This window comes from Rana temporaria, chromosome 5 (assembly GCF_905171775.1).
Source record: "Rana temporaria chromosome 5, aRanTem1.1, whole genome shotgun sequence".
Taxonomy (NCBI): Eukaryota; Metazoa; Chordata; class Amphibia; order Anura; family Ranidae; genus Rana; species Rana temporaria.
In genome coordinates this window covers 95,808,238-95,880,326 of record NC_053493.1, presented here as the reverse complement: position 1 = coordinate 95,880,326, position 72,089 = coordinate 95,808,238, and positions in this window count along the sequence as shown.

Below are 72,089 nucleotides of genomic sequence, written 5' to 3'. Positions count from 1 at the left end.
GGGAGGAATATTCCTGGAATCGCCCAATGAGCCACACATGAGCCAGAGCTTACTGCTGGAACAAGACAGACTTTAATGGTACAACACACAGTTTATATGTAATTTACAAAACTGTTACAATGACAATCTCCGCCCCCTTACACAGTGGGGGCTCCCATACAGATGATAGGCAGACACTTCGGAGTCGACCCTGAAGACATTTCTTTAGATAATGACATCAGTGACGTTAATTACTAGTTGTACAGAATACGTTATCTAGACAGCCTGGCCCCGCATATAGAAGAGATAATTACCACAATGAAGCAATCAGAATAATTAACATGAGCCACTTCTAATCACAGTAAACAGTAAACACAGGTCTCCTTCACACACACAATAGATCAATTACCCTTTGAAATAGGACTGGCTGAGGAAGGGTCATTAACATTTCAACAGCCTGTTAGCAGAGGAGTGAGTCACACCTGAAATCACCTTCCCTCTAACACACACACAGCATTAAACAAGCAGGGAGAATTACACTGAAGCATATCCTTCACAGCATGCATCCCTGATCATGGCCTACTGGCGTGGGGGAAAAAAACAAGCTGCCCTGACCCTGTCCTGCTGCCATATTGGCACAGATACTCATTGATGGCCCTCTGCTGCGTGTGCAGCCGCTGCAGCATGGTCAACGTAGAGTTCCACCTGGTGGGCCTGTCACAGATTAGGCGGTTCTTGGGCAGGTTGTATTCCCTTTGGAGGTCTGCCAGCCGAGCACTGGCATTATATGACCGTCGGAAATGCACACAGAGTTTCCTGGCCTGCTTCAGGACATCCTGTAAGCCCGGGTACCTGCCCAAGAACCGCTGCACCACCAAGTTAAGGACATGAGCAAAACAGGGCACATGGGTCAGTTGTCCCTGTCACAGGGCGGAGAGGAGGTTGGTGCCATTGTCGCAAACCACTATTCCTGGCTTAAGCTGGCATGGCGTCAACCACTTCTGAGCCTGCCCCTGCAGAGCTGACAGAACCTCGGCCCCAGTGTGGCTCCTGTCTCCCAAGCACACCAGCTCAAGCACCGCATGGCATCTCTTTGCCTGCGTACCTGCTTTTCCCCTTGAACGCCTACGGAGTACCGCTGGTTCCGAGGACACATCAGCACAGGAAGAGGCCACAGAGGAAGAAGAGCAGGGAGTGGAGGAGAGAGGTGTGTCACAACCAGTAGTAGCATTTTGGAGGCGTGGTGGCGGAAACAACCTCCAACACTACTGTACCTTGTCCTGCATCCTTCCCAGCTGCCAGCAGAGTCACCCAATGCGCCATGAAATATAGGTAACGTCCCTGTCCATGCCTGCTGGACCATGAGTCAGTGGTAATATGCACCTTACCACTGACCGCCCTGTCCAGTGAGACATGGATATTGCCTTCCACATGCCGGTAGAGAGCCGTAATCGCCTTCCATGAGAAAAAGTGGCGTTTGGGAACTTGCCACTGAGGTACCGCACATTCCAAAAACTCAAGGAAGGGGGCAGAATCTACCAACTGAAAAGGCAGCAGTTGAAGTGCTAGCAATTTAGCTAAGCTAGCATTCAACCGCTGGGCATGTGAATGGCTGGGAGAGAACTTATTTTGGCGCTGCAGCAGCTGGGGCAGGGAAATTTGCCTGGTACAATCTGACGTCGGTGTACCAATAGTAGATTGCCCGCAAGTACTTGGCGGTGACACACCTAATTCTACACCTTCAATCCTATCAGTGCAGGCTTCAGAGAGGACTGAGGGTATAGTGGGGTTGGAGATCCTAGCTGATGAGTAACAAGGGGAGGTCCGATTTGTTCTTTGGTGTGGGTTTTTGAGGTACGCTTGCCAACGAACTGCATGGCAGGTCAACATATGTCTGGTCAAGCATGTGGTGCCCAAGCGGGTGATGTTTTGGCCACGCGAGATACGCTTGAGACATATGTTGCAAATAGCAGCGGTGCGATCTGATGCACACGTCTCAAAAAAGGCCCACATCAAAGAACTTTTGAAATAACGCTGAGAGACAGCAGCGCCCTGCACATGCGTAGCTCTGCGTTTTGTGATGCCGTTGATGTGCTGCCCTTAAGCTGGCCCCTGGAGGGCATCCTGCCTCGTTGGAGATGTGCCTCATCCTCCTCCTCTCTCCTATCAGGCACCCACGTGGAGTCAGTGACATCATCCTCTCCCTCCTCATCACTGTAGAAAACCTGTCAGTATGCTGCAGCTGGGGGAACATCACTGCCAGATTGCTGTCCTTCTTGGGCACCCCCTCTCTCTGGGCTCACATTACTGCCTTCCTCTAGCTGTGTACCATCATCGGAGCCTTCAAAATGCTGCGCATCCTGCTGCAGCATGTACCCAACACTGTGGTCGAACAGTTCGGGGGACTCCTCAGGAGGACATGGTGGGGCTAGAGAAGGAGTGACTGATGCCATTGAGCAGAGGGAAGAAGTCACGTTGGCAGCTGCTTTGCCAGACAAAGTACCCTTAGCCTGGGTGAGAGAGGATGAGGACAGCTTGGTCATTCACTCTACCAAGTCTTCGGCATGTTGCGGCTCAACACGGCCAGCTGCCGGAAAAAAAGACGAGCGTGTCCCACGGCCACGTGCTGATGAGCATGCACCATGTCCACGACCAGCACTGTTGCCTCTAGACGCAGAGCCTGCTTGCCCTCTTTTATTGGCTCGTGACTCTCTGCCTCTCCTTGTTGTCCTTCCAGACATACTAATGGCCTTGCAGAATGATCCCCTGCCTGTGGTATTAATATGAGCAGATCCCTGCCTCTAATATGAGAAACACCAGCTTTACATAGCTTTAGGTGCACACTGTACAGAGGACACAGACAGTAAACCATGTGACAGTACTTGCAGAATGATCCCCTGCCTGTGGTATTAATATGAACAGATTCCTGCCTCTAACATGAGAAACACCAGCTTTAAGTAGCTTTAGGTGGACACTGTACAGAGGACACAGACAGTACACCACGTGAAAGTACTTGCAGAATGATCCCCTGCCTGTGGTATTAATATGAGCAGATCCCTGCCTCTAATATGAGAAACACCAGCTTTACGTAGCTTTAGGTGCACACTGTGCAGAGGACACAGACAGCAGACCATGTGAAAGTACTTGCAGAATGATCCCCTGCCTGTGGTATTTATACGAGCAGATCCCTGCCTCTAATATGAGAAACACCAGCTTTACGTAGCTTTAGGTGTACACTGTACAGAGGACACAGACAGTACACCACGTGAAAGTACTTGCAGAATGATCCCCTGCCTGTGGTATTAATATGAGCAGATCCCTGCCTCTAATATGAGAAACACCAGCTTTACGTAGCTTTAGGTGCACACTGTACAGAGGACACAGACAGTACACCACTTGAAAATACTGCAGCTAGCACAATCACCTGCTTGCCTGTCAGTATATTAGGAACAGCTCATCTAGCTAAACTCAATACAGTGTATAAATATATATACAACACCTGGGATGCATATATATCCTCTACACGCTGTAACTCTAACTGACTAGCCTGCCTGCCTGCCTGCTCTATCTAACTTAAAAAAATGACACTCTCTCTCTCTCTGTCTCTCTCGTCTCTTTAAACCACCGCAACACACTACACAAGGCTGTCAGGGAGGCGGCCTTAAATAGTGTGGGGCGTGTACTAAACCCCCTGAACCATAATTGGCCAAAGCCACCCTGGCGTTCGTTTTTTCGACGAACGGTCGAACATACAATGTTCGAGTCGAACATGGGTTCAACACGAACACGAAGCTCATCCCTACTCTCCAATATCTTTTGATTTTTGGACACATCCACCATGAAACCTCCTTTTGACATTTATGTGCCTTATCAAGTATTATATACCAGCGTGCTAGACATTTGTAATTCATTTCTGTGGTGTTACTATCTATTGCCGTGGTATGTGTCAGTATTTTCCCATGTCTTGATCTTTTTCTCCCTTCCCCAGTGCTTCTTCCCACTTTACTATGATTGGTGGTATTTCAGGCCCCTTCAGTCCCACAAGCACTTTATAGATCCTAGAGATCCCCCTATTTGTGCCTACTGCTGTACATAGTCGCTCTAACGGCCGTAGGTTCTCCTCGGATCTTACTAGTCGAGGCAGTGATGTGACAAAATGCTTCAGTTGGGAGTACCGCCATTTATCAATTACCATTAAATCTTTTTTGTGATTTAAATCCTGTAATGTGTGTATTTTACCTTTTGCCATGATGTCTTTTAATTGTGCATTTTCTTTTTTTTTATCCATTCCCCAAACAGTCTCCCGTTCCCCAGTGGACAAAAAAAATGTTTTTCTTAATGGTATCAAAGGTGAATTGAATTCCCACTTTTCCTTTATGTGCATCAGATCCCATATTGCCAAAACTTTCTATGTTATATCGTGTGTATTTTCATTCAATTCTCTATACTCCGTTGGTATCCATATTATTTTCCCCAGTGCTGCGTTACTAATCGTGTTTTCCAATTTTATGCCCCATACACATGTTCGGAAATTCTGCAGCAAGTCCGATGTGAGCTTTTGAACGGAGATTACGACCGTGTGTATGCTCCATCGGACTTTTGCTGTCGGAATTTCTGCCAGCAAAAGATTGAGAGCTGGTTCTCAAATTTTCCAGCGGAAAAAATTCCTATTGGAAAATCCGATCGTCTGTAGCAATTCCGACGTGCAAAATTCCGACGCATGCTCGGAAACTATTCGATGCATTCTCTGAAGCATTGAACTTAATTTTCTCGGCTCGTCGTAGTGTTGTGCATCACCGCGTTATTGACGAATGAAAGTTCAGAGAACTTTTGTGTGACCGTGTGTATGCAAGCCAAGCTTGAGTGGAAAATCCGATCGTGTGTACGGTGGCATTACCCATCGCTTTTCCTTATTTATTTTTTTACCCATTCTTGTGCCACGTACACACGATCATTTTTCGGGTTCTAAAAAACGAAGTTTTTCAGGCTCTAGAAAAAACAAAATTTTTTTCAACTTAATCATTAAAATGGCCTTGCCTGCACACGATCGTGGAAAAAAATGCTCTAGCAAAGCGCAGTGACGTACAACACGTACGACGGCACTATAAAGGGGAAGTTCCATTGGGATGACGCCACCCTGGGCTGCTTTAGCTGATTTTGTGTTAGTAAAAGACGATTCACGCTTTTCTGTCTGTTACAGCGTGATGAATGTGCTTACTCCATTACAAATGGTAGTTTTACCAGAATGAGCGCTCCCATCTCATAACTTGCTTCTGAGCATGCGCGGATTTTTCACATCGTTAAAGCCCACACACGACCATTTTTTACAACCCGAAAAACGACATTAAAAACGTTGTGAAAAAATAGAGCATGTTCGGAAAAAAATTTGCCCGCTTTTCAGAACGCAAAAAATGCTCTGAAGCCCACACACGATCGTTTTTAATGACATAAAAAAAACTTAATTTTTTAGAACCCGAAAAACGGTTGTGTGTACGCAGCATAACACCCGTGAGAGTAATATTGCATTATAGTCGTTTTTGCGATCCGGCACTCCCCTCCCCCCTTGCTTTTTATCTTTATTCAGTACCAGGAGGCTTATTCTAGGCTTATTTTCTGCAATATAAACCTTAGTAATAGGGGGCCAGATTCACAAAAGAGATACGAAGGCGTATCTCCTGATACGCCGTCGTATCTCTGAGAGTATCTATGCGGCTGATTCATAGAATCAGTTACGCATAGATAGCCCTAAGATCCGACAGGTGTAATTGACTTACACCGTCAGATCTTAGGATGCAATACTTCGGCCACCGCTGGGTGGAGTTCGCGTCGTTTTCCAGCGTCGGGTATGCAAATTAGCTTTTACGGCGATCCACGAAGGTACGGGCGTTCGTTACGTCGTCGCTAGTCGCTTTTGCCCGTCGCAAAGTTAGGCCTGCTTTTTCATGGCTTAACTTTAGACAAGCCATTTTAAAGTATGGCCGTCGTTCCCGCGTCGAATTTAAATTTTTTTTTTTTTTGCGTAAGACGTCCAGGAATACGAAAGTACGTTACGCACATCGCCATTCAAAACATTACGTCGGGCGACATCATTTCGCGCAAAGCACGGCAGGAAATTTCAAAACGGAGCATGCGCAGTACGTTCGGCGCCTAATTTAAATGGTCCCCGCCCCATTTGAATTAGGCAGGCTTGCGCCGGACGTCTTTACGTTACTCCGCCGCAAGTTTACACTCAAGTGCTTTGTGAATCAAGCACTTACGAGGAAAACTTGTGGCGGTGCAACGTAAAGACGATACGTTACGCCGCCGCGGATGTACATGAATCTGGCCCAGGGTTTTTAACCACTTCAAACCCAGAGGATTTGGCTGCCCAGTGACCGGGCCATTTTTTGCGATTCGGCACTGCATCAATTTAACTGACATTTGCGCGGCCGTGCGAAATTTGCATCCAAACAAAATTGATGTCCGTTTTTTTCCCACAAATAGAGCTTTCTTTTGGTGGTATTTGATCACCTCTGAAAAAAAGCAATATTTTTTACTTTTTGCTTTAATAAATATCCCCCAAAAATATATAAAAAAATATTTTTTTCCTCAGTTTAGACCGATATGTATTCTTCTACATATTTTCGGTAAAAAAAATCACAATAAGTGTATATTGACTGGTTTGCGCAAAAGTCATAGGCCCAGATTCTCATACATTTACGTTGCTCCTGGGCAGCGTAACGTATGTGATTTACGTTACACCGCCGCAGGTTTACAGGTTTGCAGCCTGATTCTCAGAACACTTACCTGTAAACTTGCGGCGGTGTATCGTTAAATCGCTCGGCGCAAGCCCGCCCAATTCAAATGGGGCGGGCACCATTTAAATAAGGCGCGCTCCAACGCGCCGAGCGTACTGCGCATGCTCCGTCGGGTAAATTACCCGACGTGCGTTGCGCTAAATGACGTCGCCCCGTAATTTTTTTAAAATTCGACGCGGGAACGACGGCCATACTTAACATTGGTTGCCCCTCCTAATAGCAGGGGCAACCTTACGCGTCGCGTACGCTACGGAAACGACGTAAATTCTCAGCGTCGTCCGCGCGTATGTTCTGGAATCTCGCGTAATTACCTCATTTGCATAGACGACGGGGAAAACGACGATGCGACACCTAGCGGCGGGAAAAAAAATTGCTTTTAAGATCTGACAGCGTAACAGCCTTACGCCTGTCAGATCTAATGGGTATCTATGCGTAACTGATTCTAAGAATCAGTCGCATAGATACCCGGGGCCAGATGAGGAGTTACGGCGGCGCAAATGGTGTTGCGCCGTCGTAACGCCTTTGAGAATCTGGGCTATAGCGTCTACAAAATAGTGGGTAGTTTTATGGCATTTTTATTATTATTATTTATTTTACTAGTTATGGCAGTGATCTGCGATTTTTATTGTGGCTGCGACATTATGGCGGACACATCGGACACTTTTAACGCTATTTTGGGACCATTGCCATTTATACAGCGATCAGTACTATAAAAATGCAATGATTACTGTGTAAATGACACTGGCAGGGAAGGGGTTAAACACTAGGGGGCGAGGAGGGGGTTAAGTGTGTCCTAGGGAGTGATTCTAACTGTGTGGGGGGTGGGCTACTAGTGACACGACACTGATCACTGCTCCCGATGACAGGGAGCAGAAGATCAGTGTTATGTCACAAGGCAGAACAGGGAGATGCCTTGTTTATACAGACATCCCCCCGTTCTGCCTCTCCGTGACAGGATCGCGGGCTGCTGGTGAACATCGAGTTCGCGGGGCCCGCGGCCATGGTCACGGAGAGTGCGCCACACGGTCTCTTAAAGGGAACGTACAGGTACGTTCATTTGCCTACCGCTGCCATTCTGCCGACGTATATCGGTGTGCAGCCGTCAGCAAGTGGTTAACGTCTTAAAGTATACTTGTGGGAGGGTAATTGGCAGCATTTGCAGTGCATAAGTCTGATGGGGTCATTGGGTCCTTTTATGCATGTTTTATATATTAACATACATGCATTAATTGTGTACATCTTAAAACAGATATGATGTTTTTTCTTTAACCAACACGTCGCAGAGATGTGAACTGACACCGCTTAAAACAATGGCTAAACTGTGTACAATGATTAACTTGTATGAAAACATAGAGGAGTGTTACTATCCAATTGTACAGTCTGCAGAGTTTACAGTATTACTTTTTGCTCATAAGGGAAGGTGTGTGTCTATCCAAATGAGCTGAAAAACACATTGGTGTGGGAATTTCTAAACTTGTCACACCTGTTGTAAAGAGATTACAGCCATGTCTTCAGTTCAGGAAAGTCTGGTGTGCAAAATGGCCATGACCTCCACCAGTAGGTTTAAGCTGAATGAAATGCAATTTTGTGCTTTCAATAAAGTTAAAATTAATACAAAAATAAACTGTGATGCACTGGCACATTTCTCTGTCATCAATACCCTTACACAGCAAACATCAGTGCCCCTGTGTGTAGCACCCTCTAGTGTGTGCTAGAAGTAGAGCACGCAAATCATACCCTGACCCATGCTTTAAATTTGTCTGGAATTGGGTCAGGGTTGTTAGAGTTTAGGGCTGAATGACTCATCTCAGCATCACTCTGGTGCCTCCCCCTGTTTCCAGAGTGTTGGAGAATGTTCTGGAAGATAGTGGGGGGAGACTAGAAGAGGCTGCTCAGCATATTGGGAGCTCCATGGCCAATTACCTAGAGTTGGCCTGGCAGGGATCCAGGGAGCCTTTAAATATTAATGACTTATGCCAGAAGGGGTTTTTGGGTGGAAGATGGAGATGCAGTGTTTAGGAAACTGTCCATGGCCCTAAGGGGTACCCCCTAGTCTGGGGGGATGTGTCCTGCCTTGGGCAGGGGCTTGGGTGCTGGAAGGATCCTACCAAAGAAACAAAGGGAGGAGGCTTTCCTGGAGGCATGGAAGCAAATAGAGGACAGAGTGAGCAATTCAACACTGTAGGGACTAACAAAGGAGGGAGACTGCCACATGTAACCAGTCTCCCTTGAAGACAGTGGTGGGCTTAAGTCTTCTGCCTTTCCCTAAGATATCGCCAGTGAGTCAGCCAGGTGGGCTGGTGAAGAGTCAGCCGTGTGGGCCGGTGTAGAGAGTCAGCCGGGTGGGCTGATGAAGAGTCAGCCAGGTGGGCTGGTGAAGAGTCAGCCGTGTGGGCCGGTGTAGAGGGTCAGCTGGGTGGACTGATGAAGAGTCAGCCAGGTGAGCTGGTGTAGAGAGTCAGCCGGTTGGGGGGGTAAAGAAACAGCCAGGAGAGCTGATGAAAGAAGCAGCTTCAGTCAGATGGGCTAGCATTTCCTGAAGCACTTAAAGTTGTACATAGGGAGATGTCCCTAAAGATATTGCTGCCGTTAGGTGGGCATCCCATAACCTCCTATCCCCCACCCAAGTTGTTAACGCCCTTATAAACAACAAAAAGAAAAACAAGCTACGTACTGTTTTCTGACTTTGTGCGCCTGTGAATATTTGGTGTGTCTGGCTGTGCAAGAGTGGGGATCCCTGTTCACCTACTTGGGGTATGCTACATGTGTTTTTCCATATAGGCTAGTGTGGAACCCTAAGTGGTGTGTACATGCAGGGTTTCTTGGGATAATTATCACCTTTGGTGATCACTGGCCGGCTGCCATGACTAGCTGTGACCTGACCCCCCTGGGACGCAAGACTACTGAGTCCTGGCCCAGGAATACACAGGTTCACCAAGCCAAAAGCCTGGCAGACCCCACCCCTTTTGATCAACCAACACTAACCACTGAGTAGTAGGTGAGAGGGTCTCCCCAAATTGACCCTCCATTCTCCCCAAGGGGAGAAAGAAGCTTGAGGGCCACACATCCTTCCTCTAGATTTCAGGGTAGGCCCATAGATCCACATCCTACCATCTGTGCCTGGGAATAATACACACAAATCAATTGCAGTGACACACACATGGAGAGCTAATCTTATGAACAGTTGGCAGCAGGATACTTGTCTCCAAGTACTTCGTACAGTAGGCACATATCAGGAATATGAAATGCTGGGGTAACAAATGCTTTAGGGCCAGTTCACATCAGACGTAGTTGTGTATAGTTTTGTGTGCATTTTTTCTGCACTAAAAATACATGCACAGTGTTTTCCAGAAACTGACTGCATGGTGTGAACTAGAGCCATTGGAATACATGGAAAACACTGTGCATGCATTTTGTGCAGAAAAAAAGCACACGGAACTGAACGGAACTGTGTCTGGTGTTAACTGGCCCTTACAGAAAAAAAATGATATCTGTCTGTACTTGGTTTGAAATTGTGTGAATAATATGATGTCTTTTTCTTTTTCTTATTGGGTTTGTTAATATTGGATGTGATGAGGTAGTGGGAGTATGCTTCCTCCACCAGTTCGTCATTACAGCCTTTGTCAAGGAATTTATGCCGCATACACACGGTCGTTTTTCGACATGTCCAAAAAACGACATTTTTCCAACTTCATCATTAAAAACGATGTTGCCCACACACCATCGTTTTTGAAAAATGATGAACAAAGCGCGGTGACGTACAACACGTACGCGGGCACTCTGAAGGGGAAGTTCTATTTGCCTTTGGGCTGCTTTTAGCTGATTCCTTGTTAGTAAAAGACAATTTGTGCTTTTTTGTCTGTTACAGCGTCATGAATGTGCTTACTCCATTATGAATGGTAGTTTTACCAGAACGAGCGCTCCCGCCTCATAATTCGCTTCTGGGCATGCGCGGGCTTAAAACGTTGTTTTAGCCCACACACGATCATTTTTTACAACCCGAAAAACGAATTTTAAAAAACGACGTTAAAAAATGCAGCATGTTTGAATTTTTTCAGAAGCCTAAAAACGATGTGAAGCCCACACACAACATTTTAAATTACGTTTTTAAAAACGTTGTTTTTTTTATGCCGAAAAACGACCGTGTGTACGCGGCATAAGACTTCAGGACTTGAATGTAATCATCCTTGCATGTGCAATACTGGTGGGGGCGACATAATTGACTCTTGTGGATATTGTTTATCCATTTTGGGTATTGCAACTGAATGTTACCTGGATAGTTTTGGATGATTGTTTGAAATAAGTGAAAAAAAAAAAAATCCAAAATATGGAAACGCACTGAAAATGCAACCAAATGTGGGCGCAGAAATGCACAGTGAACACAGATTTTGATTTAAATGAGCCCTAAAGGGGTTTTCCACCCATTTTGTAAGTTTATTAAAAGTCAGCAGCTACAAAAAGTGTAGCTGCTGGCTTTTAATAAACCGAGACTTACCTGCTCCACGGCTCCAGCGACGCGCCGGACAGGGCTCCACTCCTCGCCCCCCCTCGCTGGCCGGCGTCTTCATGCTCAGTGTGGGCACCCGGCTGTGACAGCTTTCGGCTTCACGGCCGGGCACCCACTGCGCATGCGCGAGCGGCACTGCGCATGCGCGAGCGGCACTGCGCATGCGCGAGCGGCGCGGCCCGACGAGGCGCCGTCTGATTGGACAGGCGATCGCCGAGGACCTGTCACGTGTCCTGGGCGATCGCCTACAGCAGCCCCTTCCTGTAGGTGATTAAGCTTAATCGCCTAGGCGATTAGGCTTAATCGTCCACCCGGAAGGAGGAAGTGGGACAGGAAGTCCCACTCCTCCTGAAGCCCCCACTCCCCCCCAAAAAAATTACATGCCAAATGTGCCATGTAAGGGGGAGAGGAGTGGGTTAAGAGGAAGTTCCAAATTTGGGTGGAACTCCTCTTTAAGGATAGGTTCACACTTGGCAAAATCACGTGCATTCCCAACCTATTCATTCTCAATGGCACACCTATACAATGATAAAACCCCATGCATGCAAAACTGTACCACGTGGTTCCATCATGCGGTGGGATTTTATAAATGGTTCTTCTTTACTTGTGTTTCTATAGGTAGGGCAGCCTAAGGGCAAGGGGAGAAGCAATTTTTTCGTTTTTTAGCAAAAACTATACTCAGGCCCCGTACACACGATAGAATCCATCCGCAGATAAATCCCAGCAAATGGGTTTCTGCGGATAGATCCTATGGTGTGTACACGCCAGCGGATCTGTTTCCGCGGAGAAATCTCCTCTGGGATGGATTCCAGCAGATCGGATATTTGCTGTGCTGCACAACAAATCCATCTGCTGGAATCCATTCCAACGGATGGATCCGCTCGTCTGTACAGACTTACCGGATCCATTCGTCCAAAGGGATTCCCCGCACGCGTCGTAATGAATTGACGCATGCGTGGAATTCCTTATATGACAGCGTCGCGCCCGTCGCCGCGTCATAATCGCGGCGACGGCGCGACACGTCATCGGCAGAGGATTTCCGCGCGGATTTCAATGCGATGGTGTGTACACTCCATCCCATCGAAATCAGCGGAAATCTTTGAGAGGATTTATCCGTGGAAACGGTCCGCTGGACCGTATCTGCGGATAAATCCTCTCGTGTGTACGGGGCCTTACACTTATGCCGCATACACACGATCGGTTCGTCTGATGAAAACGGACCGTCATCTTCAGACGAACCAATCGTGTGTGGGCCCCATCGTTTTTTTTTTCCATCGGTGAAAAAACTAGGAACTTGTTTTAAAATTATCTGATGGTTAAAAAACCGATAGAGAAAAACTATTGTCTGTGGGCACGTCCATCGGTTAAAAATCAACGCATGCTCAGAATCAAGTTGACGTATGCTTGGAAGCATTGAACTTCATTTTTCTCAGCACGTCGTTGTGTTTTACGTCACCGCGTTCTGACACAATCGTTTTTTTTAACTGATGGTGTGTAGGCACGACTGATGAAAGTCAGCTTCATCGGATATCTGATGAAAAAATCCATCAGACCGTTTTCATCGGATGAACCGATCGTGTGTACAGGGCATTATACATAAAATAATACATTCTCCTAGACCTAGACTATATTTGACAGTGTTTTCCGTTTTTCCATGCATTCATGTATGTTTTGCAGATGTTCTGTATTATAAAGGGACAATGATTGAAGAAATATGGCTTCTTTTGTAACAAACATAAGATTTAACTCGGTCACTGCTAGGCATTTTTGTGCAGCTCAGGTGGCAGAACCAATTTTGTCAGGTTTACATACACATTACAGACTTGAATATTTACAGAAAATGTCCCCAAGCCATTTTGGTAAGTACGCTACAGTGCTATTCGTGTTTAATAGCGCCCAAACACAGCTCCACAACCCATGAGTGTTGCAACGCGCACTGCGCCGCATTGTGTCCTGTGGAGTGTGCAACAAGAAAATGCAGCCTGCAATTTATTTTTATAAAAATTATAGTGCAGGTGGTAACAATCAAAAGTGAAAAAACAGCTACTTGTGATGTCACAACAGAACCAATTGTGCTAAAACATATAAAATAAAAAATGGCTGCACTAAATAAGTAGCGTATTTATCAGGGTATTGCGCGCTCCGGCATATAGCGCGCACCCCTAAAGTGGACCCGCATTCCTGTGAAAAAAAGATTTTAGTACTTACAGTTTTGGTGTCTTGCGTGGCGTCCATCGGCGGCCTCGTCGGGTCCGGCGTCTGTCTGCGGCTTCGGTGGTATCCTCGTCGGGTCTGGCGTCCTTCTGCGGTGTCCTCCCAGCTCGATCTCCGCTTCCCGCGATCAGTTTGAACTACTGCGCCGGCATATACCGAGCGCAGTACACTCGTGTATAGTCGGGCAGGCTCGTCTCCTCTCGCGGTCACGTCCTGTGCGTCCTGTACGTCCAGGACGTGACTGCGAGAGGAGCCGAGCCTGCCCGACTATACACGAGTGTACTGCGCTCGGTATATGCCGGCGCAGTAGTTCAAATTCGTCGCGGAAAGCGGGTATCGGCGTATATCGCGCACCGACGATTTTGGCCCGAATTTCAGGGCAAAAAGTGCGCGGTATACACCGATAAATACGGTAATAATCCAAAAATATATTTGTCTTAAACCAATAGTCCATATAGTGTATTCAAACAATTAAATGAATAATAATGTTATGTAAAGTGGTGTCCAAAGAAAGTGAGTATTTAGATGAATATCCACCAAATGCATCTCCACCGTGATAAGTAGGACCTATCCTTACAAGATCTATGGACTCCACATTATAAGAGTCTCGGCAGGCATTATACTAAGATACAGCTGTTACTCCAGAATCCGATCGGCCAAAGGCTGCCAGTGCTGACTGGCGTGTTCTGGCGGGGGCAGTCCCCCTGTCAGAACATAATAGTTCAGCGGGGAGATCGCTGTACTAACATTGCATAGTTAGTACAGAAAAGCTCCTCTTGAGCTCTTTTTTTTCGTTGAGCCCTCACAACTACTACGGTCACCCTCTTCTTCTATCCTATGCTCCCTCACTCTTCAATCTCTCCCTTTCTAGTGGCACCTTCCCCTCCCCTCTAAAACATGCACAGATCACTCCCATACTTAACCACTTCCCGCCCGGTCAATAGTCAATTGACGTCCGGGAAGTGGTTGTGAAATCCTGACTGGACGTCTCATGCCGGCGAGCGCCTGTGGGGGCGCGCAGCGCGGCGATCGGTGATGCGGGGTGTCTGTCTCCGGCGGAGGCTCTTTACCACGTGATAAGCCGTGTCCAACCACGGCTGATCACGATGTAAACAGGAAGAGCCCAGCAATGCCATCAGTGCCACCCAGTGTCCATCAGTGCCACCTCTTAGTGCCCATCTATGCCCAGTGCCCATCTGTGCCACCCATAAGTACCCATAAGTGCCACCCATCAGTGCCGCCAAAGAGTGCCCAGTGCCGCCTATGAGTGCCCATCAGTACTGCCTATGAGTGCCCATCAGTGCCGCCTATGAGTGCCCATCAGTGCCGCCTAAGAATGCTCATCAGTGCAGCATACCAGCGCCGCCTATCAGTGCCCATCAGTCCTGCCTATCGGTGCCCATCAGTGCTACCTCATCGGTGTCCATGAGTGCCACCTCATCGGTGCCAATCAGTGCCCATAATTGAAGAAGAAAACGTACTTATTTACAAAAAAAATTAACAGAAAAAAATAAAAACTATATTTTTTTCAAAAATTTCGGTCTTTTTTTTAGTTGTTGTGCAAAAAATAAAAATCGCAGAGGTGATCAAATACCACCAAAAGAAAGCTCTATTTGTGGGAACAAAATGATAAAAATTTCATTTGGGTACAGTGTAGCACGACCGCGCAATTGTCATTCAAATTGCGACAGTGCTGAAAGCTGAAAATTGGCTTGAGCAGGAAGGTGCGTAAGTGCCTGGTATGGAAGTGGTTAAAAAGTCCTCAATGGACCCCACCAACCTGAACAACTTAAGACCCATCTGATTGCTCCCATTCACCTCTAAACTTCTAGAACGCTTAAGCCCTGTACACACGATCAGATATCTGATGGAATCTAATCCGATGGATTTTTTCATCGGATATCCGATGAAGCTCACTTTCATCAGTCTTGCCTACACACCATCGGTTAAAAATCTGATCGTGTCCAACGCGGTGACGTAAAACACAACGACGTGCTGAGGAAAATTAAGTTCAATGCTTCCGAGCATGCGTCGACTTGATTCTGAGCATGCATGGATTTTTGACTGATGGATTTAACCCCTGTTTTTTTTATATCGGTTTTTTAACCATAAGAAAAATTTAAAACAGGTTCTATTTTTTTTCACCGATGGATAAAAAAACGATGGGGCCCACACACGATCGGTTCGTCCAATGAAAACGGTCCATCGGTCCGTTTTCATCAGACGAACCGATCGTGTGTACAGGGCTTTAGTCTACAACTGTCTTAGCTCATACATTAGTGTAAATAACCTTCTTAACCCCACAGTCTGGCTTTCGCTCGCAGCACTCCATGGAAACTGCCTTACTAAAACTCACTAACGATTTACTAACTGCTGAAACCAACAGCCAGTACTCCATACTCCTTCTACTTGACCTCTCTGCGGCCTACTGTTCACCACCGGTTCCTTCTCAATTAACTGAATTCCCTTGGCCTCCAAGATTCTGCTCTATCCTGGTTCTCTTCCTATCTATCCTTCAGTGTTACCTACAACTCTGTCTCCTCCTCTCCACTGTCCCTTACTGTGGGGGTCCCCCAAGGCTCTGTTCTTGGACCCCTTCTCTTCTCTAGCTACACCCAGAGGTGGCTCTCTAATTAGGAAAATTAGGCGGTAGCTTAAGGCCTCGCAATCAGAGGGGCCCCGCGATCGCCTAATTTGTCTAATTGCAGAGCCACCTCTGCTAACAATGCTGCTGCGGTTGCGCTGCGCTCCGGCCACTTGGCCAGCAGAGCTGCTTGTGAGCTCCGTGGAGAGAGAAGACGGAGCAGTGGCTGTGTCTTGGGGAGAAGGCAGGGCCAGCACTTTGTTGTCCGGGGGAGGAGAGTGCTGATCCTCAGCCATGGTGGGCCGGGCGCTCTGCATCCTGCGCTGGCACTGCCTGCTGATTGACTTCTCCACTGCTACCTCCCTCACTGACACCAGCACTGAGATAGAGAAATTATGTACAAGAATAGCGCATATGGTGAACTGTGTAATTATAAAAGTCCTACATACAAGTCCTGTAAGCTTGATGAGCTTTAGCGTGAGTTACAGTCTATGGATCCGGGCAGCCTTGCAATGGGAGCTGAAGCAACGCTCCAAGTACATAGAATGAGAAAGACAACAAGAAGCAGGCGCCACTTAGTAAACTGTAAAACTTTTAATAAAACAAATAATAAAAGCACTCACATATACTGTAGGTGTGAAGATTCAGGCATATAGATGTTGTCCTGTGAGTCGTCTTGCTCTGCCAATAGGTGTGTGGGTCCCTTCAAACACTTGCACAGCGCTTGTGCTGTGTAACGAATGCAGCGCTGCTGGTCGATACAAAGTTTGTATTTAGATGGAAGTGCACGAATGTGCAAGCAGGGCTGCTGGAGCGCACGCTGAAACCCACGCTTGGGACGCTATGGCTGAGATGGAGGAAGTGACGTCATCGCCGGGGACAACAATTGTGCGACGCGTTTCCGTGCATGTGCTGTGATTCGATGGAAAACAAATTCACAGCTCGCACCTTTTTCAGAGCTTGAAACCAATGCAACCATCAGCCCCTCCCCTCACGCCAGGGTACTCTGTGTAATCCTAGACTCTGACTTGTCATTTCAGCCTCAAGTCCAATCGTTATAATAATAATAATAATAATCAGGGTTCCCAGAGAGCCCCTCCTTACATCATGGTCCCCAGAGAGCCCCCCCTTACTTAAGGGTCCCCAGAGGGCCCCCCTTACATCAGGGTATCCAGACAATCACCCCCCCTTTCAGAGGTTCCCTGGTACCTGACTGGTCTCCGCTATGCACCTTGGACCCACAGCACATCTCTGTACCCCCCACCTGGGGGAGGTGTGAGGCAGCGATTGGCAGCTCTATGGTGTACACAGGTGACAAACACAAGGCCCGCTGGCCGAATCCGGCCCTCCAGGCCATTTCATGTGGCCCTCGAACTTCTACTGCAGCTCCAGCCCTTCTCTGGTCCTCCTCCAGACCCTTACTTTCTGCTTTCAAGCAATGCATCCAGCTTACTCCCAGCAGCATAATGAAAGAGGGGTACACTGATGTAAGGGAGAGTGGGGGCTCAACTTCTGATGGTGGGGTGGCTCTTGACATCTAATGTAAAGGGGAGGGGATGCGCTGGACATCTAATCTCACAGATACAACCGGCCCCTTTGAGGACAATCAAAATGCTGATGCGGCCCATGATGAAAGTGAGTTTGACACCCCTGTTTTATGTAGTATTTTAATAGGATGATATGGCTAATTACAGTACAGTATTAATTTAGTTCTATTTGGTATTCATTGCTGTTACTGGTAATTTTATTGTCGCTGTGTCTTGTTATTGTGATTTTTGTGTTGTCTGAATGTAACTGTATTTTAGCAATTTCCCTTTGGGAGTAAGCCTGGGTTCACACTATTGCGAACATAGACATTGCATGTGATTCGCATCGCATTGCTGTTCAGATCACATGCGATGTCTGTGCAATGGGAATCCAACCATACAGTTTATATGGCTTAAAGCGGGGGTTCACCCTAAAAACTATTTTCTAACATTACATTGACATGACCCTCGACAATGATAGTATGCCGTTTTTTTTTTTTGCTGTACATACCTTTGTACAGCTATTTTCTTCCCTGGCTTCCGGGTAGGGTCTCCCGCGGGAACGGGCGTTCCTATCCAGCAGGTGATTGACGTGATGACAAACACTAGCTCCCCCCGTCGCAAAAGGAGCGTCACGAGTTGCCGAAAGAAGCCGAACGGCGAGTCGGCGCTATACGGCGCCTGCGTAAAAAAAGGTGGATACCCTGCGCTGCCAATAATAAGTGAATGGAAGCTGCTAACACGGCTCATTTGAATAAAAAGCAAAAAGTGAAAAGGAAAATAAATGTGTAGCGCTCAAACTGACTGTCAATAATGAAAATCAATTGCCAAAAAATGTGAAACACATAACAATTATAAACAGAATGTGCATCAACAACATACAAGTCCCATATTGCCGTTCGGCTTCTTTCGGCAACTCGTGACGCTCCTTATGCGACGGGGGGAGCTAGTGTTTGTCATCACGTCAATCACCTGCTAGATAGGAACGCCCACTGCCGTGGGAGGCCCTACCCGGAAGCCGGGGAAGAAAATAGCTGTACAACGGTATGTACAGCAAAAAAAAAAAAAAAAAAAACGGCATACTGTCATTGTCGAGGGTCATGTCAATGTAATGTTAAAAAATAGTTTTTAGGGTGAACCCCCGCTTTAAGTCACATTGCATTTGCACGAAAATGCTGCAGGAACCTTTTGTTTTTACCACACTGGAATCAAAATTCATGGGCCCATCAGTGCAGTCTCATCAGTGCAGCCTAATCAGTGGCCAACAGTGCAGCCCCATCAGTGTGAATCAGTGCCCATCAGTGCAGCATATCACTGCTGCCTTATCTGTGCAGCTTATCAGTGCAGCCTCATCAGTGCCCAACAGTGGAGCCTTATCAGTGCTCATCAATGCAGCCTATCAGTGCCCATCAATGGAGCCTTATCAGTGCCCATCAGTGCAGCCTCATCAGTGCCCAACAATGCAGCCTATCACTGCATGGGGATCACATGGAGGAATCAGGAGTAGAGCTGTCCGGATCACACAGAGAGATAATCTCCCTATGTGACACAGCTTGGATATGAAACACCAGCCGCTGTCAAACAAAGTCCGGCCCCCTGGACCATCTTCTCTGATAGACAGAACACTGATTCAATTTTCCATCATTAGACCAGTGGGCTGTCTATTGTAGGAGCCGGTCCAGGAGGCGGGACTTTGTTTGACAGCGGCTGGCATTTCAGATTCAAGCTGTGTCACAGTGGGAGATCTTCTCTCTGTGTGATCCAGCCGGCTCTCCTCCCGACAGTTTCCTGGCTGATTGCTTCTGGCAGAAGTGGTGCGGTCTTTTTTACAGGGCATCAGAGCAACCCAGGGGGCAATTGCTCCACACTTGCCCTCAGCTTATTTCCACTTGCCTAATGCAAGCGGGCGTGTGGAAATTTTAAGGGCTGCTTAAAGTGTTTTTAAAGGCTCAGTTTTTTTAAAATAGTACACAGGTTTATACTTACCTACTCTGTGCAATTGTATTGCACAGAGAAGCCCCGAACCTCATCTTCTGGGGTCCCCTGCCGATGCTCCAGGCTCCTCCTCTTCTCAGGGTGCCCAAATAGGAAGCCACTTCCTATGGAGTTGCACCTGCAGGCTCTCTCCTGAGCTGTGCTGTGTGCGTCTATAGACATGCATAGTGTGGCTTCACCATCCGCTCCATGTTCACAGGATTCAATTAACAGCAGCAGGAGCCAATGGCACTTGCTGCTGCCTCTGTGTCCTGTGAGGAGAGAGAGACCAGTGCCGCTGCAGACGGGCACAGCGTCAGGTAAGTATAAAGGGCATTGAGAGGGCTATACTTTCACTGAAACATTTTTTCCTTAATGCAGAGAAAAAATAAGAATTGTTATAATGGTTTAGGGATGTTTTCACATGGCGGGGCAACCATTGGTGAGAACCAGTAGATTGTTGCTGGTGGTTCCAAACTATGCATGCATGAGCTGTGTGCAAATAGCAGCAGCATCAGCTGTCAAATTTGTACTCTGCCTCTGACCGATCCTGAACACCGACAGTGTGTGTCCAGGGTTGGTGTCTCTGTGGAGTTCTAATCGCATAAAAACTAGCCGCAGCTAATCAGCCAGCTTATACTGTGGCCATAGCACAAAGTATTGTGGCATCCACAGGCGGTGTTTAGCAAACTATATGCTCCTGGTTGCCTGCGTAAACGTAGCTTAATGAAAAACTACTTACTGTATGAGGCTGATTTTTAGCCGGGCAATTCTGCTGCAAGAGATAAACCGCCAGCGGCAATATTGCTAAAGGGGTTGCCTGTTTGTCCCAGTGAAATCACTCCCTATAGCCAGATGCAGCGAGATATCCCTCTGACACTGACCTGAACGCTGCTCAATATCGATCGCTAGTGATGACAGTGACATTTTGCTGCCTCAGCTACAGAGGGCGCAATTTCATTGGGACAAACAGGCAGCCTCTTAGTGATTTTGAAAAATTTCCAGCGGGACTGTGGCAGGATCACTACTGGCAGAGTCACCTATCTGACATCAGCCTAAGAGATTTAAAGCGATAGTAAAGTCCACTTTGTGATTTTTTACCTACAGGTAAGTCTAGAATAAAGCTTACTTCTAGACAAAATGGATATTGAAAGTTCACCATTTAGGAGAGATTCACTCTTCTGGCAACCAGTGACGTCACCGGTGCATGTGCTTTGAAGGAATGGTATACCCATGCTGTTTCTCCGGAAGAACTGTAGCCTGGACTCCCGTGCGCATGCAGAGTGACCTCAACGTGGCTCGGCCATTCAAGCTGCTGGAGCCCGCGAATCCTGAAGGAGACCAGGTGAAGATGATAGCTCTGATAGCGCCCCCCTACATTTCAGACCCCCCCTACAATACAGGACCCCCCTACATTACAGACCCCCCTACAATACAGAACCCCCCTACATTTCAGACCCCCGCTACAATACAGAACCCCCCCTACATTTCAGACCCCCCCCTACAATACAGAACCCCAACTACATTTCAGACCCCCCCTACAATACAGAACCCCAACTACATTTCAGACCCCCCCTACAATACAGAACACCCTTACATTACAGACCCCCCTACAATACAGAACCCCCCTACATTTCAGACCCCCCTACAATACAGAACCCCCCTACATTACAGACCCCCCTACAATACAGAACCCCCCTACATTACAGACCCCCCTACAATACAGAACCCCCCTACATTTCAGACCACCCCAAAAATACAGAAACCCCCCTACAATACAGACCCCCCTTCAGACCCATAATGTACCTCAGATCAGCACGGGACTGCATGTCGGTCCCCTCCCCCTTTGTAGACATAAAGGAGGAGGGGGAGGCGGCTTCACTCTGCTCGGCTGTGTGAGACAGCCGAGCCGAGACTGATCAGATCATCAGAGCCGCGGCCACTGTGCCAGAGAGAAGGGGATCGTTGCCCGCTGATGTGTCGACGGGTGTCACTTGATTGCAGCTCTGACTCGCAGCTGAGAGTGCACTTGGGCATATGCCGGTATGCCCTATGGCCAGTCCGGGCCTGTCCCAGATTTCCCCCAGCACTGTGACCCCCCTCTACACCCCAGATATTTTTGCCTTCAGAAAAAAACTCAAAACCCATCTTTTCTGAAGGCAAAAGTACAGTAGGGAATGGATACTAAGCGCCCAGATATCCTCCAGCACTGTGACCCCTCTACACCCCAGATATCCTGCCAACACTGTGACCCCCCTCCAAACCCCAGATGACCCCCAGCACTGTGACTCCCCTCCAAACCCCAGATATCCCCCAGTACTGTGACCCCTCTACACCCCAGATATCCCCAAGCACTGTGACCCCCCTCCAAACCCCAGATATCCCACAGCACTGTGACCCCTCTACACCCCAGCTATCCCCCCAGCACTGTGACCCCTCTACACCCCAGATATCCCCCCAGCACTCTGATCCCCTCCACACCCTAGATATCCCCTTAGCACTCTGACCCCTCTACACCCCAGTTATCCCCCCAAGCACTCTGACCCACAGGTGATACACAGAGATGAAACAAATCCTCCGACATAAGTTGTACTTGTCTGTCTGCAGCCCTCTCTTCTTTACATGCGTTCAAAGTGCTGAATTTATAAGCTTGTATGTGAGTTCAGAAAAAAGGGTGTGGAAAGCTGATGTTACACTCTGCAGAGCTCAGTGAGTAGAGCTCCGGGAGCTGATTGGAGGGAAAGGACACACCCCCCTTCAAACAGCACACAGGAACAGAGCCAAGCCTGTCACTCTGCTCAAGGTCCCTCTCCGTCACCTTTTTTGTCTTGGTGTCAGGAAAAATTCCCAGAAGTGATTCATGCAGATAGCAGAGGAACAAAGCAGCAGACAGAAATGAAACGTAGTGCTTTTAATTAAGACAAGTACACACCATAAAGGGATATGCATTGTTCATATTTCACGTCTGATGAAAATTAACCATCAGACGTGGTTCCTATACTGTATACCTTAACAGGAAGAAGTGGGAGGGGTTATGGGTTTTGTGACAAACAATTCATATAATTGTAGCGCTACCCCCTCAGGAGCCGCTGATTAGATTCGGGATCGGCGTATTTAAGTTACCTCTGTGATGTGTCTAGGGGTGACGATGGTAATGAGAGCAGTAACGGAATGTCCAGGCTGTTGGTTGACGTTTTTCAATGCTTTATTTCTGGTCCAACACAACCAACAGTCAACTTGAGGTAGACAGCATAGGTTGGTGAAAGAAAGATAACTATGCAGACCCAGGTTATGGATAGGGAAGCAGTCCTGCCTCCAGTAATTGTAATTGTCACATCGCCACTCCAGCCGGAGTGGTTAAAGTGCCCCTGGACAGACCCCTCTCACAGGCCTGGCAGCCAGAGCGCCACTTAAACTTCTGGGAAAGGAACAAGTCTCTGCCACAGACTTGGCTCTAATAGGATTCAAGGTTTTAAAGATGAGACCTCTGCCACAGGCCTAGTACTTTAGAAGTTTGGATAGTAGAGCGAATCCTCCTAGTGTAAAATTTGGGCCCACCGACTGACAGCCTGCCACATGCAATCTGCCAGTGTCCGGTACCCAGATCCCCGATGGTTTGTTCAAGCCCTTTTGGATCACCTGCCTCTGGGTTTTCCTCAAGCCGATCCCCCACTGACCAGCACAACTCGCTTGGGATCTCAACAATAGAGATAGGGTACCCCTGTAAGTCACTGGGGCCCCTTTGTAGCATCAGATGCTCCGGGCCACAAGAGCCCAGAGTCAGGAACTCTGTGTAGCACGTGCGCCCCGGCCTGGTAGGCCATATCGCCGGGGCCTGCGATGTGCGCACACCCTAAATGTGGGTACCGCACCTGGAACCAGGAACCCGCGAAGAACCCCCACAGAAATACCTCTCCCCAGCATGCTCCGCGAGGGTAAACTCCTCTAATTGGCTGCTAGGAAGAAGCGGCTCCGCCCGAACCCCTCTGTTGCCACCTACCGTCCAGAGATGAGACAGCATCTCTGGAGAACAGAGTGACCCACAGGACAGCTCGGGGCTGGCGACAGCCAAATTTAACTAAATCAAACACGGATGAGAGCAAGTAAGTCTCTCACTAGATTTAAAATAGCACCTGTACTGATAAGTACACAGGCGCTACACAATCTTATTAGAAATACAGATATCAAATAATCCTTCTAGGCCCATATTAGTGTTGAATGATTATATTGTCATACAAGCTCTTCTTCTACACACTGGGTTGCATTTACTATGTGCACAGTATAAAAAGCTCTCATGCTGCTCAAACTGACGGATGACCCAGTCCCAGACATATAAAATCCAAATATTATGTGTAATCCCGGCTTTATAGGTTTTATAGTGATTGACACATTTTCCACGTTAATTTTTTCTGTTACATCATGACACGGGATGTGGTGCCTGGTCTCTGTTCTTTGAAGATTATCCACAGTGTACACATAAATATGACCCCGGTGTCATACGTCAGATCTGGGTGACAGGCCTTTCCTCCGATCACTCAGCAGACTGTGTTGGAGGTTTACCTCTCAGGAATACATCCCTGGGATTTTATGACACTCTATGGCCTCTTTAACTAGGGTAGCTGAAGTTGGGAGGTAACAACAGGCGATTGAGCCACAGTTTTATCTTTGCCCGACCGCCCACCTAAAGCCTAAAATAGAGCTGGCGATATAGTGACATCACGCTAGCTGTCAACATTTTTTTAAAAAGCAGCGGTTTATCAACAACATTGCTCAGCCCCTGAAGCAAAAAAAAGATAAAAATAAACATTTTTTTTTTGTATCTGTTTCTTCATCAACAGATTAAGTGAACCCTGAATGACTTCCCTCTGCAGATGAAGTCAGTTAAACCACTTGCCGACCAGCCGTGGTCGTTATGCAGTGGCAGGTTGGCACGTTCCCACAAATCGACGTATGTGTACATTGGCACCTTTAAGAGCGATAGCAGGCGGGGGACCCAATGCATGTGGCCGGCAAACGGGATGTCCACTGGCCACTCACGATTGTGGGAACGAGAGCCAGAATGGGGATCTGTCAATATAAACAGACAGATCCATGTTCTAACAGGGGAGGAGAGATAGATCTACTGTTCCTAGTGATCAGGAACAGCGATCTGTCTCCTCCTCTAGTCAGTTAAGGGAACACACTTAACCCCTTGATCGCCCCTAGTGTTAACCCCTTCCCTGCCAGCGACATTTACACAGTAATCAGTGCATTTTTATAGCACAGATCGCTTTATAAGTGTCAATGGTCCCAAAAAAGTGTCAAAGGTGTACGATCTGTCCACCGCAATGTTGCAGTCCCGCTAAAAATCGCAGTTTGTTGCCATTACTTGTACAAAAAAAAAAAAAAAATGCCATAAATCTATCTCCTATTTTGTAGACACTATGGCCCAGATTCACGTAGGGAGCGCATATTTGTGAGCGGGCGTAACGTATCCTATTTACGCTACGCCTCCGCAACTTTGACAGACAAGTGCAGTATTCACAAAGCAAAGTTGCGGCGGCGTAGCGTAAATAGGCCAGCGTAAGCCCGCCTAATTCAAATGTGGAACATGTGGACGTGTTTTATGTTAATTTATTGTGACCCCACGTAAATGACGCTTTTTATGAACGGCGCATGCGCCGTCGGTGAAAGCATTCCAGTGCGCATGCTCCAAATTAACCTGCAAAAAGCCAATGCTTTAGACGTGAACGTAAATGACGCACAGCCCTATTCGCGAACGACTTACGCAAACGACGTAATCGACGGAAAATTCGACGCTGGCCCAACGTCCATACTTAACATTGGCTGCGCCTCATATAGCAGGGGTAACTTTACGCCGGAAAAAGTCTAGCGTAAACGGCGTATCTGTACTGCGACGGCCGGGCGTACGTTCGTGAATAGGCGTATCTAGCTGATTTACATATTCTAGGCGTAAATCTGCAGTTAAGATACAACGGCGTAGGAGACTTACGCTGGTCGTATCTTAGACAAATTCTGGCGTATCTGATTCTTTGAATCAGGCGCCAAGATACTAGGCCTCACACTCCGAGATACACCATTGCATCTCCTACCTGAATCTGGGCCTATAACTTTTGCACAAATCAATTACTATTCGATTATTGCAATTTTTTTTTACCAAAAATATGTAGAAGAATACATATTGGCCTAAATTGATGAAGAAAAAAAAATGCAGAAGTGATCAAATACCACCAAAAGAAAGCTCTATTTGTGGGGGAAAAAAAAGGTCATCGATTTTGTTTTTATCAGTTAAAGCGACGCAAAGCCGTATCGTGAGAAATGGCCTGGTCATTAAGGGGGAAAATCTTCCGGTCTCTAAGTGGTTAAAGAAACCTGTCAAGTAAAAAATGTTATTATTTTTTTATGTTCCCCTGTTTTAACCCCTTTTTAACTCTTAATTTTCTCTAATCAGCCTAAATGAACTCCTTATTCTCCTTCTCCATTTATTATTATTTTCCTGTTGATTTTTTTTCTGTTTGCTTCTATTTTATAAACTATTAAAAATTCAAACTTTTTTTTTGTTTGATTTGTTAGAATATATATTTTTTTATGCTTTGTACCTTTGCTGACAGCTGTTTAACCACTTAAGCCCCGGACCTTTAGGCAGCTAAATGCCCAGGCCAGGTTTTGCGATTCGGCACTGCGTCGATTTAACAGACAATTGCGCGGTCGTGCGACGTGGCTCCCAAACAAAATTGGCGTCCTTTTTTCCCCACAAATAGAGCTTTCTTTTGGTGGTATTTGATCACCTCTGCGGTTTTTATTTTTTGAGCTATAAACAAAAATAGAGCGACAATTTTGAAAAAAATTCAATATTTTTTACTTTTTGCTATAATAAATATCCCCCCAAAAACATATATACATTTTTTTTTCCTCAGTTTAGGCCGATACGTAGTCTTCTACCTATTTTTGGTAAAAAAAATTGCAATAGGTGTTTATCGATTGGTTTGCGCAAAATTTATAGCGTTTACAAAATAGGGGATAGTTTTATTGCATTTTTATTAATTATATATTTTTTTACTACTAATGGCGGCGATCAGCGATTTTTTTTGTGACTGCGACATTATGGCGGACACTTCGGACAATTTTGACCAATTTTTGGGACCATTGTCATTTTCACAGCAAAAAATGCATTTAAATTGCATTGTTTATTGTGAAAATGACAGTTGCAGTTTGGGAGTTAACCACAGGGGGCGCTGTAGGAGTTAGTGTTCACTTAAGCTGCATTCACACCTCGGCGTACAAAATCGCAGCGTTTTGTCCCACGAATTGTGGCGACAAATAGCGGCGTTTTGTACCGCGATTTGCGGCGACAAAACGCCGCGATTGTGAATGCAGCCTTCACCATCTCCTATGCCGAACGGCGAAAGCCGCCTGAAAAAAAGGTCCGGGACTTTTTTTCAGGCGGCAGGCGTACGGCGTTCGGCGTGGAGATGTGAACCATCTCCATAGAGGTGCATGTTAAATCATCCCTCTGGCGTCTCGGGGCTGTAGCGGCGTCGCACTACAGGAGTATATACGCCTAGGTGTGAACGGGGGCTAAGTGTGTGTTTACAACTGTAGGGGGGTGTGGCTGTAGGTCTGATGTCATCGATCGAGTCTCCCTATAAAAGGGATCACTCGATTGATGCAGCGCCATAGTGAAGCACGGGGAAGCCGTGTTTACATACGGCTCTCCCCGTTCTTCAGCTCCGGGGAGCGATCGCGACGGAGCGGCTATAAACTAATAGCCGCGCCGTCGTCCCGGATCGCTCCCCGCTGGAATCCGACCGCCGCATGTAGCGGGGGGGGGGGGGGGGGGGTCCCGATCGGACCCCCCACCCGCTAGAAGGCAAGGACGTACATGTACGCCCATTTGCCTGTACGTGCCATTCTGTGGATGTACATATACATGCGGCGGTCGGGAAGTGGTTAAACAAAGAAATATCGGTACTCATGTTCAATGTAAAAAAAATGGTATCGGTGCATCCCTAATTATAACCCCTGTTGACAATTTTTTTTTTGCCATATGTGGCCCATTGTGGAGATTTGCCTTTGCTTCCTGTCCCATAGCAAAACAGGAAGTGTTAAAAAAAAACTGCAAATTAAGGGAACTTCTTGGGGACACCCAGGTCACCAGAACCCCCCTATTCATTTTCTGGAGACAACCCAAAATGTGGGATTTTCTTTTACTTTCACTTTTAATGATAATAGTAAACAGGACAAATAGAGAAGGTGAATCTTCCTAACGGCATTACAGACAGCAATAAAAACTGACAAGTGTTCTAATCCCTCTCCACTCCATACAAAACAAAATAAAACATTTTGCCTTTAGTTATTAGAAGTATTTTCAGAAAAATACCTTTTAATATGTATCATTTTGACGCTATTTGTTTGCCCTTTTAACTTTATATCTCATCCCAACCAACACTTTTTTTTCCAGGCCGCTGATGAGTGTTTGGAGATTTGAAAAGTGAACAAACAGCACAGCCTAGTGGCTGAATTAAAAAGCACGAATATTTCTAGCAAATTGGGCCTACTTAGAGAATTTTCTATAATCTCAGGATCATAGTAAAATGTGTTAGTGGTTTCTTCCTAACTTAAAAAAAAAAAATCATATAATATAATATAATAAAAAATATTAATATCATATTAAACATATATACATGTATAGTGCATAAAGGTCAGATAGGCCTACCTCTGAACAAAGGGGTAGATTCAGTAAGCAATTGTGTCTGCGTAACCATAGTTACGCAGCGCAATTGCTTAGTTGCGCCGGTGTATCGACTGCTCCTGATTCAGGAAGCTCGATACGCCGACTACAGCCTAAGATATGACTAGCATAAGGCTCTTATGCCGTCGTATCGTAGGCTGCATTCTTACGATGGCCGATAGGTGGCGTTCCCGTAGTGGTCAGCGTAGAGTATGCAAATTGCATACTAACGCCGATTCACAACCCTACGCGCGCCCTGCGTACGCATTTTACGTCGTTTGCGTTCGTCGGTTTCCGCGTAAGGCTGCTCCTGCTATTAGCAGGGGCAGCCAATGCTAATTATACCCGTCGTTCCCGCGTCGCGATTTAAAAAAATTACGTTGTTTGCGTAAGTGAATCGTGAATGGCGCTGGACGCCATTTACGTTCACGTTAAAGCAAATGAAGTCCTTGCGACGTCATTTGCCGCAATGCACGTCGGGAAAGTTTCCAGACGGAGCATGCGCACTACGTTCGGTGCGGGAACGCGCCTAATTTAAATGATCCACGCCCCCTACGGGATCATTTAAATTACGCGCCCTTACGCCGGGCAGTTTTAAGGAGCGCCCGCGCAAATTACGTAGCTACTGCTTCATGAATGAAGCGTAGCGCAGTTAATTTACGGAGGCGCAGTGTTAAAACGGTACGCTGCGCCTCCGTAAGAGGGCGCAATTCGTACCTGAATCTACCCCAAAGCCTTTATCAAATACAAACTACATGTCGTTTTGAGGATAATGCAAAGAGGACCAATCATGCTCTAACTGCAGTAGCTCTTGGCAACCAATCAGATTCCATCCCAGTGGGATCCCCTCGTAATGGCCACAGCAGGTATGCAGACCCCGGGATTTAGCGCTGACATAACACCACCAATAGTGCCAAAGGGTTATAAGAGATTATTATATAGTTATAGTTATATAATGCTCTGGCATCCACTGTAATATCAGTGGTTATTACTAAATAGCTGGTATAGATTAGTGCACTTTGTACATCATTCTTTGCCTACACAAATGACACCTGTATAGGTGGGATATCATCGCTGTCCTCTGTCAGAAAATGCTAGTTGCCAGGCTGTCTCTGGCTTCAATACGCTTTGAGTTACGCTTTGTGCCATATCAAGCATGCAGCTAGTGAAATCAGAACTTGATTTGCATATCTCTTACACGTCAGTGACTTGCAGCATAATGCAACTATTGGATCAGCATGAAAGTCAGGCAAGTAGGCAATGGCAGCCACTAGGAAATGACAGTGGTATTTGGGAAAAATGTAGGTGTATATTTTTAATTTGATGATTTGTAATTTTTACCATTTATATAAATTGTTCATTTTACAAACATATTTATTTGAGGGTTCAGCCATGGCATAGGTGTGACCGAGCATTATGGGTTTCTAAACAAAGAGCACAGCAGTAGCAGTTTTCTTTCAAATCATCCCTTTCTGATAGACTCTCCATATGGTCTGTTTTCAGTAGAGCAGAGAGGGAGGAGGAGGAATGAGAAAAATCCACTCTTCTAAAGCATTCAATTGTGTTTACATTTCAGATTGAGCTATTGAGCTCTGTAAACAACAGGCTTTTTTTGTTTAGGTAAACAAGCAAAGCATACTGGACAGTGCAGGCAAAACCATTTATTAACAATAATAAAAACAAAAAACAAGAAAATCACTGTTTTTGATATTATTGTTAATACACTGTTTTAACTGCATTATCCAGTGTGCTTTGCTTGTTGTTTTGTTTTGTAGCCACAGTTTTTACACTGGTGACTATTTGTGATTTGTATTGCACGGGTCGCTCACTGAGAGCCATCACCTTGGTGTAGCACACCCTGTGCGTGTGCTTTCATTTTTTTTTCCCTTTTAGAAAATTTGTTAAAGATAGTTTTGAAACATGTGAAAAGTACCATCTGCTGGATGAAAATGTATATACAGTGGAACCTTGGATTACAAGCATAATCTGTTCCAGGAGAATGCTTCTAATCCAAAGCACTTGCATATCGAAGCGAGTTTCCCCATAGAAGTCAATGGAAACAAAGATAATTAGTTCCGCTTTGACTTCTATGGCATGCAATACCGCATGTGGCCAGATGTGGGGGGGCGCCGGAGAGCCTTGGAAATACTTGGGGACCGCTTGGCTGATCTCGGAAACCCTCGGGAATTTAGTATTTCCGAGTGATTCAGAGTATTTCTGAATGGCTCCTAACTGTTCGGAGTGTCACCGGCACCAGGGCTGCCATCAGGGGGTACAGGCATTACACCTGTAAGGGCCCAAAGGTCAACAGCCCCCCCCTGCTTAATCTTGCGTCAGGAGTGAAGAGATTACACTTGTTTTTTTTGTCAACACCCCCCCGATTCTCTGCTCCAGGGGGGCCCTGCCTAAAGCTGTGTAAAGGACCCCAAAATTTGTGATGGCTGCCCTGACCGGCGCTAATTTAAAATTTAAAAAAAATATATTGTTTGCCGCCCCCCCCCCAAAAAAAATTCCACCAGCCGCACATGCGCTTGTGCAGCATTAACATACTGCTTATTTTTGGTTCCCTCGATGACTTGGTGCCTTATACCGCCATCCATAGACATGGATGGGTAAAAGCGGCTGTACGCAGCTATGAGTTTTGGGTTCCTCTCCTCCAAAAATGCTGTCACATTTTAAATTGGCATGGCTGTACAGGGCCCTGCCACACACACAGAGATCTGTGAATGAATAAACTACAAGTCCTGTCTGCCACTGCAGCAGACGGCTTATAGATTATAAGTGTGTTGATCAGCACAGTCTGTTGAATTTTCCTCCAGTTTTTAAAAGAGAGGTACAAGCAGAAAGCTAAAGAGAGAGTATGCAGGAGCCTGGCATTGCACCCACAATTCACTGATCGCAGGTATAATGCTTTGCAAGCTCCTGTAGGAAAAAATTAAAAATGCTTATTGTATTTACCTGTGAAAATATGAGTATGTATTACTTTTACTTTTTTTGCTATATAAAGTATGGTAATTATGAACTGAAAGAAAATAACTAGTGCAGCTTTGTAAATTTCACTAATCAAAATTTAATGTAGAAAAGGGAACGCTCCCCTTCCCCACTGCATTCAATACATGTTTGGTGATGGCTTACTGTGTCTGTAGAGTATAATGTAAAATATCCAAGCCGAACACAGAGGGCTAGATTCAGATAGAATGGTCTATCTGTCCACCCAGCGTAACGTATCTCAGATACGTTACTCCGCCGTAATTTAGGGCGCAAGTTCTGTATTCCGAAACAACTTGCGCCCTTAGTTACGGCGGCGTAACGTATCTGTGTCGGCGTAAGCCCGCCTAATTCAAATGTGGATAATGTGAGCGTGTTTTATGTATATTAACTGTGACCCCGCGTATTTGACGTTTTTTACGAACGGCGCAAATCGTCATTGCTTTCTACGTGAACGTAAATTACGTCCAGCCCAATTCGCGAACGACTTACGCAAACGACGTCAGATTTTAAAAACTCAACGACGGCCATACTTAAAGCGGAGGTTCACTCATAGCTTACACATTTTCCCCTTAGCTTCATGCTCGTTTTGTCTAGGGGAATCGGCTATTTGTTTTAAAATATGATCCGTACTTACCCGTTTACGAGATGCATCTTCTCCGCCGCTTCCGGGTATGGGCTGCGGGACTGGGCGTTCCTTCTTGATTGACATTGGCATCCAACGCGTCACGATTTTCCGAAAGAAGCCGAACGTCGGTGCGCAGGCGCAGTATAGAGCCGCACCGACGTTCGGCTTCTTTCGGCTACGAGTGGCGCGATGGATGCGACCGTCGGAAGCCTCTCGGAAGACTGTCAATCAAGAAGGAACGCCCGCTCCCGAAGACCCATACCCGGAAGCGACGGAAGAAGATGCATCTCGAAAACGGGTAAGTACGGATCATATTTTAAAACAAATAGCCGATTCCCCTAGACACAACGAGTAGGAATCTAAGGGGAAAATAGAAAAAAAAAAGGAATTGGGTGAACTCCCGCTTTAACGTAGGATACACCTCATATAGCAGGGGTAACTATGCACCGAAAAAAGCCTAACGTAAACTACGTAAAAAAATGCGCCGGCCGGACGTACGTTTCTGAATCGGCGTATCTAGCTCATTTGCATATTCCTTGCGTAAATCTATGGAAGCGCCACCTAGCGGTCAGCGTAAATATGCAGCCTAACATACGACGGTGTAAAACACTTACGCCGGTCGGATCTTAGGGAAATCTATGCGTAACTGATTCTATGAATCAGGCGCATAGATACGACCGGCCGGACTCAGAGATACGACGGCGTATCAGGAGATACGCCCTCGTATCTTCTCTCTGAATCTAGCCCAGAGAATGCAAAACCTTTTGTTTTATTTGCAGTTGCTTTTATTATGTGTGTTTCACCACCATGGTTAAATCTATATAATGCACATTATTAGTGTACAGGATTATAATGTCAATGCAATATGTAAAATGCAGTGACAGGGAACAAGGGTGACAATATTATATTTTTTATTCCTCAGTTGGAATACAACATTCAGAAAAGGCTTTTTTTTTTTTTTTTTTTTAATAAAAAAATCATTTTTTTTTTGCATTACAGTTATTATTATTTTTTATGATTGCGTGTTGATATTTTTGCACTGAAAAATACGCATTTGGGCTCTGCTTCCAGCTTGTGGATCAGTGCCGACGGCTGATGGTTATAAAAAGAACATATCCCATTCAGGCGGAAGGACCGCAGACAGCTGTGATGTACTTGCCCGTACCTTACCCCGGCTTTGTCTCCAGAGTGCTGCTGCTTTGCTGTTGCTATGGAAACCCCCTATTGCTAATCACCTCCACTATCTGGTTTAATTTTCATAGCATCTCTCTTTTGATTTTAATTGGCAGTCAGAGAGCTGTGCTTTTCAAATGAGATTCTACTGTTGTGGCTTGTCCTCTGGCAGCTCAGTGTTTTTATATATTCTAAAAAATAATAATTGAATGAGCAATAAGAAATATAAGCAGAAGACATCCCCCTTTGCACTGCTGAAGTCCTGGATTCAATCCAACAGAATGTTATCTGCATGGAGTTTGCATGATGTGTGTGTGATATTTCCTTTCAGGTTTCTTCTCACAAACAGACTGCTAGGTTAATTGGAATGTGTGACTGTGCTGAGGACATTAGATTGTAGGCTCTACATGGGTGTTAACTGATGTCAATTGTTTTATATGTACTATGTAAAGTACTGACTAATGTGTGTTATATAAATGGGTGAAATAAATACATTTAGCAATAAATATTTTATAGACGTAGAAGAAAAATATAACCGCTACAAACGACAAAGGAAAACATTCAGGAAGCTACTAATGCCACCGGTGAAGTCTGCAATATAATAGAAAACAATTTACATAATTCTAAAATAGATATTATACAACATAAACACCCAAAAGCAAACCCAGCCTTTATCAGTCTTTAAAGGAACTCTTGAAATGGACATAATACATGCGGGAGAAGCGGGGAGGACACCACAAAGACCGCAGACAGACGCCGGACCGGACAAGGCCGCCGATGGACGCCGGGCAAGACACCAAAACGGTAAGTAATAAAAAAAGAATTTTCAGGAATTTCAAGTCCACATTAGGGGTGCGCGCTATACGCCGATAAATACGGTAACTTTTTTTTAAAATTTTTTTATTATAATTGTGGTTTAGTAAATGACCAGAGAAAGAACAACAAACATCCAACACATTCCAGGGTCCCACCATAGGTCTTCCCCTTCCTCAGGTCTTAAAGCGGAGGTCCCACTTAAAAAAAAAATTGTTAAAAGCCAGTAGCTACAAATACCATACGTACCTGTCCATGGTGCCCCGAATGTCGGCAGCCGAAGCCGAGCAATCGCTCGTCTCTCGGCTGCACCCGCCGCCATCCTTGGTGAGGGAATCAGGAAATGAAGCATTGCGACTTCACTCCCCGGTTCCCTACTGTGCATGCGCGACCCGCCCTGCGCGTCTTTACTGGTTCCCGCTGTGTTCTGGGAGCCGTGTGTCTCCCAGAAGACAGTGGGGGTACAGAGTAGGTGCCGGAAGTGGCGTAGATCACAGAGGTGATCTATGCCAGGAAGTGGGAGCAAATACCTGTATTAGACAGGTATCTGCTCCCCCCTGAAGATGTCAAATGTGACACCGGAGGGGGGAAGGGTTCCAAAAAGTGAAAGTTCAATTTTTGGGTGGAACTCCGCTTTAAGTGCATTGAAATGGAATGACATTAATCACAAGAGTTTAGTTGCCAACTGTGTGGAAAGTCAGATTTGACCAGGCTCAGTTTGTCGATGAATCAGCAATGAAGCTACATAAATTCACTGAGCCTGGTCATATCTGGGCCCCCGAAGCGTACTGTCTATTTGTCATCCTTTCCCTGGTAATTTACTGAACCAATACATCATTTTTGGACTCTTGGGTCGTTCGTTTGGGGCTCTTTCTGGTGCAACTGCATACAAACTACTCAATAGAAGTGATCCCCATTTTTGAATGGCTCCCATTTTGTGGAGAGCCGTCGAACACGAGACATTTGGCCACCACTAAGGACCTCATTTCTAATGGTTGATGATCCATATCCAGCACCTCATCCCTGCCTTGTTTCAGAAAAGAAGCACTGACATTGAAAACAGTAGCATTACTATGGTGCTCAGTGAAGAAGGACTCCATCACATTGGTGGCCAGATGAAAATTGCTATTTTATATTGGTGGTCGGAGGAGAAGTGCCCCTTAACCATGGTGGTCAGTAGAGAAGAGCCCCCTCACATTGGTGGTCAGCGGAGAAGGACCCCCTTACATTGGTGGTCAGTGGACTTGGGTCCCCTCACATTGGTGGTCAGTGCAGAAGGGTCCCCTTAGGCCCCGTACACACGTCCGAGGAACTCGATGGGCAAAACTCATCGTTTTGCTCGTCGAGTTCTGTGTGAAGCTGCCGAGGATCTCGGCGAGCCAACTTTCCTCATTTAACAACGAGGAAATAGAGAACATGTTCTCTATTTGGCTCGACGAGGAACTCGTCGGCTTCCTCGGCCGAAAGTGTACACACGTCGGGTTTCTCGGCAGAATTCAGCTCCGATCGAGTTTCTGGCTGAATTCTGCCGAGAAACTCGGTCGTGTGTACGGGGCCTAACATTGGTGATCAGAGGAGAAGGGCCCCCTTACATTGGTGGTCAGTGGAGAAGGGCCCCCTTACATTAGTGGTCAGTGGAGAAGGGCCCCCTTATGTTGGTAGTCAGTGGACCATGAGACAACATGACTTTTTATTTATTTTTTTGCATCTTCAACTGCTCTTCTCTTTAGGGTTCAGCATCTTAGGCCATCTTGATTGGCTGGCCCAGGATAATGTAGAATGTACTTGGGATTTAATTCATCCTGGCAAAAAGGCATGCCGAGACTGTACACTAGGCTCAGAAGTCCAGGAGGCAGGTTAGAAGCATTTATTGTAGAAGAGACAATGGGGGGGGGGGGGGATTTACTAAAATTGGAGAGTGCAAAATCAGGGTCAGCTCTGCATAGAAACCAATCAGCTTCCAGGTTTTATTGTCAAAGCTTAATTGAACAAGCTGAAGTTAGAAGCTGATTGGCTACCATGTACTGCTGCACTAGATTCTGAGTGCACCAGTTTTAGTAAATCCCCCCAATGGCATGTATGATCTGCAAAGAAAAAAAAAGCTTTCCTGCTAGCATTTTATTTTAAGTCAAATTCCACTTTAAATCCGATGCAAGTTGTATTTCATGTTCTGTCTGAAAGGCAGTAACAGGCTGATAGGCACTAAATAATGCTATTGCACATTATGTAAAGGCAGGATTGTCCGTAGATCCCTCCATGTGTGGCCATCTTATATCAGTTTTAGACTGTGGAACTCCAAGTCTACATTGTATGCAGATTTTACACTTTACAATGTAAAATAACTGTTAAAATGAGGAACTTCTCCATCTGGCATTCATCCAACTCCGGAGAACTCTGGCCTTGTTATTTTATATATTGTCATTTAGTAACATTTTCCTTGTTTCATTTTTCTTGTAACTATTCCAGCACAGTTCCAGCTAGAAGCATATTTCAGGGTAAGATATGTACTGGAAGGGGAGGTCATGCTCCGACTCTGCAAATGTGGAAAAAAGCTACTCGCTGAGATACTAAGAATTATGCATTGGCCTCTCCATAGAGGTGGAAAAACTCTACTTAGAATACAGAATATATGAGAAGCTGTGCATTAGATTAAATGCACTAACATAACAAAGTCTGACGTTAAGGAACCTTTACTGAGAAACAATGGAGGCTGTCATTGCAGATGTATGCTACTCAGGGCCCATCCGCCCTATAGGCTCACTATGCAAGCCGCTTAGGGCCCCGCAAAGCTGCAGAGGGCCCCCCAAATTACTAGAGGTCATTTTCGGCCCCTCACCCCGCTTCTCAACTCGCTGGCTGCATAGGAGTGGGAGACGAGGTAAGAAGTCAGCACCCCCCACTTCTCACTGAAAATGCTGGTTGCCTGGCTGCCACATTGAGTTAATGGTTTCAGTGCTTTCTGGTTCACCCGAATCACAATTCTGCCTTTCCAGTCTTCAGGCTTTACTCAGAAAGTAGACTGGCATAACTGCCAGGCAACTCGCATTCTTAGAAGGGGGTTAGCAGTGTAGTTCTCTCAGTGCAGATTTTATTTAAATGAAGATCAAATATTCTACCTTAGGCTAAATTTTGACTTGTGTCTAAACCCACATGCTTCTGAAAAGCAATTTGCGTTAAAATCACTTTTCAGAGTTGTTTGACAGGTGGTAAGGAGGCATCACATCGCTGTTTTAACCCCACAACTGCCGAACAAATACGCCACAACTGTGCGCATTGCACCTGGCTGCGAGGCATTTGTAGAGCTTTCCCATTCAAATGAATAGGTTGAGTTCAGCAGGCTTACTGCCGACAGGAGTGATAGTTTTTGCCACGGGCATGAAGCAAAGCACTGCGACCGCGGAATGTAAACACCCCTGTCCATTGCCCTTGCAGAAGGGAAGTTTACATGCCCCAACTGCAAGTCTAAAGGAGTCTTAAAGCGGAGGTTCACCCTCAATAGAAAAGATGTCTGATTAAGACTGCCACAATACATACATGTTAAGTCCGCTATTATTTTTTTTTTAAATGAATCCAGTACCTTTATTCCGCAGGGAATACCAGGCACTTCCGGGTTTCCCTCCCGCGGGAGTGGGCGTGTCATTCATGTCGCAAGCGCCCCAGTGTCTCCTGGGAGCACAGCGTCATGCTTCTCAGGAGACGAGTCAGAAGGCAGATGTCGGCATGTCGTCACAACGGGGCGTGATCTTTTCATTACACCGGCCGTTGTGATGGCAACGGAGAAGTGTTGACGACGCTGCTCGCCGTCAACACTTCTCATGCACGGGATACAGCGGTGAATGCTGGGACATCCGCATTCACCGCTTCCGGGAAGCATTTGCTTGTGGGCTTCACGCTGCCCACAAGCAAAATGGAAACGGCCTTAAGAAGATTTTATGAAGTAATTTTTTATGCCAACGGAGATTGCAGGGCAGTAGGGACAGATGTGAGTACTGTCACGGTGGTATAGAGTGCCCACTACGCTTGCAAAGATATTTCCTACCGCCTCTGAGGTGTGTTGGAGGGGATGCAGACAGAAAGGCACGTTCCTCCACATTTGGTGGGAGTGCCCGGTGCTTCGGCCGTTCTGGGATATGGTTGGCAAACATATGTCTGGGGGTCTGGGGGTGGACATCCCAGCACTGCCTCAACATTTTCTGCTCGACGTCCCCACCATGTCACTGTCCCGTTATAAGAGAAGTGCTCTCCCCCACCTCCTCAATGCAGCCAAACGTCTCATACCAATTCATTGGAAAAGCTTGCATATCCAGAGCGAGCAGGATTGGTTGGGGAAGGTGGGGGAGAGCATGGAGGCAGAGAGCTGGCTCGCAGACTGTAGGGACACCCGTGAACGATTCAATACTACTTGGATGGAATGGAAGGCACACATCTACGATACTGCCCCGTTATCGTCTAGTTTAGAGGAGGCTCTGCTTACCCTGGCGGACCCCTCCTTTGGGAGACTCGTCCAGGCGCACCGTAAGTTGACTAACCAGGAGGCCTCCTGACTGCGGATATATTCCACCTATGCCGTTGGTGAGGGCTGATTCTTCTGTTTGCTTCCCTTCTATTTCTCTCTTTCTCGCTTCTCCTTATTACTCCAACTTTATTGTTTACTCTCTCTCTTTGTGTTAGTCTACTGTTTGTTTTTTTGTAGTTCATGATTAATGTCATGCAGGCATGTGATGCTCAGGTGTCCAGCCTTGCTTCTGGCTATCGGGATGTTCTTGGAATGTTCTTTTTGTTTTTTCTTAGACTGCCCCTGGCGCCTTTGGCTGTTCCAAGACGCATATTAGTATTATTATGGGAGCTTAATTAGCATCTGTATAGGGGCAGGGGCTTGGGACTATCCCACTCCCCACTAGTCTGGGGGGGATACCTGCTCAAATGGACCGAATGTCCGGGGCGGGCGGGATGCCCCCTTCCCCATGCCTGTTCAGAGCCCCATCCCAGATGTAATGCCTGAATGTGCCCGGAATATGTTCTGTTGTGTTGTTCAACTGTCAATGTATCTTGAATTTATTTTGAATTTAAAATAAAATACAAATTATACAAAAAAAAAAAAAAAAGATGTGAGTACTATTTTATATACAATAGAAGGAAAAAAAAAAACCGTCAGGACCGCAGAACCCCCGCTTTAAGAGATAAATGTATTAACATAACCACAAAGGCTGACAGCTATTCTCTGAGGGTAGATACATTTGTTATAATCACATGAGGGCAAAAGTGGTGTTATTGCACATAGCAGCCAATCAGATTACACCTTTCATTTTATGGAAAAGGCAAGCAGAAATTATGATTGGTTGCTCTCATTTTCTTCTCAACATCGGAGATCCATCAAATTTTAAGCCTGTAACAGCAAAGAAGGTTATAAGAGACAATGCCCTGACAACAAACTAGCTATTACATGTACAGTATAGTTTGATCCAAGAAAGAACTTGCTTTAATTTGGAACTTAGTAGCATAATTAGTAATGTAGAATGTATGTTCCATGCTAAAGAACTTTTTTTTAAAACAAGTTGTTATGGGTAAAGTTCCGCTTTAACAAAGGTTATTGTGCATTTTGCAGCTGCAGCCTGTAATAAGGTAGGAAACGTTATAGGCCTCATCCACCAGTGGGAAGAGATGTTCATTAAAGAGTGTTGCAGACTGGTCCACAGTCTACTCAGACACTAGAACCTGATGGACTTCAAGGAGAAGAGGATGTGTGATTTCCCTTTCCCTCACACTCCCTTTTGTGTCTTTGTCCTTTCAATAAAGCTTCAGGCCTGTGAACTCTTTTCCCTTCCCCTATCCCTCTCCCCTACCCACCATCACACCAGTTGCTTATTAAATTGTTTTTGGAATGTTAAAATGTTGCATGCTTGGTTTTAGTTGTGGTGCCATTTAGGATGTACAGGACAGGGGTTCACTGGCTGGGTATTTTGGTGATATCTTAGGGTTTCAGGGGAAGTGGTGCCATGCATGGATGACATCATAGTTGGGGGAACTTTGCTCCGCACAACACGTTAGGCATTATACATTTTTTTTTGTGTGACTGAAACACTATTGTAATTTAGTGTATTTATGCGCTGCGTCGCAGTACAGGGTGGAATGTACACCGATAAAGTATCTTGTTTTTTAAATAAAATAAAGTATATTTGTGCGTTATAAATGTGATTGGAACTTTTCTTACCCCAGGACACCAAAGTCCTATTCATTTCAATCAATAAAAAAAAAAGAGAGCACATCAAGGTATGAGCGTCTCCTTCTGTCATGGAGGGCTCTGTACACTACAGCCTGCAATTTAGTCATAAAAAACAGGCACAGTTTGGAGTAAATGCTGTGGTGTCCAGAATAGTGCATAGTGATACCATTATAGAGTCTTGCTGCCTGAGAGGCTGCTGAAGGTGTTGCCTCAGGCAGCAATCATAGAGGCATGATGAGGGGTGGCACTGAGGACAGAGTGCCAATACCTTATGTTCCTTCCTAGTAAAACCAAAATCCCAGTGTTACTGACTGAGCTCCCTGCCCAGCATCTGCACCTGTCACATAGGCAAACACAGCAGGTGAGCTGTCTCAGCGATGCAGAAACTGTTAAAAAGTGCAAGTTCAGTGTCAATGAGCACCAACCACTGTACCAGACTGTATGACAAGCATGGCGCCCAGGCAGGGAGCTCAGGTTTTACCTGGATGGAATGTCAGGTATAAGTGCTAAGACCCCAGTGCCACCCCCTGCCTGAGGCAGCCACCTCATGTTGCAATTTTAACAGGCTCAGTGTCACTGAGCTGACTCTGTGTGTGTGTGTGAGGTTGCGCACATGCACACACACAAATGCAGTGCAACTGCCTGTGTGGCCATTTTTGCCATTAGGACCAGTTAGATATATGTAAAAAATCTGTGGCATCTGACCCTGGCAAAGCCCTTGGGGCTTATGTGCATGTAACTTATTCTTGAATAACGACACTGGCAATGGAGAAATTTGGCTCGCAGAGATCCTCGACAGCCTAACAAGGAACTCGACAAGCAAAATGTGTTTCGCCCGTCGAGTTCCTCGGTCGTGTGTACGAGGCCTGACTGGATTTTTTTGTGATTGACTAGTACAGTAAGGTGACCAGATTTTTAGAATGAAATCCGGGGATGTTTTTTTTTAAACTAGTAATGGTAGCAATCAGCGAATCTCTGCCTGTCGCCGCCTCCGCCCGCCTTACAGCCTGTCGAGTCATACTCTCCAGGCCCCAGCTACTACTGGTCGGGGAGTGGAGGAAGAACGCTCCGCCAGGGAGGGCAAGGAGATAAGGCAGGTGGTTGGCCAAGACTTGAGCCAAGGCAGAAGAACACGCTGAATGGGCATGCACCCAAAACTGAAGAAATATTCCCTCCCCTCCGACCAGCACATGATCATCAGAAAGGGGCACGGATAATGGAAAAAAATACCCCTAAGCTAGTAGGTGCGGCAGGTGTAATTCTGATTTTTTTTTTTTATTCTGCACGGACTGTCTTTGAAATTGCCCCAGCCCCTGTTCAAATCCAATCCGGGGACAAAACTGGGGACAGACTTGGTCCGGGGACAGTGTCCTCAATCCGTGGACTGTCCCCTGAAACCGGGGATGTCTGGTCACCCTATAGTACAGGGGTCCCCAAACTATGTCCCCTGGAACATATCCAATGCACTATTCAATATCATTCAGCCTGCAGCTGGGGTTGGTGGCATATCCTTAGGCCCAGGACACACTAGTCATTTGTTTTCATTAAACCCAGCAGGGCTGAACAAAAAAAAACACTTGAGAGCTCAGGAATTGGACAACTGTTTGGAAATCAGGAATTTGGGACAACTGTTGTACTAAATATCTGACGTTAGTACATCGATCTTCCCTGCTATTCTATTGAGTTCTAACAGGGGGACAGCCCCCCGCCATAACACTCTGGTCAGTGCTCTCAGTCATTGGGAGCCGATCAGCAGACCTTTTTCGGTCATGTCCCTTTGACAGAAGGCCGGCCTCTGTTGGACCAACCACAGTACACACGGGCCGAATGACGGACGGTTTCTATTAAACCAGTGGATGCCACCCAACATTCAGCCCGTGTGTACTAGACTCTGTGCGAAGATTGAGGATTCAGATCAGTTGATCTTTGCTTCTAATCTGGATCCGGATGTAAGGGGAGACTCTGTCTATGTGAAGCAAGGACTTCTGATGTGATGGGGGGCTTCTGATATAAAGCTATTTCTTGGAATGTGTTCTTTTATTTATAAAACTGATTGGCACGTGAATATGTGTGAAATATACAATGTGGCCCTAATACTGAAAAATTTGGAGACCCCTGAATGAGCATATACAATACCTCTAATGTGTTTTGGGCTCCACTATATTGTCATGCTTAGGACAGCTATGTTTGGAGCCTCCTCAGCACGATCTGTACAATATATACCAACCTGATTAAGGCCACCTTATCATCCATAAACATCCTGATCCTTATATCAACACTGTACTGAACATCCCTAAGGCCTCATGCACACTGGACCTTTTTGGATGTTTTTACAGCTGTTGTTTTTGGCTTCAGATGTTTTTTTCTACAGTCAACTCTCCAGCATGTTATCCTATGTGTCCATGCACACATAGGCTGTTATAAACTGTTTTTGTCTGGAAAAAAATCCCAAAACTAGTGGGTTCTGAGAGGCGTTTTTCAGCTATAATAATGCTCTACTGTCAAAAAATGCCTAAAAACTCAGATAAATGCTGATAAACGCTCAAACATGCAGCTCACCAGCGTTTAAGGTTTTTTATTCATTGGAAAAAACAATGCACTATAGTATTGGATTGTAAAAAAAAAAATTACAGGTCCTATCTTTCTTATGTTGAAGCTCATTGATTGCCTATTCTAGATGTACATGCTGCCTAGTACAACCTGCCCGGAAAACATGTTGTGATGGTAATGAGCCAAAATGAGTATTAAAGGGGTTGCAGTACAAGCAGGTAGGCCTCATGTACTTGGATGGATTGAAGCTAAAAAATGAACGATCGAGGCTGAAAAAATCGCACACCGCAGGTGGCATGTTAAGTACAGCCAGCCATAGGAGTGATTGGCTACATATGCTTGTCTTTGCATACATGCCAATGCTTTTGTGCATCGACATAAACACGTGCATGTACATATTATGTATTATTGGCTAGAAATGGACCAATTTTACACCAGTTTGATGGCTCAATGCAGCATCTGACAAGAATAGGACCATATAGATCTTCCCTAGGAGGGGATTATGAGCTGAGAGATATACGCAAGCTGTCATTTCTGACTCCTCTTTTTAGTGGCTTCAATATTTTTTGAGAACTGGTTTACTGCAGATGCAGTCCAATGCATTTTTATTCTGCATCAAAAATGCATGGACAGTGTTTAACATACCCGATAATAATAATAAATAGAATATCATCCCCGGTTTCAGGAGACAGTCCCCGGATTGAGGACACTGTCCCCGGACCAAGTCTGTCCCCGGTTTTGTCCCCAGATTGGATTTAACAGGTGATGGGGCAATTTCAAAACCAGTCAGTGCAGAATAAAAAAAAAATATCTGAATTACACACCACGCTCCACCGCTCTTACCAGCTTAGGGGGGTGTATTTTTTTCCATTATCTGTGCCCCTTTCTGATGATCATGTGCTGGCCGGAGCAGAGGGAATATTTCTTCAGTTTTGACGGCGGACCTGAACGGCTGATCCATGCATCTCTATGGAGCGTCGGATGTCAGCGGAGACATGTCCACTAACATCCGATCCGATCCGCGAAAAACAGACGTATGGGGATATGTCCCCATCCGTCCATGCGGATCGGGTAAGATCTGATGAAAACGGACATGCTGTCCGTTTTCATCAGATCGCTCCATAGGAGACAGTGGCGCCTGACAAGCCCCTCCCCGCTCAGTGAGCAGAGATGAGCTTGTCATCCGTCGGCTCAGCGGAGATCTGCGGACAGATCTCCCGCTGAGGTGGCGGGAGCAGGAGGACTCCGTAGTGACGGAGTCTGCCTAGTGTGAAAGGAGCCTTATGCCGCGTACACACGGTCGTTTTTCGCCATGAAAAAAAAATGAAATTTTTAAAAACGTCATTTAAAATGATCGTGTGTGGGCTTCACATCGTTTTTCAGGTTCTGAAAAACGACAAAAAAAAAATTCGAACAAGCTGCATTTTTTAATGTTGTTTTTTAAAATGTTGTTTATCGGGTTGTAAAAAATTATCGTGTGTGGGCTAAAACAACGTTTTAAACCCGCGCATGCCCAGAAGCAAGTTATGAGACGGGAGCGCTCGTTCTGGTAAAACTACCATTCATAATGGAGTAAGCACAAAAAGGCGCGAATTGTCTTTTACTAACAAGGAATCAGCTAAAAGCAGCCCAAAGGCGAATGGAACTTCCCCTTCAGAGTTCCGTCGTACGTGTTGTACGTCACCGCGCTTTGTTCATCATTTTTCAAAAACGATGGTGTGTGGGCAACATTGTTTTTAATGATGAAGTTGGAAAAATGTTGTTTTTTGGACATGCTGAAAAATGTCATTTTTTTTAATGCCGAAAAACGACTGTGTGTACGCGGCATTAGTCTCCAAGGGCCAGATCCTCAAAAGGGATACGCCGGCGTATCCCTGTTTCTAACTATGGAACTGATCCACAGAATCAGTTTCCCATAGTTAGGCAGAAGATCCGACATGTGTAAGGGACTTAAGCCCCATACACACTATCAGTTTTCCTGATGGTTTTCTCTTCAGGTTTACCAAAACCATCTAATATGAGGTCAAACCTTAAGCGTTTCAATTTGAATGCAATCAGGCAGGTCCTTGTACTACATGGTTTTGGTAAACCTGAAGAGAAAACCAGCAGGAAAACTGATAGTGTGTATGGGGCTTTACACTGCCGGATCTTAGGATGCAGTACCGCATCCGCCGCTGGGGGCATTTCGTGCCGAAATGCCGCCTCGGGTATGCAAATTAGCACTTACGGAGATCCACGAAGCTTTTACGCTTCGTTTTTTCTCCGTAAGTTTTAGTTTGCAAACGCAAAATTAGGGCTGCTTTTACAAAGTGTAAACTGTTTACACCTTGTAAAAACAGACCCTTCTGTCCAGCGACGCAATTTTTTGTTTTGAATTTTTTTTTTTCGCCGTATCTTTTTTTTTCCCCGACGCAACTTTATTGACCCGACGCGATCCACAAAGCTCGGCGTAACGTAATTTCGCGCTATGCACGTCGGGAAAATGACGTCACAAGCATGCGCAGGACGGCCGGCGCAGGAGCGCGCCTAATTTAAATGGGAATCGCCCCCATTTGAAGAGGAACGCCTTGCGCCGGCGGAATTTAAGTTACACAGCCGAAAATTTCTAGGTAAGTGCTTTGTGGATCGGGCACTTAGGTAGAAATTTTAAGGCAGTGTAACTTAAATGGAAAAATTTACGTTACGCCGACTCTTTGTGGATTTGGCCCCAAATTCCTTTTTTTGGGGTGTGATCTGACTTCCTGTTAGAGGGTGGCTACATTTGTTCTTCATGGTCCCCCTGTATGCAGAAATGTAGCCACCCTTTACTGCTCACTCCTAAAACAAACTATGGAATATGGGATTTGTAGTGTGTCTAGAGAAGTGCTAATGACCACAACTAAGAAACTGAATGGGGGAAAGGGAGAGGTTTGGGAGTTTAGGGAGCACATTACAAGGAGGAAGAAAAACACAGTAACAAACTATGCAGAACGGATTGCAGGACCACTAAGGAGTGGATGTGTATGGATTATTTTTGGAGAATAAGGATATTGTTTATTGTCATGTCAAGGCAGAAACAGCCAGGCAACCAGAATTTTGTAAAGATGTCACTAATTGTAATCTACATATTTTTCTCAGTATACCTTTTTTGCTGCCTAGGTGTTTAACAAATGAATGGAAGCCTTGTCACTGAAAACATACGACTCGATCTTCAGACATGTTTATCCTATTAAAAGGTAAGTGAAGTAAAAGACAATATAACCATTTAGACCAGCCATTGCAGGGCTCCTCCAGAGGTGGCTAGGGGTATAATGGGTAACTGACCACCCATCTGATGGTGTCTGCATGACTCCAGGTCCCACATCAAATGGCATGACTACAGGGGTGACCTTCTGAGCACCACTATAATGGGGGACATGCTTCCCAATCACCATCACCAATGTAAGGGGTATTTTCCCTATGACCCCCCGATGAACTAAGCTTAACAGGGGTTCCCTGACACTTGAAAATTATTTCAAGGGTTCCCCTGGGGTAAAGAGGTTGAGAAAGGCTGGTTTAGAATATAAACAAATATGTGCCCTGTTCTGAATTATGCATTTGTAGTCCAATGGTGCCACCTAGTGGACAAGTGCAGTAACTGCATAAATCTTTTCTGTGACAAGCTTTCTAGATGGCAATTATGCATTGCATTCATTTGCCCATTCTGTGATGTTGAAAAATGTATTCTGATTTATTTATAGAGAATATGGGGTAACTCATATCATTAATCTTGCAATTTGTTAATAGATAATTGTACACATGACCCATTTGTCTGAACTGTGAGTTCAAATCTTGTGGTTGAGGTTTAAAGGCCAGTTCACACCCAGGGCCGTCTTAATAGCACCATGGGCCCCTGGGCAAAGTAATGCTCTGGGACCCCTAGAATGGAGACAGTGCAGGTAAACATAAATTAAGTAGGTAGGAGGTAGGGGATATCTAGGATGTAGAGGGGTCAGAGTGCTGGGATTTTTGGGATGTAGAGGGGCAGCCTGGGCTCAAGGACCAGCTGCTTTGGGGAAAGGGCAGGGGCCCCCCATGCAGCTGGGGCCCCTGGGCAGAGCCCAGGTGTGCCCTCTCATTAAGACAGCCCTGTTCACACCTGAATTGGAATGCAGTCTGCACTCCTGTACAGAGGCGTATCTAGTGAAAATGGCGCCTATGGCAAGCACTGAAACTGCGCCCCTGTCAAGCCTCCCTTCACAGTGGTGAGTAACAATCAGACAAGCAGGAAGTGAACAGAACAGAGAAGAAATAGAGCAACTTCTGAGCAAAAACGAACAATGAGGAAGTGAAAAGAGGAATGTCTGCAGGTAAAGGATGCTTATTATGAAAAAAATGTTTTCCCTTTACAACCCCTTTAACCTGCCTGGCGGTATTCCCGAGTCTGACTCGGGGTTAGATTTTCCTGCTGCGAGCGGTAACCCCGAGTCAGACTCGGGCTTGCCTCGCTGGATGTACAGGGAGTGTTTACTTACCTTGTCCCTGGATCCAGCGATGCCACCGCGCTGTGTGAGCTAGCGGGACCTCGCTCGATTCACACAGCGTCCTCCTGTGCCGCCGATCTCCGTTTCCTGCGACGTTACGACGCACAGGGACGGAGAACGGCGCCAAATTCAAAAAAGTAAACAAACACTATACATACAGTATACTGTAATCTTATAGATTACAGTACTGTATGTAAAAAAAACACACCCCCCTTGTCCCTAGTGGTCTGCCCAGTGCCCTGCATGTACTTTTATATAATAAAAACGTTTCTTTCTCCCTGCAAACTGTAGATTGTCCATAGCAACCAAAAGTGTCCCTTTATGTCAAAAATGGTTTTAGATCAGCTAGAAAACAGCGATAATAAATTATAATCACTTGCAGAATTGTGCGATAGCGATTTGTGGGGAAATTCGTCATAAAAAAATAATAATAATGACAGCGACAATTCTGCAACTGAGCAAATTTCAGTGATTTTGATTTGATTACATTATTGAATAATTTTTATTATAATTATATTATTATTTGTTATAATTATTTATAATTATTTATTATATTATAATTTATAATTTTATTTTTAAAAAAATGTCATACCCGGGATGCCTATTAGAATCTTGTTTGGTCAGATTTAAGTGAATTATTTCTAAAAATTACAGGCCTACAATATAAAACGCCAACTTTCCTTGCAAATAATGGTACCGCTTTCAGTATGTTTTTTCTGAAAGAATCATACCGCCAGGGAGGTTAACCAATATTTTATTTTTTGTACAATTCTCCTTTAAGGGGGGTGTGACAGGAGGTGTGTCCTATGCCTGCATACTTTTGCTGATACCGTGTTTCCCCGAAAATAAGCCCGGGTCTTATATTAATTTTGGCAACAAAAGACACAGTAGGGCTTATTTTTGGGGTAGGTCTTACCATGTAATGTGCTGTCTTCTCTTCCCCTCTCTCGATCTGCCTGGCAGGAATCCCCAGTGTGAACTTAGTTAAAATGGTTGTAAAATCTTGTAATCCACTACAATCCATTATCTAGTATATAATGTACAATGTGTGTATTTCTGTAATATAATTGTGCCAAATACCTTCATTGTAGCACCGCTCTGCGCTTTTGTGACCTGCCGGAGCTCCCTTCCCTGCATTTATGTAACAGAAACACACACATTGTACATTGTTTACTACGGTAATAGAGTGGGTTATAAGATTTTAAACTAGGGCTTATTTTCAGGGTAGGGCTTATATTGCAGTCCTCCTGGAAAATTACGCTAGGTCTTATTTTAGGGGTAGGTTTTATTTTCGGGGAAACAGGGTAGGTGTCCCTCATTCCCATCTTAAAAAGTTGGGAGGTATCAGTATGTGACACTACTATTAGACCTCTTTAGACCTCTTTACCCACTGTCACTGCCCAGGCCTGGCTCTGTATTTCCATTTCAACACTGTGGCCATTAAGGACACCGCCTTCTCCATAATGGCTCTGGAGCCATGTACAGTCTGCTGGTTAAACTGACCCTGTCATGATAGGAATAAAGGGCCTCTAAGGATGACCTCATTCTGAAAATAATAGTTGCCAGACCCTCTGGCTTCAATAGTTTTTGAGTCTGTGAAGTGTGCACACCCGCTGAGACTATAACTGTGCATGTGGCGCTCTGAACAGCTGCCCATACAGTTGAATTCTCAGTGGGAGCGTGCACATAGAGGAGACCCCTATAGCATGGCTCCCAACTGTCCCTGATTTGGAGCAATGTCCCTCTGTTCCTCATTCCTCCTCATTTGTTCCTCATTTGGCCTGATCTATACAGATGTGTATAAAATGCACTTTTTATCTATCAAAAAGTGTTTGCCAGCGCTAAACTTTCATGTGATTTCTAAATTGCTGCATTTGTAAATTCCATAAGCCAATATAAAGGAATAGTAGTGATAAAAAAAGCACTTGTGGGTTTAACAAATCTTGTTTTTTTGTACAATTCTCCTTTAACGGGGAATGGAAAGGGGTGTGTCCTATGCCTGCATACTTTTGCTGATGTGTCCCTCATTCCCATCTCAAAAAGTTGGGAGGTATGCCTATAGGGCAGCACAGGGGGCACACACAGAATGGCAATGTATGAGTGCGGCCAGGGAGGCATTTTGAAAAGGAAGCTTGGAGTAGCAACAAGAACAACTAATTAATGAACTACTAATGTTGTATCCAGTAAACACTGCAGCTGTGATAACATGATAACAAAATTGCTAGATGTACCTTAAAGGGGTTGTAAAGGTACAATTTTTGTTTTCCTAAATAACCTCCTTTACCTTAGTGCAGTCCTCCTTCACTTACCTCATCCTTCGATTTTGCTTTTAAATGTCCTTATTTCTCCTGAGAAATCCTCACTTCCTGTTCTTCTGTCTGTAACTCCACACAGTAATGCAAGGATTTCTCCCTGGTGTGGAGTGTCGTACTGGACCCCTCCCCTGCACTACAGGAGAGTCAGGATGATCTCTATGTTGCAGATAGAGAAAGGAGCTGTGTGTTAGTGGGCATCCTGACTCTCCTGGGACCTTTATATTAATATATTATCTACTTCTGTAAAACAAAGACCAGAACCACCAGGGGACTGTTCACACAACTGTACAATATAAACTCGGTTACCTAGAAGCTTTTGTTCAGGTGGAAGGAAAGAAAATCACTACATTTCCCCATCAACATAGTCAGTACCCCCATAGTCAGTGCCTCCCCCAGTGCTATTGTATGGGGAGCTTTTCCGGCCAGCAGAACACAATGATTACTGCTTGTGACTGTAGCCACCGGTAGTAAACGCATGTGAAAAATCCGACAGGCTGTTTGTACCCAAGACGATCGATGGATTGACTTCGATACAATCAGCCTGCCCATAGATGGATTTGAATCTTGGCCGGTCCCTGCTGAACTGGCCAAATTTCAATCCATGTATTTAGTCTTTAGTTCTGCTGTGGGCCACCAACATAGAGGGGGAGATTTACTAAAACTGATGCACGCTGATCTGGTACAGCTGTTCATGGTAGCCAATCAGCTTCTAGTTTTATTGAGCAAGCTGAGGTTAGAAGCTGATTAGTTACTATGCACAGCTACACCAGATTGTTGGTGTACCAGTTTTAGTAAATCTTTCCCTCAGTGTAAGGCCCCTTTCACATTGAGGCGTTTTTCATGCGGTACAGCGCTAAAAATAGCGCTGCTATACCGCATGAAAAAACCTGCCCTGTAGTGTTCAATGTGAAAGCCCGAAGGCTTTCACATTGAAGCGGTGCGCTAGCAGGAGTGCTCCAAAAGCCTTGCTAGCCGCATCTTTACTGCGGTATAGGAGCGGTGTGTTCACCGCTCCTATACCGCGCCTTCCCATAGAAATCAATGGGAAAGCGGGGTAATACCGTGGTATTAACCCTTTACAAATAGCGCGGCTATACCGTCACTGTGGCTCCACGCCTCAATGTGAAAGAGGTCTTAGGGTGGATTCTCACCTATGCATTTTTAGTGCGTTTAGCATTTTGCAGATTTGCACTAGAGTCCATATAAGATGGTTTCCTATGGAACACGTTCTGTAGAACAAATCTGCAAAATGCATAGGTGGGAATGCAGCCTAATTGTGGACTAGTGTCAGCCCTGCCTAGTTGTCTTTTGCTTAAAGCGGAGCTCTACTGTAAAAAAAATATTAAAAGCCAGCAGCTACAAATACTGCAGCTGCTGACTTTTAATAAATGAACACTTACCTGTCCTGGAGTCAAGCGACATTGGCAGAAGAAGACGAGCAATCGCTCGCCTATCTGCTGCCCCCACCGCCATCAGCGGTGAGGGAACCAGGAAGTGAAGCGTTGCTGCTTTACTGCCCGGTTCCCTAGTGCGCATGCGCTAGTCGCCCTGCACCGTGCTCACTGGTCCCTGCTGTGTCCTGGGAGCCAAGTGTTTCCCAGAACACAACGAGGGGGGGACGGGAACTGACAAACTACACGACTGAGTTTCTCGGCAGAATTCAGCCAGAAACTCGATCGTAGCCGTTTTCTGCCGAGAATCCCGGTCGTGTGTACACTTTTGGCCGAGGAAACCGACAAGGACATGTTCTCTATTTCCTCGTTAGTCAATGAGGAAACTTGGCTCGCCGAGATCCTCGGCGGCTTCACAAGGAACTCGACGAGCAAAACGACGTGTTTTGCCCGTCGAGTTTCTCGGACGTGTGTACGGGGACTCACAGGTTAATTTGGCGTATTTCAACCAATTTTCATCCATTGAAGTCTATGGAACCAAAAATCAGAAACAAGTCCCTGGCCCTTTCCATAAAATGCACAGATGTGAACTACATCCATAGCAAACCATACATTCCTGTCTTTATCAACAGTTTATTTTATGTTTTCTTTTTTTTGCACTTATCGAACAGTTATAAGGAAACACTTTCAATGGTATATTTAACAGACCAGAAAAGGGGAAATATGAGAACTTCGGGCCAGATCCTCAAAAGGGATACGCCGGCGTAACTGCTGTTACTCCGTCGTATCCCTGTTTCTAACTATGGAACTGATCCACAGAATCAGTTTTCCATAGTTAGGCAGAAGATCCGGCATGTGTAAGGGACTTACACTGCCGGATCTTAGGATGCAGTACCGCATCTGCCGCTGGGGGCATTTCGTGTCGAAATGCCGCCTCGGGTATGCAAATTAGCACTTACGGAGATCCACAAAGCTTTTCAGCTTCGTTTTTTCTCCGTAAGTTTTAGTTTGCAAACGCAAAATTAGGGCTGCTTTTACAAAGTGTAAACTGTTTACACCATGTAAAAGCAGACCCTTCTGTCCAGCGACGCGATTTTTTTTTTGTTTTGAATTTTTTTTTTTCGCCGTATCTTTTTTTTTTTCCCGACGCAACTTTACTGACCCGTCGCGATCCACAAAGCTCGGCGTAACGTAATTTCGCGCTATGCACGTCTGGAAAATGACGTCACGAGCATGCGCAGTACGGCCGGCGCGGGAGCGCGCCTAATTTAAATGGGAATCGCCCTCATGAAAAGAGGAACGCCTTGCGCCGGCGGAATTTAAGTTACACAGCCAAAAATTTCTAGGTAAGTGCTTTGTGGATCGGGCACTTAGGTAGAAATTTTAAGGCAGTGTAACTTAAATGGAAAAATTTACGTTACGCCAGATCTTTGTGGATTACCCCCTTCATTGTTAGGGGTTACATACATTTTAAGGCAAATATCCTTTTCATACATAACCTGCAGGGGGGGACAGTTTCTCCCCCTGCATCCCCAATAGTCAATCGTTATACACCTATAATTGCAGCTCATTATCTACTTATCGAAAATAACTTTTGTTCTGTAGCTAGTAAAGCAGAAATTCAGGCTGCTGCTGGTGGACTTCTCTAACAAACACTAATTACCCACAATACACCCTTCATGAGATGTACAACCAAGATAAATCTGTGCAGTCACTAACCATTGGACGGCTCTCCCTGGAGCCTGGCCATTAAAGCAACAATTTTGGAAACAAAATACTGCACATTATTACCTGCCAGACAAAGGAACACAAATGGTCGTGTCAGGTAGTGGATTATCAATATCCACAATAGTGCCCGGGTGACTACGCCAAAGCAGGGAGGCAATTACAACAATGCAGGAATGAAGCACAATAAATTCTATTTACTGAACCAATCCTAGCACTGTATATTCTTTATGTGCACATCTGGATTGGAAAAAATCTATACAGAAGCTATAAGGCAATCTTGACTGTGGTGTAGATAAACTGATTGGGACTGACTAATTTATATTTTAAATCCTTTTTTTGGGAGGATGTTATAGATATTTCTTATTTTGAAAATAAAGTGTAATTACGTTCTTTCTGAGTAAAATACATTACAAAAAATAATATACCTATCATTGGGGATGGGGATCATCTGTATAAGGGCTTTGAAAGGATTCTCTGTTATCTACTACACATATTGTTGCTGCTATTACATTGGTAATCAGCAGGTGGCAATGTGGAGTCCATTAATAAAAAATATACATTTCCGGTAGAAATTACAGTAAAACCTTGGATTACAAGCATAATTTGTTCCAGAAACATGCTTGTAATCCAAAGCACTTGTATATCAAATCTAATTTTCCCATAGGCAATAATGGAAATTAAAATGATTTGTTCCACAACTATTTATTTATAAGTCCTTCAGTCTATAGTGCATATAAAAAGATTATAGCAATGTGATAAATTGTGTAACCATAAAATGTCCATCCACAAATGGAAGCCTCCACAAGGGGATTAGAAGAAAAATCCAGCAGGTGCTACAGAGTATAAAAGAGAAGAGAGGCGCCTCTAAGTGTGGCAATATGGTTCCATTTAATGAAGGTACAACATTTAGAAACTCACATGGTTGATGATTAAAAGAGGCACATCTAAGTATGCAGGCATCCGGAGTAAAGCGATCCACGTCCTCCACACCACTGGCTCTCACCGCTATCAGTCTGCAATCGTGACCGGGAAGACTACCCTGCAGTAGAGCGTTCTGAAAGCAAGGCTTGAATCGCTCATGGAAGGGACGACATCAATGGTGGTGCGGGGGATGGTCTATGTGGACAGCTTTACCTTGGATGCCTGCATACTTAGATGTGCCTGTTTTAATCATGAACCATGTCAGTTGCTAAATGTTGTACCTTCATTAAATGTAACCATATTGCTACACTTAGAGGCACCTCTAAGATGCATAGAATGCATTAAGATGAAAAAGCTTCTGACTTTAGAACCACTTTAAGGGCAGGTATGCCTGGAGGGAGCCCACCCTTCCTAAAAGGTATAGGGACATACAGGACACACAGCAAAAGCACAATGGCAGCAAAGATATCCAGTGCGCCCCGTTGTATAGATATTTTCCCCCCGACTTCCGGGAGTGGGCGTTACTATTCAGAGACTAAGTGATTGACATGATTACAAAAGCTTCCCCCCCGGCGCAGAATGCACGTCACCAGTTTCCGAAAGAAGCCGAACGTCGGTGCGCAGGCGCCGTATAGCGCCGTATATAGAGCCGACTCGCAGTTCGGCTTCTTTCGGAAACTGGTGACGCGCATTATGCGCCGGGGGGAAGCTTTTGTCATCACGTCAATCACTTAGTCTCTGAATAGGAACGCCCACTCCCGTCGGAGACACTACCCGGACACTACCCGGAAGCCAGGGGGGAATAGCTATACGAGGGTATGTACAGCGAAAAAAAAAAAAAAACAGCATACTGTACATGTCGGCAGTATACTGGATGGAATGGTATATACATGTTTTAGGGTGAACCTCCTCTTTAAGAAGAGGGACAGATGTGAATGTACAATATATATATAAAGCGCTGCGTAAAATTTACAACGCTATATAAGTATCTGAAATAAATAATAATATGGAAATCAGTTTGGATGGCAACTGCTTAAGAGGCGATATCTATTTGCTTAGGGAAGATTTCCTCTTAGGCCTCGTACACACAAACGTTTTTCTCGGCAAGAAAGCTCTGCCAGCAGTTTTCTTGCTGTTTTTCCCGAGAAAACCGATCGTGTGTATGAGGCTTTACTTCCTGCTGTGTGTCAGGGGTAGAACATGAAAGAAAATCCCACCAATAGGACACAGATATAAAAAAAAAGTCAAGGATTTTAACCAAACTTTTCCAAGAAAAAAAAAAAAGTTTTGGCCTTATATAAACTTGGAGTAGATCATATGTATGTAAAATACTTTGAAACATTTCACCTACAAATAAATGTGGAGTCTTTGCCATGCAAATTTAAATTCACCCAAGAAAACAGCGTCCTAGAAATAATTAAAGCATTGGGAATCCCCTATTTGAAACTACATACTTGTTATTTTTAAATCAGCGTTTTTAGCACATGTAAATTTTTACTTTGTGAAGAATAAAGCACAAAGCAATCCATTCCTTACATGAATAGGGAAAGTAAAACTAAGTGCAGGCATGAAAATGGCATGTCTCTATTAGAGGTTAAACACACAAAAGTAATAAGAAGATTTCATGGCACACCAGAAATTGGGGTAGACATCACAAAGTTTTGGTGGGCCTGCTGGGGAACTATTAATTAAAAACAGCAATCTCCCTGAAAAAAAGTCAAGAGAATTAGGCAGGAAGGAGGAAATGCCTTGTTTCTAATATCCTCTATGTCGGTGGCCCATTCCGATCTCCTCAATATAAATGAAAGAGAAATTGTGAGGACTTCCTTGCAGTCAGACTAGTCTGAATACTGAATGGTGCAGCTAATGAAACAGATGCAGATCACGGGATGGACAAAGTAAGAGAGAGTGACTCTGGAAAACAGTGAGCAGCAATGGCGCAAAAGTGTGAAACAGGAAGAGTGGGGAGTTAAACTTTTATTAACTGTTAATAAAAATGTGATGATAAAATAAAATAACATAAAGTTGGTCAAAGTTGGGTTGATTTACTAAAACTAAACAGTGTAAAATCTGCTGCAGCTCTGCATAGAAACCAATTAGCTTCCATTTTTTTTAAAGCTTAATTGAACAAGCCTGGTCATGTGGGGGGTAAATCTTCCGGAGCTGAAGTGGTTAAACAAGCTGAAGTTAGAAGCTGATTGCCTACCATGCAGAGCTGCACCAGATTTTGCACTCCAGTTTTAGCAAATCACCCCCACTATGAGGGTTATTTACTAACACTGGAGAGTGCAAAATGTGGTGCAGCTCTGCATAGAAACCAATCAGCTCCCAGGTTTCATTATCAAAATGTAATTGAAGTTAAAAGCTGATTGGCTACCATGCACAGCTGTAACGGATTCTGAGTGCCCCAGATTTAGTAAACTCCTCCCCATTGTCTTGAGTTGATGGTTGTCAAATTAGAAATATTTAATTGGTTCTCCTCCAGGTCAGAAAAAATGTGTACAATAAATAATATTTTCTAAACCAGGCACTATAAATAATGTTTATACTGCACAAAGGAAACTAATATTAGAAAAAAAAAAAGAAAGCAATACAAAAGGATTATTGCCAAGAACACAGCCTGGGTTCACACTTGTGCGGTGTGGGACACCGCATGTGATTCGCACAACTGCATTCTTGTGCAAATCACATGCGATGTCTGTGCGGTGGGATTTTAGACATTCATTTTGTATGGCTCAAATCGCATCCGTACCAAAATGGTGCAGGACTCTTTTTTTTTTGCTGCACTTGAATCGCATTGCATGGGTGTTCACACCCATGAAATCTGATTCTGCCACTGTGTATTGCAAGCTGTTTCAGGGTGTTGTTAACACCAGCAGCAGATTGCATGGACTCCATGCGATTTCAATGTGGTACGACACAGGATTCGCTGCTTTTCCTGCATAACATCAGTGTGAACTGGGGTTTATTTACTAAAGGCAAATCCACTTTACACTACAAGTGTACTTGGAAGCGCAGTTGCTGTAGGGGGACGTGCAAGGAAAATAAAAAAACATTTTTGTTTGTACATTATTACATGATAGAAATCAGCAGAGCTTCCCCTCATTTCAGATCTTCTCTTCAGATATACAGCAACTGCACTTCCAAGTGCACTTGTAGTGCAAAGTGGATTTGTCTTTAGTAAATCAACCCCCTAGTGTGTTTTGTTTACTTGATTGTAATAAGTGAACATAGATAAATGCATATTGTCACCCCCATGGATCCAGGAACTGCATTGACGTCATTTCAGTCGTATTGGAAAGTGGAAATGTAAAGAGAAACATCTGGTGCAGCTCTGCATAGAAACCAATCAGCTTCTAGTTTTTATTGTCAAAGCTTAACTGAACAAGTGGAAGTTAGAAGCTGATTGGCTACCATGCACAACTGCACCAGATTCTGAATTCTCCAGTTTTAGTAAATCTCAAAATCATATTATTTTATTTATGAAGTAATACATTTTGTATATGCCTACTATAGACCAAAACTATGTTTTGGGGGCCCGTTTATAAAAGCAGGAGGATAGAATTAGAAGAAATGCAGAGATGTGTCCCAAAAAGACCAATCGGGTTTCGGCTATTATCTGGAAAAGGGAAATAAGCCTCTGATTGGTCAACATGGGCAGCCACTCCAGTTATGTTTCCATTTTTGTTTCTCTAGTGTTTTTTATATATAGGTCCCTTTGTGTCCCCATTGCCCAGTGAATCCTAAGTTGCAGACTGTATTATTCTGCAGTATTCAGAAATGTTGCAGTAGTCATGGTTCATTGCTTTTGTGCCCCCAGTGCACTGGTACAATTTAAAATCTACCAAATGATCTGTGATATTGGATTTCTTTCGGCACCTAGAATGAGGACTTGATCAATGTTTCTGGTCCTAAGCCCTAAGGCCTCGTACACACGAAACTTGCTGTTTTTTTTTGCAGAGGAAACCGGTCGTGTGTACATTTTTCGATGAGGAAACTGTCGAGGATCCCGTCGAGCCAAAAAAAGAGCATGTCTTCTTTTTCCTCGACGGGAATGGAGAAACTTGCCTTGTCGAGTTCCTCGACAGCCTAACAAGGAACTCAACGAGGGAAACGATGTGTTTCGCCCGTCGAGTTCCTCGGTCGTGTGTATGAGGCCTCACTGTATGAATGTTTCAAAATCTCATTATTTTAAATCATCACCATCTAAAATTGGGAAATTGTATTGAATAGCACATCCCTAGTATGGGCATTCTGTGCTGGATTTACTAAAACTTGAGAGTGCAAAATCTGGTGCAGCTGTGCATGGTAGCCAATCAGTTTTTAACTTCAGCTTGTTCAATTAAAGTGATAGTAAAGGTTCTCGTTTAAAAAAAAAAAAAATAGATAACAAACATATCATACTTACCTCCACTGTGCAGGTCGTTTTGCACAGAGTGGCCCCGATTCTGGGGTCCCACGGCGCCTCTCGCGGCTCCTCCCCACAATAGGTAACTCGCTCTGGGAAGCTCCCCCCCCCTGAGGGGGTAACCTTGCAGGCGCGCTCCAGTGGCATACAGTCGGCGTTCATAGCTGCCGATTGTATGACTCGCCCCCCCCCCCCCCCCCCCGCGGCCGTGTCTTTGGATTTGATTGACAGCAGCGGCAGCCAATGGCTGTGTTGCTATCAATCCATCCAATGAAGAGCCGAGAAGCCGTGGGGAAAACGAAGCGGGATCGCGCCCACGGAAGTTCGGGTCTCAGATTAGTAAAATGAGGGCTCAGGGGGGCCGGGGGGGTGCAAGGTGTTTTTTCATCTTAATGCATAGGATGAAAACACAAGGCTTTACAACCCCTTTAAGCTTTGACAAAATAAATAAATAAATGGAAGTGGTTGGTTTCTATTCACAGCTTGCACTGTATTTTGGACCTCTCCAATTTTAGCAAATCAACCCCTCCATGTCTGCTTGTTGCTTAAAGGGTTTGTAAAGGATTTTTTTTTTATCTTAATAGCTTCCTTTACCTTAATGCAGTGCTGTTTTCATGTCCTCATTGTTCATTTTTGCTCTCAAGTTGCTGTAATTCTCCTCTGATCTCCACAATTCCTGGTTGTCTGTTTCCTGATGACCACAGTACTGGGAGCTTTCTCTCTGTGGTCACTAATCAAGGAGGTGTGATTACTGTGTATCTAAAACCCCTCAGCACCAATCAGTTTCGTTTTCCAAACCATCACTGCCCTGTATTGGCTCTGTGGCTCTGTACATCACAGAAGCAGGAAACAACATGCAAAAACGAAACTAGAAACTGCAGGTACATTATATGATTGATTTTTATCTATTTTAATAATTTTTAAAAGGAATCAGTTAACTATTATGTCTCTATACCCTGTAAACGGTCATTTCCTTTACAACTCCTTTAAGGTGGTGTTTTAACCACTTCCCGACCTCCTCATGTACATATACGTCAGCAGAATGGCACGGACAGGCACATGTACGTACCTGTACGTCCTCTGCTAGACGTGGGTGGGGGGTCCGATCGGGACCCCCCCCGGTACATGCGGAGGTCGGGTCCGCTCGGGGAGCGATCCGGGACGACGGCGCGGCTATTTGTTTATAGCCGCTCCGTCGCGATCGCTCCCCGGAGCTGAAGAACGGGGAGGGCCGTGTGTAAACACGGCTTCCCCGTGCTTCACTGTGTCGGCGCATCGATCGCGTCATTCCCTTTATAGGGAAGACACGATCGATGACGTCATTCCTACAGCCACACCCCCCTACACTAGTAAACACACACAAAGTAAACCCTAACTCCTACAGCGCCCCCTGTGGTTAACTCCCAAACTGCAACTGTCATTTTCACAATAAACAATGCAATTTAAATGCATTTTTTGCTGTGAAAATGACAATTGTCCCAAAAATGTGTCAAAATTGTCCGAAGTGTCCGCCATAATGTCGCAGTCACGAAAAAAATCGCTGATCGCCGCCATTAGTAGTAAAAAAAATAAAAAAAATAAAAATGCAAAAAAACTATCCCCTATTTTGTAAACGCTATAAATTTTGCGCAAACCAACCGATAAACGATTATTGCGATTTTTTTTACCAAAAATAGGTAGAAGAATACGTATCGGCCTAAACTGAGGAAAAAAATATTTTTTATATATGTTTTTGGGGGATATTTATTACAGCAAAAAGTAAAAAATATTGAATTTTTTTAAAAATTGTCGCTCTATTTTTGTTTATAGCGCAAAAAATAAAAACCGCAGAGGTAATCAAATACCACCAAAAGAAAGCTCTATTTGTGGGGAAAAAAGGACGCCAATTTTGTTTGGGAGCCACGTCGCACGACCGCGCAATTGTCTGTTAAAGCGACGCAGTCCCGAACTGTAAAAACCCCTTGGGTCTTTAGGCAGCAATATGGTCCGGGGCTTAAGTGGTTAAAAGCCACCTCACCGAATTGTTAAAGTGAAACTCCAGACAAACAGTTATTGTGTGTATATATATATATATATATATATATATATATATATATATACACACATATACACTGTATAAATTTTCATATTCATATAGTTCTAAATTATGGACCCATCCCAAATAGTACAAGTCCTGAAGGTTATAATGAAACAAAAAGCAATACAAAAGCTAACCCGTAATTCCCTTTTGCTTTATATGGTACATGTGTTGAATATGGTACATGTCTTTTCAGTCCAAATATGGTGCAAAGTGAGCTGACCCTTCTAAAGGCAATATGGCTGATTTACTATATAAAATAAAGTGTTCACTTTGCAACAGGAATTTGCACATTACAAAGAGAATTTTCCCCTTAGCTTGGAGAATGTGCTGAAAATGTTCTTTGCAAAGAATAGCCAATCACAAACAAGGAAAAAAAAAGTATTTTGCTTGCACATGATTGGATGATAGAAGTAAGCAGACCTTTGCCTGATTCACTAAGCAAAGGGAAAATTCCACTGCAAAGTGAACAGCCTATGTGCCTTTAGTAAATCAACCCCAAAGTGTCAAGTGACCCAATCTTTGCATTTATGATTAGCTTTATTTTTCCCAGAGATAGAAATCTGGTCTTCACTAGGAGTTTGCTGCATAATTTGCTGACTCACAATGGGAGGCTTTACATTCTGCTGAACCCTACAATTATGGGCGCCATGCTTCCTTCAAAAACTGAACTCACGTCCTTATCACTTTTTATTTTCCGGTACATCCTGTTTAAGCCAACAAAATCCTAATCAGCAATAAAAGCTGCCAGGTGAAATAAAAAAATTGGAAAGTATTCAGTAAAAAAAGAAAAAAGCAATGACACCAGTTGGGAAAAAGAAGCAATCAGTCCATCAACAAGGCAAGCTGCCTGTCAGCCCCACCTTTGTCTGACATCACAGGCTAAAGGATACAGCTGGGGATAGTGCCAAGGTCAGAATACCCTTTAGGGCCACAGACCCACTCCACACCCACATCAAACAAATCTGTAATAACTTGTCGGCAACAATGAACTATGAGCTACAATGACAAATTGTAATAGGAAAAGGAGAGGGATATAATGCTACATCATTCACCACTCCTCTCTTATTCTTTTGGGATTGATGTATTTCTGTGTTAAATAATCACTATATTGCCATCATTAATTAAGCCACTCAATAACCATGTTTATTTTATATATCAGATGCAGCGAAGTGGAACTTCACTGCATCTGAGCACCACCAGCCAAAAAAAACTTTAATAATTTTTTTATATCCGAAGCAAACTCACCCATCAATGTCTCCATGCTTTACTTTGACGATCCCTTTAATCATGTCAATAACAGGCACTTACACCCCCTTCCTGCCCAGGTCAAGTCGCACTTTGAATGACAATTGCGCGGTCATGTTGCACTCTATCCAAACAATTTTTTTATCATTTTGTTTACACGAATAGAGCTCTCTTCTGGTGGTATTTGATCACTGCTGCGGTTTTTATTTTTTGCGCAACATTTAAAACAAGACCGAAAAAGTTGAAACAAAAAAGGTTTTCTTTCCGTTATAACATTTTGTAAATAAGTACGTTTTCTCCTTCACTGACAGGACACTGATGAGGCTGCACTGACAAGAGGGCACCAATGAGGTGGCACTGATAAGGTGGCACCAATTTGCCCAATGTAGATGGGCACTGATAGGCGTCACTGATAGATGACACTGATGGGCACTGATATGAGAATATATACCGCTCTAAAGGTTGCTGATCCCTTGGCTTTGCTTCTGTCCCACTGGATCAAAAGGGTGCTGGCTATGCACAGGTGCATTGGATAGAAAAGAGTCCTGGACTGCCGCACTCCTAAAACAATGTCTTTATTGCAAATTAAATCCAAAAAACAACCAAATCAATGCAGTCAAAATAAAGTTACGAGTAAGCATCATACGATGTGAAACATGTCAGCCATCTTTTTCCTTTTGTTCACTTTTATTTTGACGTCCTTGATTTGGTTGTTTTTTGTTTTTTGGATTTCATTTGCAATAAAGACATTGTTTTAGGAGTGCGGCAGTCCAGGACTCTTTTCTATCTGATGGGCACTGATAGGTGGCACTGATGGGCATTGATAGGCGGCACTGATGGGCACTCATAGGCGGCACTGATGGACACTGCCACCGATGCCACCCTAAGACTCCCTTGCCAATCAGGTCTCAGCATCCGCTTCCTGATTGGCCGGGTAAAGAATCAGGAAGACAATAGCGAATATTAAGTCACTATTGTCACACAACTGGGTGGGCTCAGGATGCAGTCCTCTGCGCCCTGAGCCCACCCTTTTTTAAAGCCTATTAGAGCCTAAGGCTTTAATCATGTGCTTAAAAAAGAAAAACATTGAAATCCATGCGTCTGGCCTGCAAGACAAAGGCATAATGAGCTAGTATGCATAGTATACTAGCTCATTATGAATTACCGTATTTATCAGGGTAAATCGTGCACCGGCGTATAGCGCGCACCCCAAACCTAGGAGGGAATTTTAAGGAAAAAAAAGAAATACTTACAGTTTGAATGCCCCTCGTCGGTGTCTTGCCCGGCGTCCATCGGTGGCCTTGTCCGGTCCAGCATCCGTCTGCGGCCTTGGTGGTGTCCTCCCCGCTTCTCCCGCGCTGTCTCTGAGCGCCACCGCCGACATATACCGAGCGCAGTACACTCGGCTAGGCTCGGCCACGCTCGGCTCCTCTCGCATAAAGACTAGGAGGCGGGACAGGGAGTGACCGCGAGCGGAGCCGAGCGTGGCCGAGCTTAGCCAAGCTTAGCCAAGTGTACTGCGCTCGGTATATGTCGGCGGCGGCGCTCAGACAGCGCGGATCGGCGTATAACGCGCACCCACGATTTTCCCCTGATTTTAAGGGGGAAAAGGTGCGCGTTATACGCCGATAAATACGGTACTTACTTACATCGAAGCCGTTGCTTCCGTTTGCCCCAGTGAGCATGTGCCGATAACATCGAGATTTCCTGGGTAGCATAAAGTGGTCTGTAAGGGTTTACAACCACTTTAAGACTTGACATATTGGGATTGATTTACTAAAACTGGAGAATGCTAAATCTGATGCAGCTGTGTATGCTAGCCAATCCGCTTCTAACTTCAGCTTGTACAATTAGGCTTTGAACAAAAACTTGGAAGCTGCAGAGCTGCACCAGATTTTGCACTCTCCAGGTTTACTAAATCAACCTCATAGTTTACTTATTGCAATGCCTAGGTGTGAAGCCAGCTTAAAGCGGAGGTTCACCGGTACAATATACCTTTTCCCCTTAGCTTCCTGCTCGTTTTGTCTAGGGGAATCGGCTAGTTGTTTTAAAATATGAGCTGTACTTACGGTTTACGAGATGCATCCTCTCCGTCGCTTCCGGGTATGGGCTGCAGGAATGGGCGTTCCTATTTTGATTGACAGTCTTCCGAGAGGCTTCCGACGGTCGCATCCATCGCGTCACGATTTTCCGAAAGAAGCCGAACGTCGGTGCGCAGGCGCAGTATAGAGCCGCACCGACGTTCGGCTTCTTTCGGCTACTAGTGACGCGATGGATGCGACCGTCGGAAGCCTCTCGGAAGACTGTCAATCAAGAAGGAACGCCCGCTCCCGAAGACCCATACCCGGAAGCCGACGGAGAAGATGCATCTCGAAAACGGTAAGTACTGCTCATATTTTAAAACAAATAGCCGATTCCCCTAGACAAAACGAGCATGAAGCTAAGGGGATTGTTTAAAAAAATATATTAATGGGTGAACTCCCGCTTTAAAATAAAATGATTTTTGGTAGACAGTTGGCCGGGAAGATAAATGACATGTTTCAGAGTGACCCAGGTCTCAGTGGTGAAATAGCCATTAATGTAAAGGCTTATAATCTTAATTTTAGGGCCTCCATATATCATGTTTCTATAAGGCTCGTGTATAGACAGTGGCCCCCTCCCGGAGTAATATGACATTTACATTGATTTATAAACCACAACAATGCCATGGGACAGACTATGTGCATTGCTTCTTCTGTTTGCCATTCATTACTCCAGACTCCATTCTCCTCTACCCTGGGAAGACTGAATCATGCACACCAAGCATTCCATAGTAGCACCGTTTGGTAAAAATGGCCCAGAAACCTTGTAAAACAAATCTCTAAAATACTGTTAAATGATAGTGGATCTTACAGTCTTGTAAATATAAAGCTGTGGCATTTCTGGTATGTATATAAAATGCAGCTGTCATGTGGTGAACGCTGTTCCCAATAAAACAGGCACAAAATACCACAAAGCTTCTGTGTGCTAAATGTACCATCATAAACTACATCTACTAGCTGCAAGAGGACATGTCATAAAAATTAGACTTGTTATTATATGTGGTTTAATAAACCCTTGCTTCGTTTTATAATTAACCTCAGTATGGTTTTCTTACTATGAACGAAATAAAAATTGCAGAGCTGTAAAATTCCAATGTGATCAGTTTCCCCTGAGAAGCCGTCTGAACATTTGAATATTGTATATGGTAAAGTGCCTTTGTACCATAGAAAGGTGACCCACATACACATAGGCAAGATACCCTTTGCCTATGTCAGCATATTTTGGCACAGCATGAAGGAAAAATGTGAAAGTGTACTACTAAGTACTTTTAGGTTAAAACTCAACTCTGGGAAATCTAAAAAGTCTCCTTTGCAGTGAGACTGCACCCACACTGCAAGGGTTAACTCCTCATTTAGGTCTAGCAATTTTAGTTACCCAATTCCAGTGCCGGCCCAAGATATTGTGCTGCCTGGTACCAAGAATGAAATGCTGCCCCCCCCCCCCAAAAAAAAAATTACGCCCACCAAAATGCCCCCACATCCATTATTTTATATCATGATAACTAAAGTGGACCTATCATGGCTCTATACATGTATATAGGAGTATAAAAAGGACCTGTTATGGCTTTATTAATGCAATTAACCCCACAGTGTAGCAGAGAGCGGAACGGGAGGAGCGGTCAGGCAGCAATTAGCCCCACAGTGGAGTGGAGAGTGGAGCTGGTGGAATGGGATGGCGTGCGGGCAGGAAATTTGCTGCCCCCCTGAAAGTGCTGCCTGGTACAATGGTACCATCGGGGTATGGTAGGGCCGGCCCTGCCCAATTCTACATTCCCTGGCAGACAACACTCATCTATGTGTCAGCATTGGACTGTCCCTAGGTGTCCTTACGTCCAAAGCAAGGCTATAGACCCTGCGTCGGTCTTGATGACATCAGGACCTTGGATCGCTAGAGCAGACGCTGTGGAGATCCATCTAGCAGATGGAAGAACCTACTTTTCCATGCCCCCTAGACATAACAGAGCAATTAATGCAAAGGGATTTAAAGTAAAATTTCACTGGCTCAATCAACATTGACTATTTTTAATCCTTATGCTGCTAGTTATTAATAAATAGATATGAAAGTGTATCATATTTTCTTGTTTTAAACATTTTTCTTACATTTCTTCACTTGGTTCCTTGTTTCTAGGCCTAGGCAAATTATGTCATACATCCCAGGAGATCCCAGAATCTTCAGGAGAGGGAGAAAAGAGAAAGGGTTTCCCCAGCTAAGCACACTCTCCTAGCTGAAGGGCAGATGGATTCCAGTAATTCCTACATACCGTATTTATCAGCGTATATCGCGCACTTTTTTGCCCTGAAAATCAGGGCAAAATCGTGGGTGTGCGATATATGCCGATACCCGCTTCCCGTGCCGTGTTTGAATGCCTGCGCGCAATATACCGAGCGCAGTACACTCAGGTACATTTGGCCAGGCTCGGCTTCACTCGTAGTCATGCTCTGTGACGTTTATGCGTGAGAAGTCGAGCCTGGCCGAATACACCCGAGTGTACTGCGCTCGGTATACGTCGGCGGAGGCTTCAAACTGAGCGTGGGAAGCGGGGATTCGACATGAAGACAGCGCGGTAGAAGCCGGGAGGACACCACCAAGGCCGCAGATGGACGCCGGACCGGACGAGGCTGCCGGGCAAGACACCAAAACTGTAAGTAGTAAAATGTAATAACATTTTTTTACAGGAAAAACGGGTCAAAATTAGGGGTGCGTGCTATACGCCGGAGCGTGCAATACCCCGATAAATACGGTAATTCGTCTGCTTTACTTCAAATATAATTTTTTTTATTAAATAGTATTTTTGGATTGTGGTGCTGAGATGCAGTGTAATTCTGCTTTATATACCATTTCCCTTTACACCAAAAAAAGTTAAACCTGGTGTTTAAAAATAAGACTCCAGCCCAAGCTTTTTGTTGGATAGAGTAGAGAAAGATAAGAACCTCTGCAGAATTGCGGTGATTTTCACCCAATTTTCAGTTCAAGTGACCAAGTTGGTGGGTTTTAACATCCATGCTAAAAAAAAATGATCTTCATTGCTGTGCCTCCATTGGAGATTTAATTTCCTTTTCTGGCAATCCCTGCCATTAGTAGAGGAATTGGGATGGGGACACAGGCAGTAAGCAAATCCAAAACAGATTTGATATTTCTTCCCCTCTATATAAAAAAATAAACCCTTTGGTTAGAGATCCACTTTAACAAAGTATTTTAATGCACATGGACACAGTGAGGTACAGTGAGGCATGGGCACGGTGAGGCATGGACACAGTGAGGCAAAGTGAGGCACAGTGAGGCATGGGCACAGTGAGGTATGGACACAGTGAGGCATGCACATGGACACAGTGAGGGAAAGTGAGGCACAGTGAGGCATGGGCACAGTGAGGTATGGACACAGTGAGGCATGCACATGGACACAGTGAGGGAAAGTGAGGCACAGTGAGGCATGCAGATGGACATCCTAAGCTAATACTCGATCCAATAAGTTTTCCCATTTTTTTGTGGTAAAATTAGGTCCCTCGGCTTATATTCGGGACGGCTTAGGCCCCGTACACACGTCCAAGGAACTCGACGGGCAAAACTCATTGTTTTGCTCGTCGAGTTCTGTGTGAAGCCGTCGAGGATCTCGGCGAGCCAACTTTCCTCATTGAACAATGAGGAAATAGAGAACATGTTCTCTATTTGGCTCGTCGAGGAACTCGTCGGCTTCGTCGGCCGAAAGTGTACACACAGCCGGGTTTCTCGGCAGAATTCAGCTCCGATCGAGTTTCTGGCTGAATTCCGCCGAGAAACTCGGTCGTGTGTACGGGGCCTTATACTTGAGTATATACGGTACTTCAAGTTAAAAATAATTTGTGAATTTACTGCTGCTGGCATGTGGGTTTTTCCTTTTGAGGAATGAGGAGGTATTAAGCCCCCATTCTCCATTAATCCTTCCATTAGTAGAACAATGCACACACTGATAGAAAGGACAGGGATTAAACTCATCAAACCTGGGAAAAAGCATTTTGTACTAAAAGGTAAATATAATTAAAGCTCTATGCGGGGATTAGTGGATTGGTGGAATTAGTGTATTGTTGTGCAGCTGTAGGGAAGTACATTTGTTGCGCCTCAGTTTTTACTATTAGGATTGACTAAAGGGATAGAAAGGGTTTACTGTTTACAAAGTGAATGTTCACCTGGGTGGGATCATCCAAAACTCTATGGTGAAAAGGAATAGAATTTGGAGCTTTGTCAGGAAGACTTTACTATTGGAGTATTCGAAAGACGTAAGATGCTGTGTTATCTTATCCAATTAATGGTGAGGACAATGTCCAGGCACTGATTCACTTTGTAAGAACCAAATCTACAATGTCTTGTTGCTTAAAGCTTCAAATTCGAGATATGATAAATGGAGAGAACAGTGCTTTGCACTCTTGGCTGGAACTTGTATGTTCCGTGATGTCATCATGGAGGAGTGAAAGAGGACTACAGTGGCAACCTGTGAAGCTCTGGCAAACTCCATGCCCAAGAGGGTGAAGGCAGTGCTTGAAAATAATGGTGGCCACACAAAATATTGACACTTTCGGCCCAATTTGGACATTTTCACTTAGGGGTGTACTCACTTTTGTTGCCAGCAGACAGACAGACATTAATGGCTGTGTGTTGAGTTATTTTGAGGGCACATCAAATTTACACTGTTATACAAGCTGTACACTCACTACTTTACATTGTAACAAAGTGTCATTTCTTTAGTGTTGTCACATAAAAAGATATAATAAAATATTTACAAAAAATGTGAGATACTGAGATACTGTGTATGTATATATATATATATATACATAGATACATGTCGTCTATATATATAGATCTATATATATATATATATATATATATATATATATATATATATATATATATATATATATATATATATATATATAGAACATTTATTTTTTACTTTTTATGTACTTATTCTTGGTATAAGTCATTGAGAGCATATTTCCTAGAATTCAGACATTTTAGGCGTCTGAGCATATAAAAGATTCAAATAACTGTTTTATTACATTTGGCTCCTGAAGGAAAGCATGGTGTGGCTTTTATAAGATGAACATGTTTATTCATACAGGTGTGTGCCTGTTCTATAGTTAATAAACACTGCTGCTCTCTGTGAGATAATGCTGAGAGCTCGATGTGTAAGAAGAGCTTGGAAGGGTACTTAAAGGGGTTGTAAAGGTAAAAAAAAAATCCCTAAATAGCTTCCTTTACCTTAGTGCAGTCCTTCTTCACTTACCTCATCCTTCGATTTTGCTTTAAAATGTCCTTATTTCTTCTGAGAAATCCTCACTTCCTGTTCTTCTGTCTGTAACTCAACACTGTAATGCAACACTTTCTCCCTGGTGTGGAGAAAGCCTCTTGAGGGGGGAGGGGGCGAGCAGGAGGGTCAGGATGCCCACTAACACACAGCTCCATTCTCTTTCTGCAAAGTAGAGAGCATCCTGACCCTCCTGCTCGCCCCCTCCCCCCTCAAGAGGCTTTCTCCACACCAGGGAGAAAGTGTCGCATTACTGTGTGTAGTTACAGACAGAAGAACAGGAAGTGAGGATTTCTCAGAAGAAATAAGGACATTTAAAAGGAAAATCGAAGGATGATGTAAGTGAAGGAGGACTGCACTAAGGTAAAGGAAGCTATTTAGGGAAAACATTTTTTACCTTTACAACCCCTTTAAAGCTGAAGTTTAATCTGTTTATATTTTGCCCCCCTCCCCCTTAAACATGATAATTATGTTTTTTAAATGAAACCTCTTTGTTTTCATTACATAACTTATATTAGAACCCAGTGATGTCATTATTGGGTCTCTGAGCTTCTCTTTTCAATGATGGCAGATCCAAGCTGGTGGGAGGGGAAGGCAGGGTGCTGTACACTTCCTGATAACATCACAGCACTGCTCTACTACTCACCTCAGGAGCCTTCAGTCCTGATACAAGTAGAGGGCTGGAGTATTAAAATGTCTTGATGGGTGGGTATCCATATGGAGGATTGTACATTTTTAAACAGGCTGTATTTGCATGAACATGGTTATATCGTATATGTATTTATTTATTTTTTGCCAAGAGAGCCTCTTTAAATACAGTTAGAAAAACAAACCCAACTTTGAACCATCAAATATGTCTGTTATTTGTAAAAAGCCAAGCTCAGCCAGGGCAACCTCCTGTCTGGAGGTACATGCAAAATACCCAACAGGTCTTGAGTTCTGGAGTCATATCAGGTCTTTTTTTTGCCGAAGGATTCATCTTCTTTATACATTTTAGATCTCATAAATCAAAATGTGTAAATCACCTTCTGTTGTTTAACTCAAGTAGATGCATTATACCTTTATGTGATTAATGTCCAGAAAATGATACACCTCTTATATATTTAAAAACTGGGCTGTTTCTGGCAGAAGCTCAAATACTGATCCAAAAGATAATGGTTGTACACAATAGATGTCTTTTTCTGACATGTCCTACTGCAGCGAAAAGAACGTATATTTGCCAAAATCCCCACATCTCTGTAAAGATAAGAAATATAATTGGTTTAAACCTCCCACTTACCTAGAGTTACCTTTCCTACAAGAAATGTATGTACCACACCCATACACTCAATTGTACAGAATGTTTTTTCCAAATAGGTCATCCAAGTGTTGCTGTAGGCAATGAGGCCACCTAAGGTGATCATAAATGGTCCACAATTTGTCCAGTTCAGCAGGAACCAATGGAATTTCGATCCATGTATGGCCCTTCTCATTCATGAGTAGTCGATCTATGGAGTAGTCTTCTCTTCCCACTGTTAAGCCTCGTACACACGACCGAGAAACTCGACGGGCGAAACACATCGTTTTGCTTGTCGAGTTCCTTGTAGGCTGTCGAGGATCTCGGCGAGCCAAATTTCTCCATTCCCGTCAAAGAAATAGAGAACATGCTCTCTTTTTGGCTCATCGAGTTTCTCGACAGTTTCCTTTGATGAAAATGTACACATGACCGGTTTCCTCTGCAAAAAAATATCTCCCAGCAAGTTTCTTGCTGGTTTTTGCGTGTACGAGGCCTAAGAATACAATGATACAGCGGGAAGGATTCCTGTAAATGGGAGAATCGGTTCAACCTTTTCCAATCAAATGGCCGGCTGAATGAAAAAAAATGAACCATGTTCATGAGGTTTGCTTTACTAAAACTGTAGAGTACAAAGTCTGGTACATAGAAACCAATCAGCTTAAAGTTTTTTTGTCAAAGCTTAATTGAACAAATTAGAAGCTGATTGGCTACCTTGCACAGCTGCACCAGATAGTGCACTTTACAGTTTTAGTAAATCAACCGCATAGTGTAGTAAACTAGACATCAGCGTGAAAGAGTGAAAAATGTTGGAAACATTTTCAAGAGCACTTGTGATGCAAAGAAGGATAGACAAAAGATGCAAAAGTGGGCTTATTATGTAAGGCCGTAAGAGATCCAAGCAAAGTCCAATAGCCTGTAGAAACTATTGCTGATTACTGAAGACTGATGACTCAAAGATTAATTGTGGTTGGCTGCTTTGGTTTAGAACACTTTCCTCTTTGCTGTACTGAATAAGACTGAAATGCTAATAAACAAGGGCATTCAACAGAAAAAGAAGCAGCCTTTGGGGAAGCACCATGATTCTTAGCATTGAAAGTGTGTGAAAAAAGGAAAAGTTTTTGATGGTGTACAAGTATTAAAACTGTGGGGTTGATTTACTAAAACTAGAGGGTGCAAAATCTTGTGTGTTCTTCATATAAACCAATCAGCTGTCAGTTTTTTTTTGTCAAATCTTAATTAACCACTACTATGGCACACCGCACATATACTGTGGCAGGGCAGCCCAGCGACGGTGCCAGTGGACATCGAGTCTGTGGTATCCACCGATTATTCAGTTCTGTCAATAGGGAAGGCATTGATCCTGTGTTCCTGCAAAGCAAAAACATGGATCAATGTCTTCCCTTAGTAAAAGCACCTCCCCCACAGTACACAAGCACTGGCTAGAAACACATTTGACCCCTTGATCGGCTGATTTGTCCTACGCAATATTGCAGTCCCACTATAAGTTGCTGATCGCCGGCATTACTAGTTAAAAAAAAATATCCCATAGTTTGTAGACGCTATAACTTTTGCGCAAACCACTTAATATACACTGATTGGGATTTTTTATCAAAAATATGTAGCAGACTACATATTGTCTTAAACTGATGATGAAATTAGATTTTTACTTTTTTTATTTATTAGATTTGTATTATAGCAGAAAGTAAAAAATATTGTTGTTTTTTTCAAAATTGTTGCTTTTTTAGTTTATAGCGCAAAAAGAATAAATGCAGAGGTGATCAAATACCACCAAAAGAAAGCTCTATTTGTGGGGAAAAAAGGACGTAATTTTTTTTTTTGGGGGTACAGTGTTGCACGACAGGTGCAGTTGTCAGGTAAAGTATTGCAGTGCCATATTGCAAAAATGGCCTGGGCATTAAGGGGAGTACATTTTCCGGAGCTGAAGTGGTTAAAAAAGCTGAAGTTAGAAGCTGATTGGCTACCATACAGAGCTGCACCAGATTTTTCACTCTCCAGTTTTGGTAAATCACCCCTATGTATCAAACGTCCTTAGCATTGTTGCAAGTTGGTCCACACCTTCCCATCTTATAAACATCCTATTGGCCAGTAAAGCTCACCCCATTTTGCGGGACTAATAGGAAAGTGTAGTTTATAGGTCAGTTCTTTAAACTGCTAT